Raw genomic sequence first — 72,089 nt, 5'->3', positions numbered from 1 at the left:
AGGGGAATTACAAATACATGCTAAAGACGCTTCACCATCCTGGTTAAATGGCAGTTGAGACTGGAGGAGTTCCTTCTAGATCCCATATAGATGGAAATGAAGTCCAGGAATGGTCTTGGTACATCAAAGAGAACAACTGGCTTATTACATCTATGAATTGTGTGCAAAGCTACCTATTCTACTCTTTAAAATTAGATCTAGTTACATTGTTTAGGTCTATGAAAAAAATTTCCCCCCTGTGCCACATAGTTAAGTTGACCTAACCTTCACTTGAGATGCACCTCTCGGAGAGGTGGATTACCTACACTGACAGACAAAAACCCTTCTGTTGATGTAGAAAGTTTCTACACTATGGCGGTATGGTCTATTCCAAAACATCCTTCTTCCCTCTTTCATACCTATTTGTCTCACTGAGCTCTTAGGTCTTGTCTTTTTACAATGTAAGCTCTTTAGGGTAGATACTGTCATTTACTATATATTTATATAATGGAGCTCTGTTATAGCAAAAGCCTCTCTAGGTGCTATTTTAATACATATGATAATAATTATTAATAATAATATGTACATGCATATCTTAGGGGGAAAAATCAACCCAAGTATAACAAAAAGCAAGAACCAAAAAAGTAACTGTCTCCTGCAGTGTTTTATATATATTGACTTATGCCAATCTGTTGGTCAGTTTGTTGTAATGAATTTGTTTAAGAAGACTTCTGGATAGAACTGGCCTCAATCAGAAATAAATTCTTCATCATTTCAATAATAATAATAAAAAAAATCTATGTCCTGTAGTTGGATGTGATTTTTATACTGTTTATTCCTTTTAGTAGTAAAATTTAATGTATAGTTTTAAACAAAATAATATGATCTATTGAAGTGAAATTCATGCCAGTGCAGACAGCCTGTGCAATGCCTTGTACATAAATTAGCAATGGATAGGCATTTATTTATTTTTTATATGACCAGAGAAGACTCCCAGGGGAACTCGCCGGTGAACCAATGGCACCAGCGGAGGAACCAAAGCTGGGGCAGGAAGTGCTCCAGAGAGCAGGTGTAGGGGCACCATTCCCCTAGTCTATATATTGTGAATGATTGTTTCATTGGGTCCTGGGTTGGAACCAGGCTAAGCAGAGAGGGGCCAGGTTTCCTCTACCCTGCAGCCATTGACTCTCACTGCTGGGCAATGTAACTGTCAACTCCTGCTGCTGGGTGATGCGGCTGTAGACTCTCGCTGCTGGGTGACACAGCCCAGAGTATCACCACTAAGTGGCACTGCTGGGCATGGACACCAATCCCTCCCCTGACCGAGGGACATCTAAAACTTTTAGTTAACTGGGTATTTGCATAAGCAGAAATGCTGTTTTGAGCTTCAGTTTCACGGACATAGAAATCCTGGGAATGAAGGTAGTGATGCTGATGTTTACTTAAGGGATTAGATCTCAGTAACTGCAGGTAACTGCTCAGAACCAATAGAGAAATACAAAGCCATTGATTAGCGCTAACTAGCACTAAAAGTCTAATTTAGAAAATATTAGCAGGTGATTAACCAACATGAGGTTTCATGGGGGAGCCACTGTGGATTCAAATAACTAGAATATTTGGATAAAAGGAATCTGGATAACTGAAATTATGCTGTATTTTGTATATTCATGGAGCAATACTCGGTACCAGTTGGTGGATTTTAATATTAAATAGTTTTTTTTCCAGAAGTCATGTTATAGTTTTAGGCACAACATTACTGTGTATTGCTAGATGCAAAAATGTTTGTAATTTGTATCCCACCTCCAATTTCTCACAGTCCTGAAGGTACATTCCTCAATGGCACAGATACCTTCCCTTTTGCGACAGACATCTGGGCAGAAGATGCAGGGACAGAATTTATACTTAAATGTTTAGGAAGTGCACCTGAATTTCTGAAAGTCTATAAATTGCAGCAACTTTGTTTAGCAGAACTCTTGAAAAAAAATCCAATTTTCACATCTTTGCTATTGGTTTGCCAAACCTAACAGTTTTGTGGAAATTCATGAATTTATTAAAGGGTGTAATTCTTAGTTCCTGTCAATACTGCCAAGTTCTGATGCAAAGAAAGATTACATTTTCTTCCCACGTTGTCAGTCTTGTTGGCAACTTGATTAGAATGACATTAAGGATGATCCTGCTAGAAACTGTCTTTTTTTCCCAATTAGCACAGGTTTAATAAAATAACAACAACAATAATAATAATAATTAATAATTAATAAAAAACACCTAGAAACCTTTAAAAAGAGTTTTTCGCCAGTTCAAAAAATGACCACTGACTGACACATTTTTAACAAAGAGAAGAAATTTACCTTCCAGCTAACAAATTGTTCATAACTTAGTTTATTGCTGAGGTTATAAACTTACTAGAAAAGGTTTCTGATGGAAATAAAAGGACTAGTTGAAATTTTCCCATCAACATTGTTTTGAGGGGAGAAACACACTATTTTTTTCACCTTTCCTCAGACATTCTCAATTTTTCATCTGAAAACATACTTCTGGGGGGAGTTACTCCTCTCCAGGAAGGCAGACAATGACTCTACTTCAGTTGTTAGTCCTTACGAGACATTTCAATGAATCCACTGCTGGAAGTTTACCTCCAACCATACAGGCTGAGACGCATACATTGGAATGACCATATTCAAGGGCCCAGGACAGACAAATGATCTTTTAAATAGATAAAAAGATGGCCTCCTCCAATGGGGAGAGAGTGAGTCAGCAGAGACGCAGGCGATAATTTGGACCCCAGAAAAATGGGAAAAGGAATACCAAGGCTCAGTTGAGCCAAGCTACTTGCATGAGGCAAATACGAAGTTTAGGTAACACAACTGGCATTTAGACTTTTGTCATTTTTAATCAATATCTCCCTGCTTGTGATGTTCCTAAGGATGGAGAAATCATACTCTGCTTTTGAACAAGCTGTTCTCCCTCAATGTGTTTTCCAGCTGGTCACAGCACCCGGGAGAAATCTATAGCAATGGGCCAAACCCAGTTGGATCTGCTAAAGGTAACCTGGTTGGTAAACAGGGGATGCTGTAATCTGATGTTACTGTCAACAATGGAATGCAGGTGAGAGACTGTCACTATGAAAGAGGTGCCAATGGAGGGGGGGAGGGAGGGGAGAGAGAGAGAGATATAGCTCACCACTGAACCATAACTGATTCCCTTTCCTGCTGCTTCCCAAGATCCATCAGCTTGGCAGAAACCCCCAAAATCTATAGCTCCCTTAGTCCTTCCACCCAAAGGGAAGTTTTAGGGAAAACTAAGGGTATATTTATGTCCCCTCTTAACCTATGAGTTTTTCCAGGAGCGTGATGGTCTGGCCCACTGCTATTTCATCAGCAGTAGCAGTGCCCCAGTACAATGAGACAGTCATTCTTGGCAAAAGTAAAAATAATAAATAAGTTCTTAGGGCACTTTTTTTAATGACATTCTTTTATGCCATCAAAGCAGGATGCGGAAAATCTATGCTGCTGTGATAATAGTTTTCTGAATGCAATGCAAAAAGTATTTAATTGTTTTAATTTCATATGTGAAGATATGAAACGTTCAAACTCACGCTGCCTCTATAAAAGAGATGTTGAATTTATATTAATTGGCCCTAATCTAAAATTCGTGAATACATAAAAGAAATATAAAACAAGTCATCCACGATACAAATGTTCCAAAACATACAATTAAAGAAATATTTGGATTTTTATATTCCTCTGGTCTCAGTGTAAATCTATAGTGTCACTAATATAAAAAATGCTTGTTACAGAAAGCGGAGGCTATTACACAGCAGTACCACAATATAACAATTCAGACTTAATGAAACATTTAAAATATGCTATTACTGATATTGTTTCATTATACAATTTCATGTACACTGTTTTCATGCTTAAGTGACCTCTAAATTGGACTATTGCAAATCACTACTAATGGGTTTGCAATGTAATACTCCAGACACTTTTTTTTTTTTTTTTTGCTGGGATGAAATGCAGCTGAAAAGGTACAGTGGTCACCATTACAATTTTACAAATTCCTTTGTAAGTCACTAATTTTAGTGTAGCATACACAGCATCTCCTAGATTAGGGACACAATATACTGCAAATTCTTCAATAATCTTAGCTAGTTGCAGAGGCAAGTATTTTAACAGTGTCTTATGGGACTTACAGAAGCTCTGATTCAAGAAGTCACTTAAGCCCATATTAAATCTACCCTGATTCAGGAAGCACTTGGATGCATCCTTACCTTCAAACATGTGCTTATATCATATTGATTTCAATGGCACTTAAAGTTCAGCACACGCTTAAATGCTTTCCTGAATCAGGGCCAGAAACCACAAACAATATGGTTTAATAATGCTAAATCCACAAAACTAAGATAAAGTGAAAATGAAGGCTAACACCCCAACCTTGCAAATACATAGTCACATGCATAACTTTACAAATGGGAGGAGTCTCACTGAAGTCAATATCTCATTTTTGTGAAGAAAATCAAGGTGCAAATCCTCCAACCACTAAACCTGTGCATAAATTTACTCACATAAATAGTCTCATGGACTGTAATGGAAAAACTAAAGAGTAAAGTTACACATACCTTTAGGTGTTTCAGGGTGTCGGTCTGTAACCATACCTTTTTGCTGTCATCTACTGAAAAAAATATATCTAACTGCAGAAAAAAAATCAAAGACCTTTACAATGAACTCAGTCTCCCATTGAACAGTGAGAGTTTTATCATTGACTTGGAAGCAGGCACGATCAAGCCCCAGATACTAATGTAATGAAGCATTATGATGACGTGGTTATTATTTTGTAGGGAAAGTGTTTCCAGCGCACGCTGATGTTTTACACCTGACTCAGAATGCTTTCCTCTTAGCTAGTCGAATCCCCAGCCTATCTCAACCAAAAGCTACACCAAGCCTAGAGGGAAAGTTATCTCTTCTTGGGGACTTTTTACCAAAAGTAAGAACTAAACAGGAAAGGGATTGATTCTCCTCTCACTCCAGTTTTGCTCTGGTGCAAAGCCCTGAATCTCAGTGTAAAAACTCCATCTTTACATGAGCATAAGTAAGTGGAGACTCAGGCCAGAGACTGTACCCTAAACTTTAGTCCAAGGCTTAGCTTCTCTAAATTTTCCATCTTGATACCCACCTGTCTCAAGTTCTAACTTCCTTTCTTGGGAGCTAAACCTTCAAAAAGCCACCCCTGCCTCAGTTAATCAGCAGAAATGAACCTCTGGCCAACCGCCAGCATCTTACTGCCCTGCTGCATTTCTGAATAGCAAAAAGGTAAACACAAGTTTACTGATTATTTGCAGAAATTCAACTCCACTTAGTATTGGTGGACAAAAGCTGAAATACATCACACTGTAGGGGAGAAAGCTGTTTCCACTGTAAATATTGGAACTAATATTTTCAAAAGTTTGGCACTGTCTGTAATATGTATTACCAGTGTGCTGTGTATATGGTCTTCAAAGCTTCACTAGAATTGCTATCAACACTACATTGTGAAGAAAAATTACATTGTTTTCCACAACGAAAAATATCAGTTGCTGGTTACGGCAGTTTAAACATTCAGTCACTGACAACTAGGAAGTACAGTATAATGCATTACTATGATTTATTACACTACAGCGCCAAAGAGGAGAGGCTAAGTCTAACTTCACTGAGTGCCTGAAATAAATGCAGTCAGGAGAGGTACAGAAATGTCTTGATAGGGCCTCTGAATTTCTGATAAACAGCCTAATACCAAATAGCATTTTACATCTATTAAAGGTGTACAGCAAGGTTCCTCATCCACTTTCCAGTCCTGTAGAAGGATCAGCTGCTACATTTTCATAAAGAGAAGCAAGGCTGAAAAAACAAGTTCTTGCTGCTTCAGTGCAGATCCCTTGCCACTGAACTGAAGATGAAAGGTTAGAGCCAGTCTCGCCTTCACAACGCCTAACAAAGGTTGTTTTTCAAGTACAATGGAGAGAAGACATATTTAACAATCATCCGGAGGCAGTAGCAGCAAATAAATCTCTCTACTGTTGTCTACCATTCTTCCGTCATCAGAACAGCAGCAAAACTAGCATATTCCTCATCAGCGGAATCACAGCATTTGACAGACAGACATATCTAGGTCAGGAGAAATTTGGGTGAAGTCACACAGGAAACAGTTACATTATTTCTGATAATGGAATTAGCCATTGTGATAATCAAGATAGTCAAGTGCCCACTTACACCTGACTCCACCAACCCAGGGAAGTGTGTACATGATAGAATAAATAAGCAGAGTGAAAACATACAATAAATAATTATCATTGTCACTGTAAGTTTATGAAGCACTTTACAAAGACATGGTAAAACACATTCCCTTTGTCAAAGATCTTACAATCTAACTAAGACAAGATGAAAACAAGACAAGAGACAACACATCAGCTTTGATAAGTAGGGAGTAGAGATCACTGATTATAAGTAAAGGGTAGGAATGCTGTTTGAAGAAGTAGGTTTCAGTGAGGGATTCAAAGGAAGAGACTGGGTACCTGCATACAAGATCAGCGGGATTGTTTCAGGCACAAAGATGAGAGTGGGAGAATATGATGAAGCATGGAATAAAGTGACAGCATTTTGAAGTGTGTAGGGACAAGAGACTGGAGGGGATGTGAGAGCAGAGATACGCATGGTGCAAGACTTTATAGGGCCTTGTAGCCTTTGCGACATATATTACTGGAAGCCACCAAACCTTCCACAAAAGCACTTAGCAAGAGATGAGGCAATGAATGTAGGGCAATTTTAAATGTGAGGGTTTAACAGGATGGATGAAGGGGGGATGAAGGAGTCAAATACAGACCAGAGCTGAAAGCAGAAATAATGAATGTGAGGAGGGGACAGGAGCCAAAGAGAAAGAGAGAAAAGGCTGGTGCAGTAAAGTCAGTGGTAATTATGAAAAGACTGAGTGCTGTGGTGAAGGAGAGGCTGGGGTGATGGATAGTACAAGAGAGTATAGGGGATCATGGAGAGGAAACACTGTTTGTAGTAATCCTGCAAAGAAACAAGCTCAAAAGTCTGGAAAAAATTATGTATGGTGAGAGCTTTGTATATTCCAGACATATCAAAAGAAATGGGAAGAAACTTTTATCTGTGGCTAGAGTTTAGTGTCTTTCCCCATCAATATGCTGATAACCCTACCTATTGCTGTAGCTGGTGATTCCAGCTTAATTTCCTCCCGAAAGGTTAATACTATAGCTGGCTGTATGTATCTGCTATTAACCCAAGATCTGTACATTCTAGTCCTTGATCCAGCTTCAAAGATTTTGCTCAAATAACTTACCAGGCATGTCCCTGGACAAACTGCACAAAACAGACAAATCCTAGGGTACATATTGAGATTTTGAGAATGTCAGGGGCTGCTTTTCACTGTGACCAAGCAATGCAAAGGGATTCTGGTGAAATTGGTTTCTCACACATCTGGAATGCCTGAGGTTACTGCTTTCACAGGAAGACATTTTCTATTTGCATGTGAGGAGATGTATCTATACTGATAATTTGTTACAGCTTCACATGACTAAAATCATGTATGTGTAGAATGGCAATTACAGTGTGTGAACATAGAGAAAAAATCACTACAGTTGTGTTATCATGGTGATTACTGAATATATTTTTTGCTTACATAACAATGAACAAATTCAGACTGCATTAGACACAGACCACCTACAGCTTTTTGAAATGACTGAGGAGAAATCCTCTTTTCTGTTGACATGATTGTAGCCGCACTTCAATTATTATTTCAACCTACTTTGTCCCCCCTCCCCCAACACCCCAGAAATTAGTAGGTAAATATGAGCTCTGCTTGTGACTAGTAAATTTATTCCATCAATACTTATTATTTATCTGATGTAAATATTTGGTTTCTGATATAGTTGGTATTATTTCCCAAGACTGTTTTGAGTTTGTTCCATATTTACAGTGCCACAGCAGATCAAGAACTCAGTATCTTTCTCAATGGACCTCACTTGAAACATGACTCCCACCGTGTCTACCTTGGAATAAACCTCAGTAGATCTCTCACATATCTTAACCACCTGAGGAAAACTGTGGCTAAAGTGAGGATGCATAATATCCTTAGAATCATAGATTATTAGGTTGGAAGGTACCTCAGGAGATCATCTAGTCCAACCCCCTGCTCAAAGCAGGACCAATCCCCAAATGGCCCCTTCAAGGATTGAACGTACAACCCTGGGTTTAGCAGGCCAATGCTCAAACCACTGAGCTATCCTGCCCCCCAAATCCTTCTAAGAAAATTGGTAGGAACTTCATGGGGAGCAAATGCTCAAACTCTCTGATCATCTAGTTTAGTTCTCAGTTACTCTGCAGCAGAATATAGTGTTGTGGTCTAGCTCCATTCACCTCATGTCAAGTTGGCTGACATACAACTACACTCAAATATGCATATTGTAACGTGGATGATTTGACCCGCCCCAGTACTGTGGCTCCCACGTTAGCCATATCACTCCATTGTGAGGATGCTACAGCCAGAATGGTTGAGAAAATCAGGCCAAACCTGAGCCTAACAGAATACACAGACATCTTTGATAACCCAAAAGTGCTCTTGTCATTGAGGCACTTATTGTGGGCCCACTTTCATTGCAATATCGATGTAGCATAAAAATGGTCGGCAGCTGATATCAGAAACCCGTCTTTTATAACTAACCACTCCATGTGTGCACGCACGTTTGATTTGCCACACTACTCATGGGCCCTCCTGAACAAATTTTGAATGGGCCAGGTGTGACCCGGTGTGCCTTGGGCAGCCAAGGTCAGAGCAGGCTGCAAAAAGGAGAGCAGATTCTCCCAAAATTGGTGGTTAACACTGAATTTAGACTCACCAACCAGTCACAAACTGTGCTCCTGATCTCCCATACTGGTTAACAAGAAGCTAAGAAAGAAATCACACAGCCCCTTTATTGCATTCCTGTTCTCTGGCTCCCAATCAGCACACAGGTCCAGTTCAGTGAGAAGTTATTTAAAACTCTGCTCACTGTACAAAATGTTCTTCTGAGCCCAAAGTGCCAGCCACATTGCCAGGTCAATATTAGTTTGGATCTTACCCAAAATATGCTGCCAGCCAATCCTTTAGTATCTGAAACTAAAGAAAAAAATAAAGAATTATTATAAAGAAAAAAAGAAAGAACAAGAAGAGAGTTGTTAAATGATAAAGTACTCAAATATATACAGAGAATTCAGAGTCCATATATCAGGTTCTCCCCAGTGTTGGTGAGTTTGCTGGATTGAAAGTCCCTCTGGAACACATCCACAGCTTGGATGGGTCATTCAATCCTTTGTTCAGAGCTTCAGTTTGTAGAAAGATTACTCCAGAAGTAAGAAGCAGGAATGAAGACAAAATGGGGAAGATGCAGCTGCCTTTTATATTCTTTTGCCATGTGGCTGGTATTTCCTTTGTCCCAAACACATGCTCCACAGCACATGGCATGGAAAAGCCTCTGTCCACCGGCATAGAATCATAGAATATCAGGGTTGGAAGGGACCTCAGGAGGTCATCTACTCCAACCCCCTGCTCAAAGCAGCACCAGTTCCCAATTAAATCATCCCAGCCAGGGCTTTTTCAAGCCTGACCTTAAAAGCCTCTAAGGAAGGAGATTCCACCACCTCCCTAGGTAACCCATTCCAGTGCTTCACCGCCCTCCTAGTGAAAAAGTTTTTCCTAATATCCAACCTCTAAATGCCTGGCTGACTCATAAGGTGTATCCCCTGCCTCCTTTCAATGGGTTCATTGTCCAGCTGATGACCGCAATGGGCCATCAAGCAGTCTTAGTGCTGCTGATGCCATTCTGTCTAGGGGTATCACCCAGAAACACAGCACAAGTTTTGAAATACAAATATACCCTACATACCTATAACTCATAATACAAAGGTGATACAAACAAGATTATCATATTTGGCAAATCATAACATTTTCACAGATACCTTACATGGCATATCTGGCCAGATTCTTTGCAATTTTATAATATTGGTATCAACAATATCATAAAGTGTTCCACATATTCCATACAGTGTTGCACCAGGATCTGTGTGCAACCAGAATTCACACCTGTAGCAAAAGAAAGGATTCCCCCATGCAGCTGTGGCCAAAGACAAAGGTCACACATCACTGATGACTGTCCATTGATGGTGGTTTGAGGGCTCTGCACTTCACCGATGAGGCTGCTGCAAATTGGCTTGGCAAGCTCTGCATCTGATAAGAAGATTTACTTGAGGTAAAATTCACATTCCTATTTGTTTGCATTAGATATAAACATTGAATATTTTGCTTACATACTGTCTGGTCATACATAATTTACAGCATTTTAAATATCTTTCACTACCTGAAGGGGAATGCAAACTCTTCACTCCCTGTGGATGTTATACTGTTCTAAAGATTTGCATTCTTTAGTGTACGTATTGGGTTGTTATGGGGAGTTGTGCGATTCCTGAATTCTCATCAGTAGAGAAAGCAAAGTTTATCTGCAAGTGTCAAGATAACATGTTCCTTTACTTTTGATCAATACAGTTCCTTTACTTTTGATCAATGCAAACATGGCAGACATATAGAAAGGATTCTGGGTTCTATTAACAGCTAAGCATTTTGGATTAACAGATTTCAGAAAGTAACCTTCTTATCTTTTGATCAGAATTGAAGACTTGTTGAAAGATAACAACTGTTACATGCTCTCCTATGTGGCAAAGTGGTTGTCTTGTTTTGTGGCAAAGCAACATGTTACAACACGACTAGTCAAAACTGAAACATTGATTCAGCAGCTGACAGCATTTCCCTTCATTTTTCATCACTGACCTTGTCTAAAAGAGAAACTTGGTGTATTCCTGATAACAATTATTTAGTAGGTAAGCAATATTCACAGTAACTGAGTGTACACTGTATAACATTTTAGCCTATACATGCTTTAAATTTAACATCTTCTGAAGTTACAAAATATAGCTCTTGAAACAGGGTCAGCTTTATTAGAGCTTACAGTGTATGATAAATAACTTTAATGATTTCTTACTGTACATATTCAGTGAGTGCACATTTTGAAATGAGTGGTATGTTTGGTCTCCAAAGTTTATTTATATGTAGGCTTTTCTATGATGGTCAACACCATAGTATCTGAGCACCTGTTAAACAGTAATTAATCTTTGCAACACCCATATGAGGTATAGAAGTTTTATTATTACATGGGGAACTTGAGTACAGGGAGATAGAGGGCTTTATTCTTCAGCTCAGTTGGTGCAAAGGGGCTGTAAATCCAGCTGCAAATCAGCAGTAGAAAATTCCTCTTGTGCAGGGGAATTTAGACGTGCTTGTCATTTTTCTGCAGGGAAGCAAAGAAATCTGCAGGGGACATAAATTCTGTGCATGCACAGTGTCACAGAATTCCCTCAGGAGTAAGTTTATGTCTGACATTTTGTTAAACTCAGCAGTTTCAACTGAGTTTTGTTAACTTTTTGGGTTCATTTGAACAAGAAAGTAAAATTGACACTTAGTAGGATATGAGCTCATACAGAACAAAATGGATAAACCCTTATAAAGCAAAACTACTCAGTTTTGCTCATTTAAAAAAAACAACTTTTTAATTATTGTATTTTGTAAGATGCAACACACTTTTGTTATGCCAGCCAGTGAGATTCTCACAGAGGTAAAAGTACTTAAGCCAGCAAAAAGGAAAAGGAATTTTTGTGTACTGATATTTTTTTTCAATATGGGTTATGGGTTCGGTTATTTCACATTGTTCATATAACACATGGTATTTGTTCTATGGTACATCCATATTTGGAAAGGAGAGGAGAAGAGTAGAGTAGACAGAGGATTTAGCTGAGTTGCTAAGCACTGTATCTTCCGTGCACATTTCTCTATAAATCACGGGGTGTTGGGAAGGGGAAGGAAAAATATATCTCTGGTTTGAAGTCTTCAACTTCTTTATGAGTTTGCTATCAGTCTTTTTACTGAACCAGGTGTACTTATGAAACATTCTTGACATGACTTGGAATAACACAGGAATAAAATTCAGTGTATTGGTAATTGGCTCTATTTATCTCGGTATACAGCCCTATCTTTGTCATATATTTGCACCTCAGAAACATCAACGAAACCATCCACGCAATATGCCCATGAGGTAGAGAAGTGTTACTGTCCCCATTATACCAATGGAGAACTAAGGCACAACAAGATGAAGTGACTTGTTCAAGTTCACATAAAAAGACTGGGATAAAATCAGGAACTGAACCCTGATGTACTGAATTCCAATCTGGCGCTTTAACAAGAGCATCCTCTCTTCCAGTTTGAGGCCCAATCTGTAATTGTTATTAGAATAACTCAAATGCATTGTATTTTGGACACAGGATATGAAAGAGACAAGATAGTAATATGTTTTATTGGACCAACTTCTTTTGGTGGAAGGGACGAGCATTGAAGCTAACATTCAGCAGTCACTAGCCATTCCATTTCTAAATAAAAATGAAGTCCAAAGGCACCCACTGCCTACTACCAATATGCCTCATCTGGAAGACTCTCTGTGCTGTGATGAGTCAAAGTTAAAAGCCATAAGGGAAGATTGAGGAAGGATAAGGGAAACAGTTGCATGATGACTCGATGAGAGTGACCTTACGCAGATGAACATCTTGTAGGTTTAATGAAATTTGGCTCTGTTTTAAAAATATATTCATAATCACCAACTTACTCCTTCTGGGCATCTGGGAAAAAGTGAGTTTAGAGGAGGAATTTGAATGACAACAGGGCAGTAGTTGGCTGGCAAAATTTGGGAGGATATTCCACTCATGGGGGCAGTGTGCAGAAAGGTAGAAAGAGGCTTGTTGGAGAATTAAATGGATGGAGCTTTGAGGCAGGTGAAGGGGAACACTTCCCACTAAGGCCAAGATTTTCGAAATGTCTAGTGGTTTGGAGTGCTTCAATTTTGGGATGTCCAACATGAGACACCTGATTTTCAATAAATGTAAAATCCCCACCTTTTGAAAATCAGGCCCCTTCCAAGTATCACTTTGGACAATCTTGGATTAGTGTGGCTAGAACACCATGGAGAATAATCTCTCTGAACCCCAGATATGGTGATCAGATTCACCTTGAGCAAGTGAGTGAGCGTCTATCTAGATCCCTGGTAGGTACTAGAACCATTCATCACACAAACTTACCTCTGTTATCATTGTGTAAATACAACTGGTTGGTGAATAGGATTTGTTTCCATGGAAAATTTTGAATATATATAATAGGGCTGTTGATTAATCACAGTTAACTCACACAATTAACTCAAAAAATTAATTGTGATTGATCACAGTTTTAATCACACTGTTAAACAATAGAATACCAACTGAAATGTATTAAATATTTTTGGATGTTTTTCTACATTTTCAAATATGCTGATTTCAATTACAACATAGACTAGAAAGTCTATAGTTCTCACTTTATAATATTATTTTATTACAAATATTTGCACTGTAAAAATGATAAAAGAAATAGTATTTTTAATTTCACCTCATACAATATCATAATGCAATCTCTTTATTGTGAAAGTGCAACTTACAAATGTAGATTTTTTTTTATTACATAATGCACTCCAAAACAAAACAATGTCAAACTTCACAGCCTACAAATCACTCAGTCCTACTTCTTTTTCAGCCAATCACTAATACAAACAAGTTTGTTTACATTTACAGAAGATAATGTTGCCATCTTCTTATTTACAATGTCACCAGAAAGTGAGAACAGGCATTTGCATGGCACTTTTGTATCCGGCATTGCAAGGTATTTACATGCCAGATTTGCTAAACATTCATATGCTCCTTCGTGGTTCGCTCACCATTCCAAAGGACATGCTTCCATGCCAATGACTCTTGTTAAAAAAATGTGTTAATAAAATTTGGGTCTGAACTCCTTTGTGGGAGAATCATATGTCCCATGCTCTGTTTTACCTGCATTCTGCCATATATTTCATGTTATAGCAGTCTTGGATAATGATCCAGCACATGTTGTTCATTTTAAAAACACTTTCACTACAGATTTGACAAAACACAAAGAAGGTACCAATGTGAGGTTTCTAAAAATAGCTATAACACTTGACCCAAGGTTTAAGAATCTGAAGTGCCTTCCAAAATCTGAGAGAGATGAGGTGTCTTAAAAGAACAACACTCCAATGTGGAAACTACAGAACCCGAACCACCAAAAAAGAAAATCAACCTTCTGCTGGTGGTATCTGACTCAGATGATAAAAGTGAACATGCATCGGTCGGCACTGGTTTGGATCATTTTTTAGCAGAACCGTCAGCATGGACACATGTCCTCTAGAATGATGGTTGAAGCATGAAGGGACATATGAATCTTTAATGCATCCGGCACATAAATATGTTGCGGCGCCAGCTACAACAGTGCCATGTTCTCACTTTCAGGTTACACTGTACACAAGAAATGGGCAGCATTATCTTCTGCAAATGTAAACAAACTTATTTGTCTGAGTGACTGACTGAAAAAGAAGTAGGACTGAGTGGACTTGTAGGCTCTAAAGTTTTACATTGTTTTATTTTTGAATGCATTTATAAGTTCAACTTTCATGATAAAGAGAGTGTATTACAGTATTTGTATGAGGTAAATTGAAAAATACTATTTCTTTTGTTTTTTATAGCACAAATATTTGTAATAAAAATAAACATAAAGTAAGCTGTATACTTTGTGGTCTGTGCTGTAATTGAAATCAATATATTTGAAAGCATAGAAAACATCCAAAATATTTAAATAAATGGTAGTCCATTATTAACAGTGTAATTAATCACAATTCATATTTTTAATTGTGTGATTAATCATGATTAATTTGTAATCGCTTGACATTTTGTCAAATTATCAAACATTTCTGTAAAAAACCAAAATATTTTTATTAAGATGGTAGCAATGTGCCTCATGTGATTTGTAGTCTGGGTTCCTTATGCTCCCATTCTCCTCCATGGACCAGATTTACAAGCCAAAATACAGCTCCCAGGATGCACCATTTTCTTTGGAGAGTGGGGTTGTTATAGGAGTCAGTGCCTGTGGTGTATCATGGGAGATGTAGTGTGGGCAGAGTCAATAGGGAGAATGAGAGCATAAGATATCTGAATGACAACTCCATGAGGCATGGTACCAACATTTTGAATCAATTTGTTTGGTTTTCAGTCAAAATATTTCAATTGTCATCCAAAATCATTTACAATTTTGGGGCTTTCAGTTTTTCAAGGAAAAAATAAAAATTTTCTGTGGACAGTAGACGTGAAAAATTGTCTACCTCATCATCCTCCTTAAAACTCTCGAGTGCCGTGACTCTTGTGGCAGATATGGGCCTGGGCAAACCTTACTGAATTAAGTTAAACTTTATTTAAATTTTAAAGTATTTTTGGAGTCCACTGTACTGAAAATGCAAAATGTATGTATTATTGTGCAATGCAATGTCGGGGGCGGGGGCGGGGGGGAAGAGGCAACGCTGAGAAGTGTTTTGAGCTTCAAATTACCTTATAACTGAAACAATTATGTTGTTTGTAGCCTCTGACTATATGTCTACGCAGCAAAGAAAACCCTATGGCTGTCCTGTGCCAGCCGTCTCAGGCTCACAGGGTCCGGCTGCGGGGCGGTTTCATTGCTGTGTAGAGTTCTAGGCTAGGCTGGAGCCCGAGCTCTGTGACCCTCCAACCCCTCAGGGTCCTAGAGCTGTCACAGGCCAGCTGTGGGGTTTTCTTTGCTGTGTAGATGTACCCTGAGGAGAAAGCAAAGCAGGCCTGCATAGACAGGATTGCTTGCTGGGAAATTCCAATATGGCAGGGAACTGTGCAGCCTAAAAAATCCCCAGTCAGGAGGGAGAGAGACGCATGTCTCCAACCAAGAGACATGATGGCTGAGAAGCCAGTAGCTTAGAGAGGGTACTGTTGCAGGACTACAGAGGTGGAATACAGGTGCAGTTGCCCTGAAATGTGACAAATACCTACAGCAGTGGTTCCTAAACTTGTTCTGCCGCTTGTGCATGGAAAGCCCCTGGAGGGCCGAGCTGGTTTGTTTACCTGCCACATCCGCAGGTTCGGCCGATCGTGGCTCCCACTGCCTGAGGTTCACCGCTCCAGGCCAATGGGAGCTGTTGGAAGCAGTGCGGGCCAAGGGACGTACTGGCCGCTGCTTCCAGCAGCTCCCATTGGCCTGGAGCAGTGAACCGCAGCCACTGGGAGCCACGAGTGGCCGAACCTGTGGAATGAGTTTGGGAACCACTGGCCTATAGAAAGCTTCACAACAAGCAGGCTGACGGTGTGCTGGGAACACAGCCTAGCATGCTGACCAATATTGGCTTACTGTTTCCTTGTGCTCCCTCATCTGCATGTGGTCTGCATCCACCAGTTGTCTCTGGTCTTATATTTAGATTGTACGCAATTTGAAACAGGGACTGTCTTTTTTATTCTGCATCTGTGCAGCACCTACCGCAATAGCATCATGGACCATAACTAGGGCTCCTAGGCACTACAGTAATGCAAAGAAATAATATTAATATGATGATGACCCTGTGTACTCCTTGCTTCCTAGTGTCTCACTCTCTGTGTTTTTTATATTGACACCCATCACTGAAGTATCTGAGTGACTACTGTCTTACCCCTCCTGCTCCCCCTTCCCAAGGAAAAAATGGAGGGACATGTGTGTAATCCTTTCTTGCCATTCCAAACTTTAGTAACCTACTTCCTGTTTCAAAGCAACATAATATTAAGAACCTCATGTCTAGGTTTAGGAAGATTTACCTTCTCTAATGGATTTTTTTCTCTATTTTTCAGTTTACTCTTTCTTTCTTTCTTTCTTTTTTTCTTTCTTTCTTTCTCAGAGTCGTCTATATTTATTTTGCATGCATAATTTCTTAAGGATTTTTTGTCATTACTTTCATATAAAGCCAAGCTGTATAATACATTCATAATAAATAAGCATTGGTATTGTAAGCTTGAGAGAGAATTAATTAGGAATCGGATAACAAAAGAGCATCTCAAAAATAAAATATGAAAAATTAATAGATTTATTGTAGAAGAATAGAGAGCAAAGAGAATAAAAAAGAAAGCTTATGGCAGGAAAGTATGTTTAATGTTTATTTATGTAAAAACAAAAGGTAAAGAAAGTTGGATTAGTGGATAGATGAAAAAAGACACCTGATTAAGATAAATAAAAAATAAGAAAATAATAATGTTTATTGAAATTTCAGAAATTCCACATTTGTCTCATTCTGTTTTCTATGTCATTTGTTCTCTCAGAAAAAATAAAATAAAATAGAATTAGCCATGATCATAGAATTCATGTTACGTTTCTTTGTACAAAAAAAGTTGTTGTCTTTAAAAATGCAAATATATTTTACATGAAAAATTAAGATTCCTGGTAGGAGCAAAGAACAGAAAATAATAGTATTTGTGCAGTAGCTATTCTCACTATTTTCTCAAAAGCACTACTTTAACTGCAAAATGTATCACTTGCACAGCATCTGATGAAAATGCTTTTGGTCTGGTGAATAATTACATGTCTGCAGCCATACACACAAATCTTTTTGGTCCAAAAATTAAGCCGTCCTGAGGTATTTAATTTTGATGTGTGTGTATATACGTAAGTAGTGCTGGGGAGGCATTGTGTACGTAGGAAGAGATCATAATTTTGAATATAGGTTTCACACCTATTCATGTCATTAAGCTATCTAAACAGTACAGAGTGAATGGCATACACCATTGACTGGGCAAGACAAGTTACCATTAGAATGCCAAGTGTCACATCTCAGCTTTAAAAGAATTCTGATAGTTGCATATTACAGCCCTTGTTTTGGGAACTGTGCACAAAAAATCCCTCTACATGATTTGTATGTGTGTAATTACCATGTCTGCACATGCATTCATAGCAGTTTATTTACTTACTCTAATTTTTAAAGATATGCCTATCTCGATTCCCTTCCTTCCAAAGTCTGGGAGAACAGATATACCTTGCAGAATGCCATGAAGATCAACAGATTTGAGGGTGAACTCTAGCTGCCTTCTTATGGCTAACCCAATGAGCTGTCAGCTGATCTCAACTGCAGTTATAGAAAACGAGGAGTTAGGTGGTTTCTCGAACAGCCAGGATATAAAACATCAAGGGTCCCAGTTCAGCAGGGCACTTAAACATATATGTAACTTTAAGCACCTGGTTAAGTGGAACCCTATTCAGTCAATGGGACTGTTTCATGTACCATGTGCTAAATCGTCACATAAGAAGACTCAATGTGTCTAAAACTAAACTGGTTCTTTATTAAGAAAGCTATTTACAGAGATGCTGCAACTGTAACTATCATTCATGCCATGTGTACACAGAGTGACTTCCTTGTGCCTTCTCCATACTCTTGCTTCCTGCAACTTGTGCTCCTCCCTCCAAGTTCTATGCAGAATGTTACAAGGACTATATTTAAACTTAAACACATGTGTAAGTGCTTTGGTGAATTGGAGCTTTATAGAGCAATAAACGCTTTGACCTGCATTTTGAAATGAATTGGAAACCTGTTTATGTCTTGGTGCACAGATGTGATGTGGTTTCCATGTGAAGTATGGCTGAGAAGTGTAGACTGCCACATTCTGCACTAACGTACATTTCTGAACAGTCTTCAGATGTAGAGGGCATTGCTGTTATGCATTCTCAGAATGACATAGGGTGGAGGTAAGTGAGGTCTACATCTGAGATGCAGTCACAGCTCTCTAGCCAGTCTCATATTGTAAAAGATGTCTAGGCCAGTTCTGTCAGCAGTTGTGATGGAGGGACACAACGAGACCTCAAGTTCTGAATCTATATGACAAACAGTGGGCACCTGAGTAGGAAGTGTCAAATTGTGCAGGGGGAAAAAAGAAACTTATTCAGAATAAATGTATTCAACGAAAAGAGTTGAATTTGGCTGGCTGTTTTGTGGGTCATATGAGTTGGTATTGACAAGATGGTGAACAGCAATAAACAGGAAGCATGTCCATAAAATTCAACTTATTTTAGAAGCCTGGACCAACTAGTCATCATATCGCCTACACAAACTACTGTCTCCCAGAAAGAACCCAGAACAATGAGCATTTTAAACATAATCAAATGAATAAATAACTAGACTAAATAGACCCAAGGTGCTAACATTTCATTGGTAATCCAGGTTTGCTTAAAAATACATATATTTTGACTCTTCTGTCAACAGCTATTTTTTAAAATCTCCTGAACTATCATGTTGTTGTTCATTTGTTTATGGATTAAATTTTTCACATCACTGTAAATAACTTCTGAAATGTTGTTCTCTCAACTGTGCTAAGATTTAATATAGCATGGTAATGAGTGGGATGTATAACTTCTGCTTATCTGGTATATTATGGACAGTGCCAGTGGCTCATGGTTATTAAGGATGTTGGCAATGAAACTGAGTCCTTGCTTTCCCAGCACTAGATAAACGGTGTCTGAGCTAACATTTATAAGTATCTTGGAAGACTCATTTGAATACAACCCCTAAGGCTACATACTTTCCTGGATTCCAGAACAGCACATAAAGCTTTCACTTTTTGAGATGCATTTGGAACTGATGATGGAATATTACAAAGTCTGGCCATCATTTTGTAGAAGGCACCAAGTAACTATGTCTGAACAGCATGTTCGGGCCATTTTCTGTTATATGCTGGCCTCTTTTCAGAGTGAGCCATATATTCTTTCAATGACTTCAAGCAAAAGATAGAGTTCATCTTGCCATCCTGTTTTTATTTGTACCATAAGATTCTTCAGTGTTATAGATTTTATTAGCCATCCTCACTTAAGAGAAATCGAAGGTGATTTTTCCTTCTTCCCTCAATACTAATAGTGGATGCATCACTTTAGAATCAGCGCATTGTGTCCTCTTCATGCAGTGCTAACCTGTGAACAGTGTCTTTACTTAATCAAAACATTTCTTTAATCTAGATGTGTCAACTTTGCATGTCTGTCTGAAAAGTGTATTTTTTCTAACAGTCTAATCTATTTGAATCAATTCTGCTGTTAAAATATATATGTGATATGTTTGTCAGCAGTTTAGCCAATAGCCTTTATTTCATATTTCATGTTCTGAATTCCCAGTGGGCAGAACCAATCTGAATATATTTGGGTTTCTCTGAGGAGTCAATAGGAAGGGTCAGGTAGGCAGTAGCACTAGGCAGGGTCAGGTATTTGCCTGTCTACTGAGTCCATAGTTAATACTGCAGGCGTTGAACTGTGTCTATAATTGTCACCTGTGCATCATATAAATCTAAACAAACTGGCCAATGGCATTTCACAGCCTGCTGTCTTAGGTCGCTAATACATGTGATGTGGAATAGCCATGAGATAGAGAAATGCTTGTCATGTTTCCATACAGGGCCATATTTTCAAAAGACTAGATTTTGCATTTGTCTGATCTGTGCAGACACAACTTTCTGTGTTTGTGCACAAGTTGAGATTTGTATGAGCAAACCCTAACTTGTATGTGTGCTAAGGGATTGCAGATGGACAAATCTGCTGCTTTGAAAATCTGGATCATAGCTTCTATTGTGGGGAAATTTTACATTCCAGCTTCCAAAGAAAGGAAACGTACAATAGTATTGATGGTATGTAAACGCCTGAAAAGCTCAAACCTTTGATCTGAGATCCCCAGAATTTGTAAGGCTAGGATCTGAATCTGGTTTTCATCTCTGTTCTCTAAGCACTTGATCCTGCTTCCTTTCCAGTTAGTGGAAAAACTCCTATTTATTTGAACAATGCAGGTAACTGTCATAGCCTTAGCCAAAATACTAGATGTGAGTATTAGCTGCTTTGGTTAAGCTTGAATTCAGATCCTAGCTTTTGTAGCTACATCTCATCTCTTTGTATGATTACACTGCATGCATGTTGAGTCTGACCAATTGTTGGCCCAAGGACTGTGAGAGAACTTGAAAAACAATGACAAATCTAACTGGGTTGTATATGCACATATAGGGCTCAATTCACTGCTGAGGTAAGGTGGTGCAACAATTCTGAAATCAATGGAGTTATACCAGCTTGTGCCAACAGCTATTGTGACTCAGAATTCAACTGTAAATTATTTTAAATGCAAAATGTCATAATTGTAGTTGTAGCTGATGACATGTATCATTTCTATCTCACCTGTCCTATTCAGGGGCAACTTGCTGCTGCCTTTCTGAAACCCAATCCATTGGTTTAAAATTTTACTGCAGAAGTTCCTTTTGCACCAACATTTTCCTTGAAAAGTACTTATTTTGGGGGAGGACTGTCTATTCAGTGCTAGAAATTACAAGGTTGAGAAACTTTGTCATAAAATCATCTTGCTCCTCTACCTCTTCCCCTTTATGTTTTTTTCTGACCAGAAGAGATGTATATGTTTCCTTCCCAGCACTCCTGATGCTCTCAGATAAGGCAGACACTTGGGGTGCCCATTCTGCTGGTAGTAATTTCTCTCTCATTTGCATGGAAGGTTGAGAGCAAGACCTGTTTCATTATTTATTTCTTGTTCAATAAAAAAGAAATGTTATTGAAAGGAGATACATTGAAACCAGATCCTGATAAGCTTACTACTGTTAGTCACAGGATATACCAGTAGTGTGTACAGAGACCATACAATTCAAAGAATCAAAGAACAGCTCTAGATTGTTTCAATAAGTCTGAGCATTTTGGCCTCTCTGTTGACTGTGTAAGCCAAGAAGATAATCATGTTAATATCTGTCATCCAAGAAATTGAGGGAGACTGTGAATTTATCAAGGAGGTATCGGATGACAATGCATCGTATTCACTCCTGACCAGGGCTGAACTATAAATAGCAGCCTATGGGTATGTCTATACTTTGAGCTGGGAGTGTGAATATCAGCTCAAGGAGGTATACTCAGACCAGGTCCCATGGAGCTAGTGTGCTGAAAACAGAGTGCAGCCATGGCAGCATGGGCAGTGGGATGAGCTAGCCACCCCAAATACATATACATCTGAGACCCTAGGCATGTATCTGGGATAACTAGCCCATCCCACAGCTTACTGCAGTGGCTACATTCTATTTTTAATGTGCTAGCTGAATGAGAGCTAGAGGGAGTATGGCTCTTTGAGCTAGGAATCATACCCTCAGCTGGAATTATAGATATACCCTATGTCTACATTGCAGCCAGAGGTGTGACTTCAGCATGTATAAACATATCCGAGCTAGCCTTGATGTACCTATCTCAAATAACAATAGCTGTGAAATCACAGCCGTACAGGCTATACAAGTTCACCCAGGATCCTGGTTATATACTAGCCTGTAATGCTTCCCATGCTGTCATGGTTTTGTTGCTAGTGGTACCTGAACTAGCTAGATCAAAGCTAGCCTGGATATGTCTACCTGAGATGCAGTCATATCACAGTCTGATTATAGTGAAAGATAGCAGATGTTCATTGATAGCCCATCAAGCAATCCAAAGTAAACCACCTAAGGGTGGGCTTTTCAAAAGCACTTGATGTGGTCTACTTTAGATCCCTCTGAAGTGAATATTAAGTCTCTCATTGACTTCCAAGGGAACAGCTTTAGTTCAATACTATTTGAAAATCCCACCTCTAATGACTCAAGCCCATATAAGCTTTACATGAAAATAATCGATACACCCACAAAAAATAGTATAATTAAACAGTTCTAGAAGGCAGCTTCCACCTAATACTCAGTAGCAATGTCAAGGGGCCTATAGACAATTGGTCCAAACCTCTTGGAATTCCAGGTGGAAGGAGTAGAGAGAACATATGGATTTTGAATTTCAACAAAGCAAGTTTTGGATGTTTGAAATGCTAGGTTCATTCAAGTGGGATTATAGGAATTGTGGGGCAGGGAGGAAAACTTTTATTGTTACAATATTGTGACAGATTTAGTCACAGAAACCCCCTTGGGACTGTTACTTGATGTGCTGAGACTACCTCTGAGCCTGTTTTCTCTGCCAGTTTGGGCCTTCAGAACCCTACCTTGTTGAGCCAGATATGCTAATCTGCTGCAACACAGAGCCAGGGTCTGACCCATGCCCCCAAAGCTGCAGACTTAACTGAAAAGGGCTTAGCAAATGCTCCTGTCTCTCACACCCAGACATCCAGCTCCCAGTGGGATCCAAACCACAAATAAATCCATTTTTACTCTGTATAAAGGTTATACAGGGTAAACTGATAAATTGTCTGCTCTCTATAAGAGATGCACAGCTGTTTGTTCCCCTAGGTATTAATTACTCACTCTGGGTTAATTAATAAGCAAAAAGTGATTTTATTAAATATAAAAAGTAGGATTTGAGTGGTTCCATGTAATAACAGACAGAACAAAGTAAGTTACCAAGCAAAATAAAACAAAACACGCAAGTCTAAGGCTAATACAGTAGGCAACTGAATAAAGGTAAATCTCACCACCCTCAGAGATGTTTCAATAAGCTTCTTTCAAAGACTAGACTCCTTCCTAGTCTGGGCCCAATTCTTTTCAGACCAACGTTGTGGCTTATGGCGTGGGTCCAGCAATCACTCAAACTCCCATAATTACAATCCTTTGTTCCAGTTTCTTTCAGACATCTCTTTGGGGTGGACAGGCCATCTCTGGCCTTTTATATTCTCGCTCTTGTGGGCAGAAACCCCTTTGTTCTTCTTTGAAAAATCACAGCAACAAAGTGGAGTTTGTAGCCCCTCGGGCAAGTCACATGTCCATGAATGATTCAGCTCTTTTTTCAGGACAATGCCATTGTTTACATATTTGTTTGAATGTTCCCAGGAAAGCTCAGATATAGATTGGCATCTCCCAAAGTCCATTGTCAGTTAAGTGTTTCTTGACTGGGCACTTACTGAGAATAGTCCTTTCTCAAGAAGCTGACCAAATGCATCACTGAGGCTACTTAGTATCAAACACATTGAGATACAAGTACAATTAGCCAATATTCATAACTTCAAATACAAAATTGATACACACATACAGACAGCATAATCATAGCCATCAAATTACAATCTTTCTATAGACACCTTACTTGACCTCCCTTGTACAAGATTTGGTGCACCTATAGGACCTTGGTTGCAACAATGGTCTATAAGGTTACAGTTCATGTCAATAATGTCACAAATATATAAATCCAAAAAATAGAGCACATTTTCATGGTTAAAATTTTAATAAAATTCTTTCTTAGTGTTCCACAAAAGAAAAAAAATTACAGGTTTTGGTAGAGCTATGAAATCTCTCAAGAGAGACAACAGAAATTCTCATGGCAATTGCCACTTTGTTTGAAAAGGCAATAATATAATTAGAGCATCAATAACTAGGGCATGCAATGAATGAGTCAAGAATTATAAAAGTGCTGCATTAAGAAAATAGGAGAAGTTTTTGTAGATCAAGAATATTCATTTTGGAGTAAGTGAGGTACTGATAGATGCTAGCAGCACTGAAAAAGATTCTAAAAATGCTAAAGCAACAACAAGGAAACGTGGAAACTTATTATTTAATGGACAATAGCATGTATAAATAGCTCTGCTCACATTTTTTGGGGGAAACAACTAAAAGACTTTACAGAGGGTGGAGATCATAGATCTAGTTGTCTTGGAGGCTGGGGACTGTGAATGACAGTAAACAAGAACTCAGTCATTACTGATTTAGAAAGACTGCATTGTGACTTCATTGCATTGCAGCAGAATATACACAACTCTGAAAAGAATAAAGAGATAGATGGAGAAAAGGTGACTCGGTTCAGTGTAATGTCACTTAATGGGAGTATGAACTTAAACTAAAGGGAGTCTGGTCCTAAAAGCATTTTAGACATATTTCTTAAAAAGCAATAAACAAAATACTGTCAGAGTTAATGTATGCTGGCCTTCTTCCATCCTGCTATGTCATGTGTCCCTACGGCAGATGGATAAGAATGCATTATTTACACAGAACTGTCTTTTGAATTCTCACAGTCACATTTTTCACCTACTTGTATGTTGTACCCCTGAGATTTATTAACAAGGCATCTGGCTGCAGAGCAGGTTATCCACAGAGGGGATTTTTACCATTGTATTCTTACATCAGCCTCTTTTCAGCCTTTGGTATGGAGATGAGCCTATTTTGCAAACACGTGTGCCTAAATTATTGGCGTGCTAATGAATTCCAAAGAAGCAATCTCCAGACTTCTTGAGTTACATGGGTGGAGGCTGGTTCTATGGTGTGCGAGGTGAGGGGATGTGCAGCTAAGAATGATGGGACACCTGAAACTATATTTAGTTCTCTAAGCAAATGGGGAACTGTGACAACATATGATTATCTTATGTGAGGGAGGATATACTTGACTAGTTTCCCTCCAGTTAGAGCATTATCCAATTATTTTAAAAGCCATGATGATTTCACATTGGTATTTTTTTCTTCCAGCCCATCTTTATTCTTAATTATATTTATGGGTTTAGAGCCTTGATAGCTTTATAATTGCATATTCTCCTCTGCCAGATAAAGACTGAATCTGTTAGTTCCTCTAGGACTTTGTTGTTATTGTTTTTGTTTATAGCTTTGTTCCAGTTAGAAGGATGATTTAATGTATTAAACGTTAACGTATTCCCTTTTCACCTCTCAGAAACAGGCATTTTAATCCTCAGTACTAGGCATCATATGACTATAACACTGACTTAGTGATTTGGTCTTGTATCAGCAGCCTGCATGGAGCTGTGATGATGTTAGAATTCAGGACACTAAAGACTGCATTAGTCAAAATATATGCATAAGCCTCAGGGTTCAGCTGACATAGTCACTCACATAGTTGATCCCTGCAAAGAATGTTAAAACCTTCCAGGAAAAAAAAAGAGAGAGAAGTGTTTTCCTTATTCTAATGATGTTCATTGTTCAGTTTTAGGAAGTAACACTCTGTGAGTTCCTTTGCTATTGTCACATGATGACTAGATTATAGTTGAAGTCTTCTTTAATTAGCCATGGTGCCTAATTTTGTTCTCATCCATGCCAGTTTTACACTCTTAACTCCATTGGCTAAAGCTCCAAAAGGCTAAAGCACTTGAGAATACTCTGTAGAAGATTATCATTGGAAGGGAGATGGACTGAAGATCTAATAGGAGTTTCCCATCTCTACATTTTACAAGTCTGGTCCTCCTTTTACCTAAATGTAAAGTAACTCCATTGTAGCCATTTACATTTAGGTAAAAGGAGGACCAGACTTGTAAAATGTAGAGATGGGAAACTCCTATTAGATCTTCAGTCCATCTCCCTTCCAATGATAATCTTCTACAGAGTATTCTCAAGTGCTTTTAGCCTCTTCTCATTGACCACTCCTTCCACGACCTCAGTCCTCTTCAATGCCCTTTTCTAGACCAAATCCAATTTGTCAATACCTTTCTTAAATTGAAACACTGTCAGATAGCTTTCCAATGGTGGAATAATTCCAATGATTCTAAAGAGGAATTGTTACCTCCTTGGTCTGTGCGCTTATGAGCTCATATGTGCAGCCCAATCTGGTGTAAACACTTAAAATGTATAACTTTATAACATTTTGTAAAACACTGTATCCTTTCTGGTCACAAAACTTAACAGTCTAGCTAGCCTATCTAATTTCTATGCCCTATCTATCTATTTTTTCTCTCTTATCTATCTGTAGGCTATCTCTATTCATATCCCCAATTAAGTAATTTATTAGGACAATAATGAACTTGATTGTACAATGGGAGTTTTGCTGCAGAACTTCAGAATTGGACCGAATGTTTTTTTTTCCCTTCAGAAGTGAGGCAATTTCACAGCAGATACACAGTCCATGCTTTCCTCCCGCCCTCCACTTTAATTCTGTTTCTGTCAGAAATCAGAATCCTGTGACTGATGTTCCAAATGAACTGAGGTGATATTGAGGTTCTGAACTTTACCTGAGCATGTCATTCACCTGAAGGAGCTCTAGACCTCAGATGGCTCAACACTATTCTTCAGAAATGAGACAGGAACAAGTATTGATTTTTTTTTCTTTTAAACTGAGTACCTAATGAACAAATGAAGATATGGCCAGCCCTGGATTTATTAGGTGATCTAACAGGCTTCTTACAGTTCAAATGTACTGACAACAATTTGCTGCAATCCTCCTTTCTATCTATCTATCTATCTATCTATCTATCTATCTATCTATCTATCTATCTATCTATCTATCTATCTATCTATGTTTTGGACATAAATTAGATCAGTTATGCTGCACTGCATTTCTATAGCAATTTCAGAGTTCTCACATGTAAAATATATGCTTTGGACCTGACAGGAGTCTGGTACAATATTGCAGCATGTTCTTGTTGGCTACTTAACAAAGTAAACAAAATTAAAAACCATGGGGAAAGAGAATACATCATTCCCCGAAGGCGCACATGTTTCTTCAAGTTGAAAATTACACATTTATGAGAAAAGTCAAGTGCTTCACAATAGAGAATGAGGTATCTCAAATCAGCTGAAGTTAAATGAAATACACATATTGAACAGATAACTGAATCAAGCACACAGGTTTAAAGTAAATGTATGCTCTCTTTTCAAGAAGTTGGTAGTGAATATATGCTTGGAAGATGCTATGAGGAACAGGAATCAGGAATCATTTATAAGAAAATATTTATATTAAAATGTAGGACCTGATCCTGCAAGTTGCTGATGTATCCTGTGAGGATAAAGCCAATGGGCATTGAAGATAAAAAGGACCAGACTTGCCAAGGTATTTTAAGGCACCAAAAGATGCAGATAGCACCTAGTGGGATTAGCAAAGGTGCATAAATGAGCTAGGTGCCTCTCACTGATTTTCAGTTAAAATTAGGAACCTAACATGCTTAGCTACTTTTGTAAATTTCACTAGGCATCTATCTATATCCTTTGATGTCTAAATACCTTGGTAAATCGGAAGGCTTGTCTACACCAAACATGAGTGCGTGACAAGCCAAGGAGTATGTAAAAGCACACTACAGAACTTTTGGTGAGCTGCAGCCGTGTCCACTTAGAACATTCCTGCTCAGCAAGCTAGGGGACTGTAGATTCACTAACTTCCCATTTAATGTGCCACATTAAACTGGATTGGGTCCTAAAAGAGTTCCCCTCCCCCACTGCAGTCTCCCTTCTCTGAAAACATAAATGATCTCTTCAGTCATTTGCCTTCAACAAAATCGTTGTGTTTCTTCTTTTTCTAAACTACAAAGACCATCAATTTACCTTAAAACTGTGACAAAGTGTTCAGCACCTGTATGTTTTCAGAGTTAATGTAATTGAACTCAAATTGCCTCTTTCAAATTTGTAGTGCTAATGATAATTGATATTATTGACTCACCTCATTATGTTTGCTTGTTGTTTAAAAGAAAGACACACTTTACATTTGATGTTTGAATGCATTATTGCTGAAGCAAAGACAAGGAAGTGCTTGGTTTGAGAGGCAGAGACGTGGGGAAGACATCTTCAACATATTATATAGAAATCTTCAGCACACTGATGAAGGCTTTACTTTCTATCCATAAACTCTTGTGTTGGGTTGCTGGAGTCATAATAACTACTATGTTCTTCTTCAGAGGTGGCTTCATTTTGGTGCTGGGTAAAGAGACTTCTCTGATTGGGTGAAATTCACCCAAGTTAGGAGGACCATCACATAGCCCACTTCACCACTTAAACCCTGATTAGGGTCTAAGTGCTGAGCACCCATGTATAGGACCCTTTGTGTGTTGCTGTAAGAGTCTCAATGCCAGCCACACTGGGAGCAAGCTAGGGATGGTCTGGTGTCACTCTGAGGGAGGGGCTGTGGACTTGTGTTTATGTGGCTCCAGTGGCTTTGCATAACCCAGTGTTTCTCAAACTGGGGTCACCGCTTGTGTAGGGAAAGCCCCTGGCAGGCCGGGCCGGTTTGTTTACCTGCCCCATTCGCAGGTCCATCCGCTCGCGGCTCCCACTGGCTGTGGTTCGCTGCTGCAGGCCAATGGGAGCTGCTGGAAGTGGCAGCCAGTAAGTTCCTCGGCTCGCGCCACTTCCAGCAGCTCCCATTGGCCTGGAGCAGCGAATCGCGACCAGTGGGAGCTGCGATTTGCCGGACCTGCTGACGGGACAGGTAAACATACCGGCCCGGCCCGCCAGGGGCTTTCCCTACACAAGCGGCGACCCCAGTTTGAGAAACACTGGCATAACCATTGTAGAAGGGCTGCAGATGTTATTCCCGTATCCTGACTGCTTCACACTTGGCCCTAATGGAGCCAGAATACTCCATCTCTACGTAGAAGGAATGAATTTAACAGTAATGAATATGAATACAGTGACACGCTATTTGTTTTCCTGTGGAAGAAACAAAAAACAAAACAAAAAAAAAACCCAAACAGCTTCACCACAAGAGGGTACAATTATAATTTGCAATTCCCCATAACATTTGAACATGTAAAAGACATGAGGCAAAAGGCACAAAGCAGGAACAATCTATATACATAAGGTGGGATCCTTTTGCAATTTCAGTGGGGTATGTTTCCTATTTAAAATGTAGTTGAAATGTTGTAAATATATTGTTGCATATGTTGTTAATTTTAATTGGTAAGAGCCAAAATATTATCTCCCCTTTACTTTGGGCTGGGACAATATGCTGTAATTTATTATATACTGTGCTGCAGCAGTGGAGAGAGAAAATGCTATATTCCTATAGTACATAAACTGCGGCACTGCAGGAAAAGCTGCCTTTAAAAACAACAATAAAATGGATATTAACAGGGTAATTCATTATAACTCATATAATAATTCCAGGAGTCTTTTTATATCTGTCTTCCTACAGCATAAACGATTCTATGTAGTAAATCAATATATAACAATTAGCTCTAAATTACAGAATCCAGTTTAATACCAAGTGATAAGTCCTTATGCTAAGCTGGAAATTCAACTGCTGTCAATTTGTTATGAAACAACCTCTGTGAGAATCTGAAATAACATAATCTACTGTCCAGGTCATGTATCATCATAATCTAAATAGTATTGCTGAGATTAGATAAGGTAGTGTTGATAAATTAAATGCATTTGCAACAAAATGCTTCAGATAAAAGAGATGAATACTTTGGTTATTAACTTTTAACACGGGCTTATATTTAAAATACTAGACAAAAATGTTGGAGTAAAAATAATTCATTAACTGATAATCCTTTATTATCTTTCCTTCCCACTTGGGGGAAAGAAGGTTTTTCAAATATTAATCAATCAGTCAATAATGTGGAAAATTTCAGAATGATAAATCCAAATTTTGAGAATACACTCATACTGACATGAGTTGCTCTGTTGAAGTCAATGGAATCAGTTGTGAAAGTGAGAACTACTGCTGTGAGAAAAGGTTTCAGGCCTGGAACCTACAATCAGCATAGGATAATTTTCAGTAGAACTGCCTAGCAAGCCTAAAGCTTGCAAGCCTAAAGTTAATTAAAGTAAAAGAAGAAATCACAATGGAAATTCAAGTACAGTATTGTGTTTTATTTGTATTTGTTGTGTTTTTGTTTGCTACCCAGATATTTTGTCTGACTGAGGACAGTAAGAGCCATTGCTTCAGTAAAAATTGCAGAGAGGAGCAGGAGAGATGGACTGGATGGGGGAACATAGGGTGAGCAATGGCGCTCACCTGTTCCACTAAGCCTTTGGCTCACATTGTATTTGCTCTAGTTGTGTGTGATCGTGGCTCAGGAAGGTTATGCTGGAAATCAGTGTTGCTGTAAGTGCAGGATGTTTTCTATGGCTTTTGTTGGGCAGCTAGAGAAGGGTAGGTTGAAAATGGTAGTAAGTCTCTTAGAAAGCTCTGCTGGTTGTGGACACCATGGATCATCAATGAGAGAAGACAATCCAGCTGGCAGCTTTGGGATCAATGGGTTTGGCATGGATCCGTGGACTCTGTAGGTTAGAGGTCCAGCCCTCTACTCTCTTCATGACCAACTCAACTTCTTTCTGTCCCTGGAGGGAGCAAAACACACAAGTGAACTTTACAAAATGTCTAGGCCCTCCATCCTTAGTAAAGTTTCTGTGGTAGGGTACAAAAGGCTGTGAGTACTTAAAGTGTGTGTTTTCTTTGTTCTGGGCACACCAATATGTTCTCTCCTGAACCAGTTGTGCTTTCAGAATCAACTACAGATAGTCCAAATATACAAATACTGGCAGCCAATAGGCAGCTTTTCATCCCAAGCAGGAAAACAGAAGTAATTCTGAAAGCTTTTCCAAGAGATGCCTGGAGGGGTTTATTTGCCAAAGTTTGAATCTCTAATAAACAGCTCGCTGCTGTTCTTATTTTGAAGTCCTTATATTTAACATTTGTTGATGTATTGCTATATTCAGAAGGTGTACAAACAAGGCAACGAAAAGAGGCTTTTGCATGAATGCCATCAAGGCAGACTGTTTACAAGGACTTTCATCTTATATAGGAGGCATCCTTTAATTTTACATTTTATGAAATAACTTGGAATCGTTAAATGAAAGACCCTTTATCTGTGTTTTTGGTATGTGAATTGCACATTTACCAATGATTTCTGCCCTGGGAGGAGGGGAAAATAAGTCCTGGAGCTTTAAAATGCTACGTGTCTTCCAGGAAAGGAGTATGTGTTTTAGAGAAACTCAAAGTTTTCAATGAAATTCAAGGCAGGTTCTAACTTTCTCATTCTCCCTTCTCTGCAGAAGTGGAATTTGAATATGCCAGGAGTGTAAGCACAAATCCTTCCCCTCTATTTGCAGGTGTGGAGGGCCCCTGACACAGCAGAATTACATTTAATTAAAAATTATTGATTAGAACAGAGTCACCATAGATTTATACCTATGAGACAGAACAGAATTCAGAACCTTGTTTATACTGGTATGATTTTGCAGGTATGCATTTTATACTTTATGGTATGTGTACTCTAGGGGGTGGTATGGTGGTTTTATTGGCATGATTTTGGGATGTCTGTATGGATAAGACATGAGGGCATGCCACAGGAATGCCTTTGTGTGCTGTACCACGGGATCATGTATTCTGTGTACAGCATACCACATCAATTAGAGAAGAAAAAAAACCCTATGATCAAAATGTTTTAGACCAGTGATTCCCAAACTGCAGTCCACAGAGCACTTGCTGTTGGTCCCTAAGGAGTTGATTGGACACAGACTGCTGGCTTCCCTTTATTATTTCCAGCTGCTAAATTGCATTAAAAGCTAAAATACATTAAACACTTTCCTCATATTTCTTTTCTATGTAAGCAGGATGTGAAACAGCAAATGAGAATCTTGGACTTTCCTTGCTATGAACATATCATTGTGGGGGGCTGGGCAACCCAACTCAAAGTAGAACTATTCAAACAACGTTTATTTGACTCAGTAATGGTACCAAAAATCAGTTCCAACCTTGGGCATTAACTTGGGAAAATAACACATAGGCAGGTGCTTTTCCAGCACGATGCTTCCTAACCTATATTTGAGTCAAACGCCTAGAACTCAATAAAACTAGTTTATAGAAACTAAGCTTACTTACCTCAAAATGAAAATGAGTTTTGTTATTTATGTGTCCTTGCAATTCACTCTGTTGCTGAATAGACCACATTTTCTTCTACAAACCTGTAGCATATAAAATGAATTATTGCTAAAGACTTATTTAAAAGTCATATCTAGTTGCTTCCCTCTTTCTACCCATGTGGGAAAAAAAAGAAAGCTAGTTTTAACACTATACTCCTAAAACTTATGTTTTGCTTTTTCCACCTTATTATATTAGCAGTTTTGCTGAAAGCTGGCTTCCTAGTAACAGTAGCAAAATTGGTTTTATATGCATTTTACTATGTGTTTTCAGGAGCCATTTTCATTCTTTACATTAGGAAGTCTCAAAGCTCTAGGGAAATTTAAGTAAAAAATCAATGGATCAAATTCAGACCTGGTGTTAATAGGTACAACTACCACTCCATTCAATGAGAATTGTGTCTGCTTATTCCAGGGCTAAATCTGGCTTGAATATCTTATGTCACCTGACTCCCTGGGGCAGATACACCCTTCTTGCACATCTGAGGCATTGCAAAAGGAACAGAATCCACTGTGATAGGGCATATGTCCCATCCTGGCTCTGAGAGAATTAATAGGGCCTGAGCAGCCAATTAGGCTACCTGGCTGCACTTGGAGGTGAGGGCAGAGAGTCAGGCTTACTAAGACAGGAAGACTAGCTGGGAAAGGAGCTAGTGCTGACTATAAAGAAGAGAAGTACAGATAAGCAGGTGGCTCCTTAGAGAAACTCTGCAGTTACTTTTAGAGATTAAAGACTAGGGAGAGTTAGTTTAGTGATTCTTTCTTGAGTAGGAAAATTTGGGAGTGAGTAAGAAGAGATACAGAGAAGATACTGGTATAGAGAAAGCTCTGGTGATGAGGAGCCCTGGTAAAAAAAGCAGGAACTGGACTTCTGGACAAAGAGTGCCCTGGTAGGTGTTCAACTGAGGAACCAATTTGAATGAAATATCCTGCCTGAGGAGGGAAGAATTGGATTGATATTTGTACTTTTACTTTAGGATTTTTCTTGGGGATTTCTATTGAAGAGTCCTGGCCCTGTGAGAAGGTGAACTTTCAGAGGCTGTGGGAAAGGCCTGCTGATATGCTAAAGTAGGAAAAAGTAAAGGAATTCAGCAGCAAGGAGTTTGAAGGAGAAGACATGGGCTGCTGGTTATAGGGTCCCTGTGCTGGAACTCAGTTTGGTGGAGGGGGAATTGTTCTCCTATCTGTCACTGGGGAAGGTGGCATGAGGCCCCTGAGAAGGGGACAAGTATGTCTGATAATTCTCAAGAAAAGGACATAAGGACCATGGGACCCAGGGTCAGGACTGAAGACCTTTTGTAAGAACACTGGACTCTTTTTCTATTGGACTTTGTTACCCTTGAAGGGGTGGAACTAAAGAGTGATGTGGCAAGAAGGCTGAATTGTGAGAAGAGAGGCCACTGCAGGACTGGAGCAAACATTGGCAGGGCATGCTAGAGGAAAGAGCCTGTTATGTTACACCCACCCACCAAAGAGTACTCCAGAGGTGAGTCTACCCTTCTGTACCACCCACATTCTCCCAGCTGGGAATTTTGCTTGGTGACAGGTTTAGTGCTAATGACACTAGTAGCCCCCTAAGAGGGAGTACTTAATAGTCATACAGATCCCTGCTGCTATTCCCAGTGAAGTCAATGACTAAAGTCCCATCCACTTCATGAGGAGCAGGATTGGCCCACAAGAGAGTGTCATTCATTCTAATAATGACAAACTAGTGACTCTCTACATAGCTGGTCATTAACTACCAGAAATTGCCTAACTCAGAAGTCATTCTTGCTGTTGTAAATGTAATGAGCAAATAACTTAACTTGTATGCAATGAAAAATAAACCGCTGAACTGTAGGATTTCCTGGATGTGGAGTTCTGGTTACTGTGCCAAGGTAAAATTGTGCCAGGACTTCACCTCTAATCTCTTCCTTAGCACAAGAAGACAAGCAAAATAACTAATATAGAATGGAAGGACTTCATTCTTAGAGTTCTGGTAGGCCTATAATGCACCCTAACAGACATTGTTCCTTTATAAACAATTATTTTTAGTGACTAGGCTGCTTGGTTATCAAAGAATTTTGCAAATATATTCTGTCTTTGTAGTGCTTGCTGTGTTTTGGTACATGTAAATGAAAAAGATTTTGACATTATCTTGATTTTAAAAAGTTGATTGCAGCTGAGGAAAATAGGCTATAATTTCCCTTCACTAATCACCTTGCACACCCTTCCCACAACAGAGAATTAGTGTGGTGGCTGCTCATTATTAATTACAGAACTGGAGAACATTTTCCAGTGGAAATTAATTAATTAGGTTCCTTTGGGTGGGAGAAAAATAATGTGGCAGAGGAGTTAGGGTCATGATTCCCTACATCAGGTTTTCTATAGTTTATGATATTAGATCTGACAAGTTCTGCATTGAAGTTAGTCTTGTTCATACAGTAATGATATTGTTCTCCTATTTTGGTCAACTTACTAGCTTTTGTACTCTTTACTTGTTGACACTTTGGCTTTCCCTTATAATTACAAAGTATTTCTGAAACCTGGTTTCCTTTTTTGCATGAATTCTGAGCTAGGAACCCTAATTATGTTCGTTTTAGTTTGTCTGGGTACCTTAACCATTTGAGAGAGAGATCAAATGTGTACTCCCAGGCCAGTAAATTGTTGTGACATCCACTGGCAACTGAGGTATAAATGTGGTTTAACAGAATAGCTGTTACTAAGACAGGAAGACTAGCTGGGAAAGGGGGGAGGGAGAGCTCAGTGGTTTGAGCATTGGCCTGCTAAACCCAGGGTTGTGAGTTCAATCCTTGAGAGGGCCGCTTAGGGATCTGGGGCAAAAATTGGTCCTGCTAGTGAAGACAGGGGGCTGGACTCAATGACCTTTCAAGGTCCCTTCCAGTTCTAGGAGATTGGTATATCTCCAATTATTACCTTATGCCTGAGAATTTAGGGGAAATACACTCTACCCATATAAACTCCTTTATATATAGGATCCACACTAGGGTTTTCTAAACCAATATAGTTAAATCACTCCAAAAATTGTGTGGATAAGCCCGAACGTTCACATTTTATTGCCCAAACTAGAAGAGCAAAGTGAGCTTCCCCCGCCCCCAACCCAACACACACACATTGTCTCTCTCCCTGTAAACAAATCCCACTCATTTATAAGTATATCTTCATGGTTTTGACTGGTTAGTTTTGCTTACTTATGGGGGAAAGAACTGTTCTTAGACCAATTCATTGCTGATTCACTTCTATTAATTCAATAATGTCTCTTATAGCACGGCAATTTTTTTTCCACAAAATGTTCTTTGTTTGGGGAGAGGGGAGGCAAAAATGCAGATTTGGTGACACTGCTATGTACTGGTATAACTGTCCACACTAAAGGTTGTACCAATATAACTAGTGGTATAAAAATCTCACTCCTAATCAAAATAATTAAATCAGTTCAAAAACTATGTGTAGACCAGGCCTTTGTTTCAGCAATTCTGGGTTTACTTTGTCAGGTAACAAATCTAACAAACAAATGATATTTATTTTAAGATATTTCTCCTAGGGAATGTGAACGTGCATGTGAAGTTGCTGAACAATATGAATTCAAAATACCAAGTTGCAAGTATCTAAAAAGCAGGGTGGGCACGCGTGTTGTGAGGGAATTTATAATGGAAAGTCTGATGGAGCTCTAACTCTAGCAGCATGACTACTGCAGTGATTATTCTTTATTGCCATGGCATTTGCTGCTGAAATAGTGGTGGGCAGATCCTAACACTCAAAATTAATGTGCAGTAACCTCCTCTAGGTGAGGTATTGCCCAAGGTATGGTGTTTTGAAACCTAATATATCAAAATGATTATACTTCTCCATTTAAGTTGGTTAGGTCACTCTCCACACATGTGCTGCTTCAAAGTTACTTTCCATAATTTCAGAATAAATATACATGGAATGGGAGAACCTGGAAAATACCAGTCAGAATATTTTCCAAGTCCTCATTAATACAAGTCACAATCTGTCTCTGCTCGAGCAGTTTTATAGCTGGGAGAATATTATGGCACAGATTTGCCTTGTAAGATTGGGGGTTTTGTTGTTTATCTCCTCCCCTTATGAGCAACACACTTGTGGCCCAAATAGCAACTACTTCATGCCTGGACCACCCATTGCTTTCAGTGGGAGTTCTACTTTAGAAACAGAAAGAATCAGACCCCTAGAGCTGAATTACAATTGTGGTAGTCATAGTCTGATGTAACCCAGAGAGACTAACCCCTGATACGAATGTGCAAATGAAACAGGGAGCCCTGGCCTAAGTGTGGTTCAACAGATGCAAGCAATTATCATGTGGTAGTCTCTAAAAAGTTCATCTTGCCGAATTTAGTTTCCTTTGAAAATAGAGAAATCACAAAGAGTGATTTCTAGGTTTTTTTCATGTATTCATGCAATCATTCAGCTCTCTGCAGGCCACGAATGATGTATGGTCCACAGTCTGAAAACCACTGCTTTAGTGTTTGCAAAGCACCTTGGGATCATCCAGAGGCAGGTGCTGTAGAAATGCAAAGTTATCAGTAGTATCTTAATTGATCATTAGACTGTAAGTATAATACTTTTTAAAATTGGTATGAGTTTCAAATGGGGTCTGATCATTCCAGGCCCTCTAAGAAAAATGCCCATATGCTGGACTGAATATGTCTGTCAAAAAAGTAATAATCACAAACCAAGGGAGGTAAAGAGGTGAGTTTCAGCTCTGTACTGGGAACAGGGGCAGCAGAGCCTTCCCAAAAGTGGAGGGAGCAGGGTCCCATCCTTGCCCTTCCTGCAGGGCCCCTGCCAAGCTGAAAGCTGGAGTGGGCTGGGAGCTGTGGACAGACCCTCCAGCTGCCCCAGGCGGGGAGCTGAGAGCAGGCCCTGGCCTGTGTCCTCGCCCTGAGGGTCCCGCACCCAGGGCGGGAAGGTCTGATTCCCACACAGCTGCTCAAGTGCCTCTTACCCTGACCCGGCTCCAGCTGGGGGCCACAGCCCGGCCATGATAAGAGCCACACGTGCAGCTGTAGGGATCCACAGACCCTGCAACTGCCTGGGGGTGGGGGGGCATGAGTTGGGGACACAGACTGGGATCTGCTCTCAGCCCCCAACCCTGGGCAGGTGGAGGGTCCACAGCACAGCGCCCCACAGCTGCTCGGACTCCCCAGACAGGCTATAGCTGCCAGCCTGTCCATGGTGGGCAGGGCCTCTGGGGGTGGGGGGAGATGAGGCAGGGCCCGTGGTGGAAAGTAGGAGGGCCATGCCCCCCCGACCCTCCTCATTCACCCCCTAACTGGGAAAACAATTGGGTAGATGCCAGCAGGACAATGAAAAGAGACATGAGTTGGTGGAGGGGTAGACGTAACAACCTAGTAGTGAGACTATTCTTCCCCCCCCCCCCAAAAAAAAAAGGAAAAACAAATTAGCTATTTTGGACCAATGAAGAAAGAAAAATAAAAACTACCCTTGACTTCTGCATGTGAGCCCCAATCAGTGTGATGAGGATGATACTATTGACATTGCTATTTACATTCATTTTCAAAGTGATGTTTGTTACAACCTAATGCTAATGTAAGCTTTCTTCCCTTTTTATCAAGAGAATGATGTACTCAGTTTTAACTACTTGGCCATATGATTTAATAGCTTGTACATGACCACCTGCCAATGATGCACCATAGGAGAAGGCTATCTTCTCTGGGCCTGGAAGGAATCATTGGCATGATTTGGCACACTTCTCAATTTTTTTTTTCATTCCAATTCTTCAATTATTTCTACCCGGGCAGACCCTTGCTCCCAGGCAAAGCCCCATTGAAGGCATCTATGCAGCTCATGGACTGCTTGCATGGAACAGGTTGCAGCAGGTTTGGGGTCTTAGCTGGGAAATGTTTTACACTGTCATAGTGAAACCTGTCTACTTATATGTTAAGATCTTGGAAAGTTAAATGGACATAGTCAACTTAAAAATCATACATCTGTTTAATGGCTAGGCTGTTTGCAAACAGATACTTGCATAAATTCAATTACAATTGTCTAACATCAGTTATGTCAACAATTTTATTTTAGTTACAACTTGTAGGTGCAAAGCTCAAGGCTATTTTTGAAAAGTTAATCCTTAAAATGCAATATGTCTGCCATTGATTAAGTCAGTTAAATTGTGCCCTTTGTGGCTTTTCTTATGAAAATATAGTGCCAAAGGTACTCATTCCATTGCTTTTAATAGTTGTATAAAGTACTATAATATGGATTTTGTATGTGCTGTAGATATAGCGGCAAATACAAACATATATTCATTTATGTTCTTCAGTGCTAGGTATACAGCCCTGAGTTAAGAAAGACCACCCTCACTATCAAACTTGCACGAGCACCAGAAATACAACATAGATGCACCCACACATGTAGAGCAACATTAAACTAGGGTAATGTTTAATTCAAATTGTAATGTCTTTAATGTGCAAAGCCTTTTTATACTTTGGATTTGCTATATATTTGTTCTTTAGAAAAGTCCGTTTTCAAACCAGATGGCTTCCCTTAATTAATTCTTATCACAGAGATATCTTTGTCATAAAGTACTTTTTATAACAGACGAGCAGAATTTTATAAGTACTTTTGTTTACCAGATTACTAAAAGAATAACGATTTCACAGGGGAAGTGCTGTCGTAATTTTATCTTTAATTCTTCCAACATCCTTGACATTTAAAGGCAATTCTAATATTATTGCTATTGAATTGCAAAAAAAAAAGGTGTTGGATTTTTATTGATTTTTAAATGCATACGTGTGCTCAGAAAGATGGCATTTCAAAACCTCCTCTAAATGTAAGTTTTCATTTTCAAAATGAACAACACATAATAGGCTTCATTGATGTCAGGGCCTGAATATGGAAGGGGAAATGTTAGTTTGTGTCTCAAAGCTCTGAGGAACTTAAGAATGTACTTTACCTTTCATTCTCTCTGTGGATTGTAACAGCAATGTCACGTATTAAGTTCAGAGAATTTGACTATACAAGCACCAAGTCTTTAGCAGTGACAACAACCTTCAATGTTGAAGGTTATCACTTTCATTTGCAATGCCAAGCATAAAATGACCGCCCTCTTTAAGGTAACTCAAACTTGTTGTGCATGGTTGTAATCATACTTGCTTTTTTATGAGCTCTGTGCATTTTTAAATGTGTTTTCAAATAAGAGTACAATTCCATAGTGACTATAAAAGGCAGACTGATAACATTTCCCACTCTTATGTTGTGAAGATTTCCTTACATACACTATTAGCTCTCACTGTATCTTAGTCTTGATCTGCCAAAGGCCAAACTTCTTTTTGACCTTAAGATCTGTGATCAGTTGTATCTAATTATGTAGTGGTGGTTTTATGATATACACGTGTCCATTAGATTCCAGATTCAGGCCATGAAAGAAATCTGCATTTATATTTGAACCTAGATCTCTGTCACCTTCCACTACATTGTTTTCTTTTTGTGCTTATTTTGTCAGTGTTTAACAGCTTTTGCAAGCACGTGTGTGTGACTCTATTTCCAGGAGAGGGTTACAGTTTACACGACTATATGCAATCTTTGTAAACTGACATCAGCTTAGTAAGGCAAAAACACTTTTCCCCAAGTGCACAAAATTCAGTTAAGTTTGTCCAAATATATCAATATTCATACCTCTTACATCAACCCCAACAGTTATCACAGTTTGAGTACTCTGATATGCCGAATGTAAAACTAGGTGCAGCTGGTCTTGCATGGGATTTATAGAACATAAGAATGGCCATCCTGGGTCATACTAATAGTCCATCTAGCCCAGTAGCCTGTCTTCCAGCTGTGGCTAGATGCTACAGAGAGAATCAGTGGCACAGGAACATTTTTAGTAGTGGGGGGTGCTATGTCTCCGGGGGGAACCTGAACAGGAGTAAGGGGGCTGAGGCTGTGTGGGTCCTGGACTCAGGGAGTGGAGCTGATAGCTGTGGACCAGAGTCCAGGGCACGAAGCCAATGGCTGGGGAGTAGGGAGGTTGACTAAGTTTTGTGAAGAGAGATTTCCTTTTTTTTTTTTTTTTTACACCGCTACCATTGAATAACTCTTGGTTCTTTGTGTCAGATTAAAAAAAAAACAAAAACCAAACAAACTTTACTATTAGCTTTCTCCTTACCATACGTGATTTTATAGTCCTCTATCATGTCTCCCTTAGTCATCTTTCTTTTCTAAACTGTACACTGTACATTGAGTGGATGTTTTTCAGACAACCATCCACATTGATCTCAAGATTTTTTTTATGAGTGGTTGTAATGGGTGCAATCCTCTGGGGTAGTGCTGAGCTCTCTGTCTTACCAACCTGGCCTCCCTCTCACACTGTGATGCTGTGACAAGCTGCAAACCTCTGCAGGTACTGAATTTTAACATGAATATCCACAGGCACTGACACACCCAGGAGTATTACATGAATGCTTTCACCAGCCACTCATGAACCTACAGTAGAGAGGCTCCAGCCAATTCCCCACATCCCCCTCAGCCTAGGACCCCAGAGCTATACCATCTTGCCCTGGTCAGAAGCCTGACCAGTGTAAGTTTATTACCTGGTCCGTCTCTCCCTCAATGTGGGGAGGACAATCACCAGTTTTTGTTCCTGAGCAGATTCCCTAAGCACTTTGAGTAAAACACACTGTTTTAGGTGAAGTATAAAACAGATTTATTAACTACAGAAAGATATGTTTTAAGTGATTATAAGTAGTAAGTGTCCAGATCAAAGTTGGTTACTTAAGAAATAAAAAGTAAAATCATAATCTGAGTTCTGGATTTAAATCCTGTCTAATTTATAGAAGTATCTCACCCTGATGGTATAGGAAAGTTCCTTAATACTACACAGGCTGGGATTCTCCTGTGCAGCCTGGGGCCACCTCCCCAGTTCAGTCTTTGTCCTCCAGACATGTTTCCAGATGTTGAGTTGTGGGGGGAGTGAGGCCAAATTATGATGTTACTTCTCCTGTATAGGTTCATCCAGCTTGCTGGAAATATCTTTTTGCTATGATGTGAGTCAAGCAGTCTCCGCTGTTTACCTGCTCTCTCTGAGAGGTCTCCATCGTATACAGTTCATGGGGTAATCCTTGTGAACGTTTATTCCCCTTAATGGGCCATCATCAGTGTCTGGCTACCCCAGCATTGTACCTGAAAGGCTGGCTATGCGTTTCCAATCTTGCAATGTATTTCAGTAGTACATCCAGCAAAACTTCATAACTTCACTTACAATGATTGCACATACAATCCAACAGGATATTAATGTTCAAACAATCAAGCCATTTAAAATGATACCTCACAAGGCATACTTTGTATAAAACATATCATAATTATATCACCATTGTGAATATGGAAGTGCTAGGGTGCTGCTTTGGGGTAAAGAGTGTCACAGTGGTAACAGCTCATTTAGACCCCACCATTTTATATGTATAGTTGGGATTATTTTTTTTCCAAATGTGCATTACTTTGCACTTGTCAACACTGAATGTCATATGCATTTTTATTGGCCAGTCACTCCATTTTGTGAGATTTCTTTGTAACTCTTCTCAGTCAGCTTTGGACTTAACTATCTTGAGTAACTATCATCTGCAAACTTTGTCACTTCACTGTTTACCACCTTTTCCAGGTCATTTATGAATATGCTGAACAGTACCGGTCCCAGTACAGATCCTTGGGGGACCTCACTATTTACTGCTTTTCATTGTGTGAAAACTGATGATTCATTCCTAACCTTAATTTCCTTTCTTTTAACGACTTACTGACTCAAGATAGGACCTTCCCTCTTATCCCATGACTGCTTTACTCTATTTAAGATGCTTTGGTGTGGGATCTTGTCAAAGTCCTTTTAAAAGTCCAAGTACACTACTTTATCAGCTGGATCACCATTGTGCACATACTTGTTGACACCATCAGAGAATTATAACAATGGTGATGCATAATTTCACTTTCCAAAAGCCATGTTGACTCTTCCCCGACATATTGTGTTAATTTATGTGTCTAGTAAAGAACAGAATTATCATAGCTTCAACCCATTTTTTCTGGTATTGAATTTAGGCTTAATGGCCTGTAATTGTCAGGATCACCTCTTGAACTTTTCTTTTTTAAATCAGCATTATGTTAGCTATCCTCCAGTCATTTGGTACAGAGGCTGATTTAAGTGATAGATCACAGAATTACTGACTGTGGTATGTAATATCATATCTGAGTTCCTTCAGAACTCTTGGGTGAATACCATCTGGTCCTGATGACTTATTACTGTTAATTTATCAACTTGTTCTAAAACTTCTTCTTCTCCAATCTGGGACAGTTACTCAGATTTGTCACCTAAAAAGAATGGATTAGGTATGGAAATATCCCTCATATTCTCTGTAGTAAAGATTAATGCAAAGAATTCATTTAGGTTCTCTGCAATGGCTTTATCTTGAGTAAGCTTTTAGCCCCTTGGCCATCCAGTGGCACCATTGATTGTTTGGCAAACTTCCTGCTGCTTATGTAAGTGCAAAAACTAATACTATTTATTTTTTTTGTCTTTTGCTAGTTGCTCTCCAGACTTTTTTTTTGTCTGGCCAGTTATGTTTTTACACTTTACTTGCCAAAGCTTGTTCCTTTCTATTTTCCTCAGTAGGATTTGACTTCCAATTTTAAAGATGACTTCCAATTTCTGACCTTCTAGACAGCCGTGGTTCCTAAGGAGTTATGGTCTGCTGTACTGATGTGAGGGTCCTGTAGTAATCTTCTGTGTTGCTATCATTACTACACATACACAAGGCTGGTATAATATTCTGATCTATTGGACCGTGGTTGGCAGACACTGAGATGCTGCATGTTTCTGTACATGATAGTGAGCATTTCTGTATTCTGTATTTCCAAAACTACGTGAAAAGTCAGCATGATCTGAAATGACTAATAAGGCCTTTTTGGGACACCATGGAGACTTTCAGTCTCCATGATTGACAAACCAAAATATACTTACGTTTGTGTTGTTTAAACAATCCCATCAAGGGCTTTAAACAAGGGAGGATGGAAGCTCTTCTACTTGCATCCATGGCTGCAGATTAAAAGGGCTACTGACCTAAACGCGTCACACCCATTATCGTAACTGATGAGTCTGTATGTAGTGACTACCCTGTCTAGTGTGCACTAGATTTATATATTGCCATCTTACCCCATATTATGTAACTAACATGTCTGGTCCCTGACTGTAACCATATATGCCCCGCTGCTGTCTGTCCTTTTGCAAAAATCACCAGATATAAAATGATCAAAATGCCTGAGAGGAATATGGCCAATAGTAGTCTGAACTTCCCTTTTACACCAGCCTAAAGGGGATCATCTTTGTGCTAGAGTGTCGTTAGATACTTATAAATCAGAACATTATCAAAAAAAAGAAGTACTTAAATGAAGCATTTGTTTTTTGCTGCAAAGGTGTTGCTGAAGGTAAACACAGAGGTAGAAATGTTTACTAGAGCTCATGCTTGCAGCATGTATATCATCTTCTAAGCTGATAAAGGGGAGGGGATAGCTCAGTGGTTTGAGCATTGGCCTGTTAAACCCAGGGTTATGAGTTCAATCCTTGAGGGGGGCCACTTAGGGATCTGGGACAAAATCAGTACTTTGTCCTGCTAGTGAAGGGGGCTGGACTCAATGACCATCCCTTCCAGTTCTATGGTATAGGATACACATTATAATCCTGATCTGTTTGTTTTTTATCTTCCCATTTATTTTGATATCTGGATACTTAAGCATTAGTTATCTTGCATTTATCAGTTTATAATGTTGTCTTTGGTGAAGAACCTTGAGTTTCAACCTTCCTGGATCGGTGGAGCTCAGGCAAAGATAAGGCAGAACTTGTAGCCTTATAAAATTCCTTCTGAATTCCAGAGGTGTCTATCTGCCAAATTCCATGGGAGTTGGATTGGTCCATAGGGCTTCAAGAAAGTACTGAAACCTTGCTTCTAAGATAACTTTCTTTCTAATCTATGGCTTGCTAGTGAAAATGACCTTGGGAAAATGCCATCCTCCTGTTTTTCTCAGTTGGTGGAAGAACGTTGTGACTGTCAATATTTTAAAAAAAGAGCTTTGTAATGAAAATGAGAACCACTAAAATCAAGTAATAAGAAACTGTTCCCTCAAAGAACCTAACCCTATATGAAAGCTGGCCCAGCCTTGATACAATCTACATAGCTCTCAAATATTAAACTGGTTATATCATATAAAAGTTAGTCTTCCATATCTATGTCATTTAATCTCTTCCCCTCAGAGTGCTGGATTGCTCTATATAGTATATCTGGTAGTATCTACAAAAAAATTTCTTCGATGACTATTCCACACTGTAGTCAGTCTCATCCTTGAGTACACGGATGTCCCTCTGTAATTAAATATGGATCCAAATAGTCAAAAAGCAAGAGCATTTATTCTCTAGTAATGTAAACTATAAATAGGTTTTGAAAAAAAATAGCACTGGAAACCGTCTTAGTGATCTCATCACTCTACTATTTCATCAAATAAAGCTAGTAGAAATTAAGGAAAGGATCAAAAGCAATAGGCACTTAAGTAATGAGAAAAAAGAAACCTACAGTTCAGCATTGTCCTGTAAAATGTTTTAAATTCATTTCTCGTTCCCATGCACAAGAGGAAGATCACTGCTCATGTTTAATCCAATAACCATTCTACAAAACTCCTTGTGTTTATTTCAAGCCTTGGGGCCTTAAACTTTGGTTCTACTCATAAGGCTCTTACTCTCTGATATGGTGTTCATCTCTTCTGTCTGCATCTTGACCTTTTGGAGCTGCTCCCCACCTTTCTCTCACTCCCATTCTCTCCCCTCTTTAATCTTTCCATACATATTAACTCTCCAGGATTTTTGCTCTAACCTTAATTTTCCTGCATCCTGAAGCTTCATAGCTAAAAGGTTGCTGCTAATCCTTTTTCTATTTCTTCTTCCATAGAGTGTATTTTGTTCATCCATTTTCATCTTCTGAAATACTCTGTATACATAGACATTTACTCAGACTTGTGTATGCTCCATAAGAAACTACTTTCCTAAGCCGTCTTTAATGCATTTGAGGGTCACAATAGGGGTCAAATGTAGAAAAGTGTCTCTATGTTGGGAAACGTTTTTCTGCTCAAACTGAATTCATGAGGCATCATTAAAGCTGTACAGTGCTGAGAAGTCTATTAATAATGATTGGGTGTGGATGAAATGACTCCTGTTCACAGGGATGGCAAGGCAGAGGAGGTCTTTGTACCTGCCTTCTCTGGACACAAAATCAGGGGGACAAGCTACCGATCAATGTTTGACAACAGATCTTCAGTGATTTGCATTACGTAAGACTGGATTCTTTATATCTGTTGGCACAAACTTGGAGGGAGGGTTGGGGCAAAGGCCTTTAAACCATGCTTCTGCTTCACAATCCTTGTGCCAGCCAGCATCATCCTGGTCCCCAGAGCAGGTAATCTTTGGTAAGCGGCTCAATCTCTTGCTGTTCATCTAAAGGAAAAGAAAAGAACAGGTGAGCCTTTGTAAAAGGCTCATTGTGTTTTTTTTGTGAACCCACAGGTCCTTGCACTTCCCACCAGAATCAAAGTGAGTCCAAGAACTTGCAGGTTGGTTAATTCCCCCCATCCCCCAGATACATGGGAGGTTGCAGAGGTCCTGTGAAGAGGTTTTTGGGATATGTAAACAATCCTTGGGGAAGAACCCTAGGAGCATCGAAGCTGCAGGAGGAGAGTTGAGCTGGAGCATGTTGGGAAAACTGCTTTGTAAATAAGTTAGAGGTTAGTTTTGGCCTTATTCGGGTTGGAGGGCTGTGTTATGGAGTAGATTGGAATAGTCAGTTTCTCTAAACCAGAGGCTTTATAATTTCTCTTGTAATCAAACACAGTTTTGCAGGAACTGTTTAAAAAAAAAAAAAAAAAAAAAGGCTTCTAACTGATAACCCAGGGAAGTGTAGCTGACCCTAAAGTACTCTAAAGAATTCCAGAAAAGAGAGACCATATTGTCCAAGAGGACTGGAGGTATTTAACAGGAAATTTCTGTAATACTCTACACATGCACTTGTTTACTTGGGTTTCTTTCGCTATGTAGAGCTGTAAATCCCTCATGAAGGCCTTAAATATTAAATATTGAATAAACAAGTTTTTGCATAAACTTCTGTCCACAGGCAGAGAGGCAACCTGCTCTGCAGAGACAGGGGCGGCTCTAGGCACCAGCTAAACAAGCAGGTGCCTAGGGCGGCGAAATTTAGGGGGCGGCGAAATGACGGGCGTGTATGTGCCCGCTTACCGGAAGAGCGGCGGGAGCTCTTCCCCGGCTGCAGAGGACAGGCCGCTCCTCGGCTTGTCCCCGCGGGTGCACACCAAGAAGCGGCCCCTCCTCTGCAGCCGGGGAAGGGCCGCGCTACCAGCTCCGCCTGGGGAGGGGAGGGGGTTGCTTACCGCGAAAAGGCGGGAGCCGGTAGCGCAGCCCTGCCCGGGCTGCAGAGGAGGGGCCGCTTCTCCTCCGCTTGTCGCCGCCGGTGCACTCCGAGAAGCAGCCCCTCCTCTGCAGCCCGGGGAGGGCTGCGCTACCGGCTCTTGCCTTTCCAAGGTAAGCAACCCCCCTCCCCCCCAGGCGGAGCCAGTAGCACGGCCCTGCCCCGGCTGCAGAGGAGGGGCTGCTTCTCGGAGTGCACCGGCGGGGACAAGCGGAGGAGAAGCGGCCCCTCCTCTGCAGCCCGGGCAGGGCTGCGCTACCGGCTCCCGCCTTTCCCGGTAAGCAACCCCCCCCTCCCCAGGTGGAGCCAGTAGCGCGGCCCTGCCCCAGCTGCAGAGGAGGGGCCGCTCCTCAGCTTGTTCGCGCTGCTCTCCTGCGGGTAGCGGCCACCCCGCACCCTCCAGACAAACCGGTAGCCAGCTGCGGGCTGCCTCCCTGGGGGGGGCTGGGGCGGCGCTGCGCTGCTCGGGGGGCGGGGGCTCGGGCTGCGGTCGGCGCCGCTCGGGGGGGGGGGCGGCGCTCTTCTTTTCCGCCTGGGGCGGCAGAAAAGCTAGAGCCGGCCCTGGCAGAGAGGCAACCTGCTCTACAGGAATGAGCATATACCTCTGTCAAGAAATCCTGGATGCAATCCTGACACCATTGAAGTCAAAAGCAAAATTTCTCTTAACTTCAGTGGAGTCAGGCTTTCACGCCCTGAGTCTTAATCTTGATGCCTTGGCCAAAGGCAAATCCCACTTAATCTGATTTTTAGTTTTCCCTAGCTGTTAAAATGTGGATTTCAATATTTCTGGGGCTAGTGGAAGACAGTCTTAAAGTTTACAGAGTGCTATGCACAAAAGATGCTAATTATTTTGGTTTTCTCTTCATTAGAAAGCACTTTACCAACTGGGAGTTGCCTGCAAAGGGGAGAGGGATTGGGGCAGTATTTATCACACATCCAGAAATGATTTCCCTACTGAAATGTATTCACCTCTAGGCTGGAGCACGAGCAGCAGGGAGTCAGCATGCGTACTGTGCACTGCACAATAGACAAAGAAGGACCTTCTGCTCAAGGATTTTAAATGTCCATGTGAGGCAGATGTGGGGCTTTTCATCACCTGGTGCATCCACCTGCAACTGACGCCTGTTTTCTTGCCATAGAGACTAACAAATTGCATCAAAACTACTGGGATTTGAACTCTTCTAAGCTTTCTCCTCTGCTTTTCACTTCAGCATGTGCTTGTAAAACATCAAGTTAATGTGCAACAAATGTTAGAGGGAATTATGGGGGCGGGGAGTTCCAATATATTAACAAACTTCTTAATTTCCAAAAGGTTTCATCAGGGAAAGAATAAACCGAATCACTAACTCATTTTAAAACTGTCCAGGTCAGCAAACTCCTGCCAGACTAGGGGTGTGCCATCGCCTTCACATGCAACAAAAGTTACACAAAGCAAATGAAAATAATCTGGGAAATGATTTAGATGACACAACCTTAATAAGAATGTGTGCAAGGAACCAACCTCACAAGCTTGTCCTTGCCTAGTTCAGAAGGACATAATCCTACACTTTGTACTTGAGGAGCACAAAGACTGCTTCATTCAAATCTCTAAAAGGGTGGCATGATGGCTGAGATCTAGATTCTATCCCAACTTTTTCACAATACTCAGCATTTTTGGGCAATATGGAGGGCTGTCCATGCTTCTAGGACTAGTAAAAATGGCAAATATCTTCTGCAGAAAAAAGTGTGTAAGAAACAAAACTTTGTTCCTGATCTTTCATTTTTATCAACTTATTTTTAGGTTTTCCCCCTTGTCTCCATAGGAAATGGAAAAATTAAAAAGGGAGAAAGCCCAGGAAAATTCAAACATTTACAGTATTTCAGTTAAAACCTGAAGGGTGGAATTTATTTTCTGTAGCCTTTTTTTTTTTTTTGGAACCACAATATGTTGTTTCTATTCAAAAGGGTTTTGGTGAAAACCTTCTTACCGGGTCTAAGTGCTACCGCCTTATGTGTGTATCAGCAGCTGTACTTATGTTATGGATTTAATCTCGCAATTTTTTCCCTCAGAAACTGAAAGCAGTTGAATGTTTCTGCTTAGTGACAATATCAGAGGTTCCCCCCCACCCCACACACACTTTTTTTTTTTTTAAATGAGCTACTCTGGTTTTGAATAAATGCTGCCATTTCTCTCCTCAGGCAGAATAAAAATATCTTGCACTCTTTCTTTGGTATTTCAATAGCTTCATATAATTAGGGGGAAAAAACTGACTAATGATGATTTCTGACAGTAATAAGCAGTGCACAGCCAAAGCTAGGTTACCTCTCCTCACATAACCTGGTACAATGTGATATATTAGGCTAAGATTGTAAAATTTTCCCCCAGAGGATTTCATTTTTAGAAGCTGTTGCTGATAACAGGTGGCAAAATACTTGCACTATCCCAAAGTCATTAGTTACCCCATGAACCTGCTGATACAAATTAAGCCTGGGTAGCTCATGGCTGCTATATGTTGCAAGGATATGGAGTAAACTTTGCAGAAAAATTGTTTTCACCTGGAATATAACAAATCTGTTGCCAGTACATTTTTTTTCATACGTGCATCTCAGTGTCTGAGTTTTCAAAACTGTTTGAATAGTTGCACATCCCAATGGGTGCAATTTAATCCCTAAACTGCCAATCATGTATTTGTATGTGAAAATGAATGAGTGTGCCTTCTACTGGCCATTTTATACACCCAAACACCTGCCTTTTGCATCCAATCAATCCTGATAATTAGGTGCACCATTGAATGCATAAACTCTCTTAAAAAAATCAGGCTTTAATCTCTTTGTCACTCTGCTGTATGTGAGAGTTTTCATAATGAATCTTAATTGCTGTTGTAGTCAGTTTATAGAAATGAAAAAACACCATATGAAATTCTATTCGAGGTAACAGGTACAATAGTAACTGGCGTCTCTTACAGAGTCTACTCACATCTTAGGAGTAGGCATTCTGCACTTCATTTTACATGTAAGGACCCAGTCCAAGGTATTGGGTCAGATCCCGACTTGCCCGCTCAGGATGCTTTACAGAAAGCTGATGGAAAGTCAATGGATCTGATCCCCTGAGCATTTATCTCTGTGTGGAGCAATGCTCTGGTATAGACCTGCAGTGACTCTGACCCATGCACACTCAACCCCCACATGGCAGGTAGGCTACACTCCCTCTCCTTTATACTAAGTGTTCCAATGCCCTGGTAATCATTGGCTTATGGAACAGTCCTTAGGGGGTGTTAGTTGCTGCTGCAAGATGAAGCAGCTGTTAAAATAAGTTAGTCTCAGTCTAGGGTGGGTAAAAATTAAACTTGGTGCCCCTTTTATCCCATTGAGAAGATTTAAGCTGCACCCAGTGTGGCTCATATCTAGCATGGGATGTGGGCCTGAGTTCTCTGGATTGTATAAACGGACACTGTACATTATAAAAAGGAACATAATCATTTAGGCTGATTAAATGGGGGAGGCAGGGAGAGCAGTTGAGAGAAGCCACCACAGTTAAGAATGGCAACATGAGCACTCCAAGGGGTTGGCAGGTATATTAAAAACTTGAACAACTTTTAGGATAAATTATATAGTACTATCATAATTGGTTTTAAAAACCATCATGTTGTATATTGAGGAAAGGCACTTTAACACCTGAGGATATTGCTATATGGCAGGAGAGAGAATGTAAATGCAGGTTCTATCTAGCAGTCATGAGTGGGATCACTTTAAAATCTTACTGTGCCATCCAGACCCCCAGGGCCTAACACAACAGTCCTACAAAGAGGATATTTCCATAGCTAGTCTACTGACAATTATTTTAATTTGTTTAAATTGGTATAGCCCTGTGGACAGCTTACTTAAAAGCTCCACACTATTATGTGTTCATTTCCCTAAAGGTGCTTTTTACTTTAGGCACACTTTATGAGTTGAATTAATTATCGCTCAAAAATGTACTTTTTGAATCAACCTAGTTCTAGTCAGATGAAAAAGCAGTGTGGAGAAGTGGTGATTGTCACATACAATAATTTAGAGTCCATAATGGTTTACAAATGTCAGCTCAATTAGTCACTTAAGGAAACCATGCCCATTGTCCTGAAATTAACTGAACTGAGTCTCTAAAGGCTATTAATGGTAATGGCATATAGTCTACTTTAACATCATTAGAAGTCCACAAGAACTTGAAATCTCTTCACATGGTCTTGTGGAATATTCAGCACAGTAACTTCTGAAAAAAGATGTTGGTTCTACCTAAATATTGAGATAATTGAACATCAGAAAATATCAGCTTAATCCAAAACCCATTCTAAGTCACCTGGAAAGACTCCCATTGACTTCAATTGGCTTTGGACCAGACCCTCAGAGGATAACATTAAGGATCCACATTCACGATAAAAGCATTTTCATAGTGAAACTGAGGAAAAACAAGGGCTGAACTTGTTGCCTTCCCTTCTGTGGTCACAGAGCTTTGCCAAGAGTAGAACCAATACCTAATGTTCTCTTGTACTGGAGTACCCCACAGAGGTGCACAGCTGATGTGCACTTGTGGCCAGGCTGCACAGATGCATGATTTACAAGTAGGCTGGGAAAAACAGGCAGAGCTGTGGATCCACCAAATGTTCCTTCGCATAGGGGCAACCAATGTAGGTGGTACAAAGGATGCTTCAGCCTTAATAATAGAGATTGGACCACATCTACTGCCACTTTGCGTCCTGGCTGGTTACGTGAGCTTTGTGCCAGGGAAATAAGTTGGAGCAGAATGAATGCTCAGGAAACATCCAGATAATCTATTATCCACAAATACCAGTTATCTAGCAGTTACTCATTAGCCAGCGATCCATTTTTATCCAAATCTATTCTTTCATGCCAAGTTTCTGTAAAAGAAAAAAAGATGAGACTTGCAACCCTAAACAAGCAATGCCACCCAACATCTCATATATTGGAGTAGATATCAACAGATGCAACCTAATAAAGTAGTCATTGTGGGTAATATAGCCACACTAATGCTGTGGTTCCATTATTTGTGGGGAGAGACCCAGCACACTTTCCAGTCTGAGTATTTCTCATTTCCCAGTATGTACCATTGCAAAACCATAGCTTTGGATATGAACACAGGTTTCTAGTACTTTTGGAGGTAGGATCAGCATGGAACTAGTGACAAGCAGTATTACCAACTCCAGAAGACTTGCAATAAGTCACTGACATTTGATGTCTGTCTTGAAGCCCCAACAGCTGGAATCAAGAAACTGGGGGAGTGGGAAATCTCAATAGTCAGTTTTTTAAAAAAATGTAGCCCTCATAGTTGCAGAGAAATACATGAAGCGAGTGGCACACACATGCTTCAAATCAAATAAAGAAACCAAAAGTGTTCACTTAAAAAGAAAAACAAAAAACCAAAAAAACCTCACAACCTAATTATTTTCAGGTCAGTGTCATGATCTTTGGTATGATGCATGATTTTTGAATGTTTGGGTCTGGCAAGGTGTTACATTAACACTAGGGGCTTATTTTAGACTCACATTTCGGATCAAAACATCTTAATATGTAGATTTCCCCCGCCCGGGGTTCAATCTTACTGTCTGGGTGTGGGAAGGCTTGTGCTCTGACATTCAGAGCAATGTTGGCGGGAATAGAACTCCTGGGAGGCCACCCAAGCCAAGCAGGTTGAAGGGCAGGAGCCACACTAAAGGCAGTCCACCTCTTCATTGGTCACCTCACAACCTCTAACAGCCTGTCCCCAACCACATGCTTTCTGTTACAGTAACAACCCAGAGACAAGGTGAGTCAATCACATTTTCAAAATGGTGTCAGACTATCAAAAACCATGATCTGCTGGACCTAAAGCAAGATCATACTGGTCAATCAGCAAATCCAGCTGATGTGGTGATGATGGAGAATTAAAGTCCTAAAGAAGTTCTTAATCTTATCTGTGGAGATGTCTCATATCAGATTAAGACAAGAATTGGGTGTTGGCATGTTAGATCACTCTGGAGCACAGGTAGACTGACACAAGTTATGAGAGAAATGAAAACCTTTGGCCTACATATACTTTACTGAGAGAGATAAGGTGGACTGGATGAGGCAAATTATCACTGGAAGGTATGATTTTATATTCTGAAAGAAGATGACAAACACTGGAAGATGTAGGATTTTCATTAAGCAAGGAAACTGCTAAAACGCTGAAGGAGTGGGAACCTCTCAACTCAGAATATTGACTGCTCACTTTGTGATGAATCATGCAAAAGTGATAAAAGAAAATTAAATTGTAATGGGTTCTCCAATGCAGGCATCCATCTGGCAGTCTGGACTGAGCTTCTAGGGAGTCTTGCCATATGGACTAAAACAATAATAGCTACCAGAGCTCTTTGACACCATACCCAGTATACTTGGAGTCAGGTGTGGGGAGAGAATGGACTAGAAACTCCTGCTGAAGCCAATAGGGAGGCTTTTGCATGAGTCAATATGCAATTTGCTGGGCCAGCTATGAGTATCGGCTCAGTGGGAGGGGATAGCCTGGCCCAAGACTAGTTTTAGTTTGTTTTGAGCTTTGAGTCTGGGACCTGAGAGGGAAGCAGAACAGCTCGGGAGTCCACTTTAACTCCCCTTCATCACAAAGAGAGTCTTTGAACTGCTGTGGGAACTAGAATGTGTGTCCACAGTTCCAGCCAGAGACCAGTGTCCAGAGTGGCAGAGATCCAACCCAGTGCAAGTTACTGAGAGGCAGCTAAGACCTCTTCAGGATTCCAGTCCAGGGACCCAGGGGTTAAGACACTGCAAGAGAATGACTTTTTAAGCCAGCCAATGTTCACAGCATGCAGCACTGATCTCTGAACTAATCCTCAGAATACCATCTGCTTGGAAAGGAGCTGGAGTTGGGAAGGATTGTGAGAGTTGGGAGATGAGATTTGTTTGGTTAATGTGTTATTTTGTTACTAATTAAACCAAACCCTCTCTTTCCCCAGATCCTATTCTTGTTCCTAATAATGTCCTTGATTATATATATATATTTAGCAGCCAAAGACAAATCCAGAATTCCCCTCTTTCCTTCACTTCTGTATTTATAATGCACTCTTTAAAAGAGTGCAGAAAGAAACAACAACAGAAGGGTCTTGCATAGTATTCAAGGATTTGGGAATTTATCACCATGTGCACTTTTTTAATGCAAATATACTTTTAGTCTGTAGTTTGCAAATTATTTGTGGTATTGTTTCTGCTGCTGATTGTGTATAATTGAAAAAAAATATCTGCCAAACATCTGTGGAGCGCCATTGCAGTGATTGTCTTCAGGTACTCCTGGGATATCTCTAATGAACGCAGATGTAAAATATTCCCCCCTCCCCCAACAGTAAACACTCCTAAAATTTCATTATGAACAGGAGAAAATATTAGGATTTGGAGAACATGATTATGTTGTAGTTTTTGTTTTTTTTAAGAGGTAGAGTTGGTCAATTACTGGAAAAAAAAATTAACTCCTCCTAAGACTTGGGTTCAATTCAAAAGTGTGTAAGCCCAGTAGCATATTTGGAACTAACCTGTTTGACTTGATCACATACATATTTCTGAAAAGTAGTGACATGGATTTGACTGCAGATAAACATAAGCTGAATAAATGCATTGAGTTGCAGTTACATATTCAGGAAAAATACTTATAATCAACTTCCTACATACTTGGGTGACCAATACTGAAATTCAAATACTGACTCCTGAACACACCATTTTTTTTTTCTTTTTACATTCACAAAAAGAATTGATGCCCAAAGAGTCTGAATCAAAAATTCAAAAGGGGCACTTTGTGGGTTTTTTTTTTTAAACACTAAAATTGGCTGCACCCTGGACTTCACCATGGTTTTGTAAGTTTAACGTTTTTGAAATAATGCATCTATTGTATAACTGCCTAGTAAAGTGTCAGGCTAAAGGCTATATTAGAAAAAGAATCCAGACAATCAATTGATCATGGAACAAGGGACATCACTCCAAAGCAGTAGTGGGCGACCTACGGCCCACGGGCTGCATGCGGCTTGTCAGGGTAATCCACTGGCAGGCCGCGAGAGAGTTTGTTTACATTGACCATCCACAGGCACAGCTGCCTGCCGCCCCCAGTGGCCGCAGTTCACCGTTCCCAGCCAATGGGAGCCGCGAGAAGCAGTGCGGGCCACAGGGATGGGCTGGCCACCGCTTGGCTGGGAATGGCTAACTGCAGCCACTGGGAGCTGCGGGTGGCCGTGCCTGCAGATGGTCAATGTAAACAAACTATCTTGCGGCCTGCCAGTGGATTACCCTGAAAGGTGCAGGTTGCCCACCACTGCTCCAGAGTGTTTGTTTAAAAAATGTTGTTACAGGGGGCATAGTATAGAGAGAGGATTCTAGGATATAGCAACTCAATCAGGGGAAAGATACATGTGCTTGCCAAGGTTATCATAAAGTACAGCTTCCTCAGTTTGTGGCAACATTTCCACTCTTTCCAAACCATCACAATCATTGCAGATCTATTCTGGTCAAGGCTTTCATAACAGAGATAATGGCCTCTAGCATGGAAGGTGCTGTGCTCTTGCTGAGTGCCTGCAGTCCCATTGAAATTAATGGCAGCTGAAGGTGCTTAAAACCTTTCCAGATCAAGGACAAAACATAGAACTGAAAGAAAATTAAACCATGACCTTTTCAGATTCCAATCTTCTGCTCCACCTGTGTTTGGCACAGGACCCAAGGAGAGGAGGGAGAAAATCACTGGAAGTGTCACGGAGTGAGAACTTGGCCTCAGAATGCTGATTTTATTTGTTTGTTTTTTGTTTTCATGATTCATCTGGATTGGTAATTATGCACTAGTCAAATGTTTGTTTGCACAAGGTATGTTTGTTTCCACTAAACTATAATGGAAATACAAGCTCTACTTATATTCAACATCTTATCTATTTAATGGAACTGAAGTCCAATTTTCAAAGCTACAATGTCAGCTGTGTTGGCCTTCCTGGAAGGTTCTGTCTGTACTATTGTCATTGAGACAAGATAATGGGATTGTTTGGAGAGAGTAAGAGCCCAACATGAATTGAATGCTGACAATGAGCTCTCCTTTCCCTTAGTTTCACCTTCCTTTCAGACCTTGCTTAAAGATTTATTCCCCTGTGTATCATGATCAGTTGAACTGGTGTCAGAGGTCCCTTGTTCCTTGGAGGGAGTGTTATGAATTGGACACCAGGGGAACTGGGAGAGATACAGAGCGAGGCTGGAAGCAATGCAGCCACATGGGCTGAGCACTGCTTGAGATTTAATAAAGTTCTGTTTGTTCAGCTTAACTAGCATTCAGCTTCACATGTTGCTAATGAAACAAGGTGGCAGCATCTGAGCTCATGGGGACATTTTGAGAGGTGATGGGCCTTGATGGACAACTGTGACTGAAAGTAGACCCACCCCATTGTAACCAGCATGCATATCACAAAGGACACTGCATTGCCCTAACTACACCGACATAAGCCCTACGCCTCTGATGGAGTTATTATGTTGGTGTAGTAGGGCACTTACATCTGCAGGAGCAAGGCTGTAGTGTGTACACTGACATACTTAGGTCAGCGTAAGCTGCCTCAGGCCTATCTAACTCTGTAGTGTAGAGCAAGCCTTATAAGCTTATAAATGTTACTGATGCAAAATGGTATCACTTTCATCCATATGACACTTACTTTCCACGGGTATAAATGATTGCATATTTTTCCACACTGTGGAGAATCAGAAAGATTACCAGTTGATGAGTGCTCCAAGTTGTTAACACCAAAAGAATGCTAAGTACCTAGTCCACCTTGTTGTAACACTGAGGTCCATTTTTAAAAGTTAGCATTTCAATTTCACTTGATGTGCAAATATTTTCAGACTTCAAAAGGCATGCTGAATTTTGTACCAGAGGTGAGGATCTTGATTGTGACAACTGGACCTAAGACTTCAAAGGTAATGCATCAAAACTAGTGGCCAATTCCATCTGGCTGTAGTACTCAGATTCCCTTTTTTGTGGGGCAAGAGTCAAATGTCTTTTGTGCTTGTTGAAGATCATTAATTTTGTAGGAAGTGCTCTGTACTCTTCAACTCGCTGTGTCATTATTCATAAACTTCCCTTTTTAATGCCAGAACATAGCTTTTGATCTGACTATTAAATGTAGTATTGGTTTTTTTTTTGAATTTTGTTTTTTTTTACAAGCCTCTTTGGCTCTGCTTGAGATGAGTCAAATCTAGAAGAGGTATGGTTACAATTGGTATAAACAAATCTATTGTAAACCCATCCAGTTTTCCCAGACTGCCACATTACCTTGCATTTCTGCTGTGAAATCTGCATATGAAGTGACTGAGACTTTTCCAAGTGAAATCTAGAATAAACCACTTTATATTTTTGGCAAAATCTCAACACTTTGTCACAGACACATTTAGGCCGATAGATTATGTAGCAATGTATAACTGGATTAAATGGGAGAACCTCAGCTCTGCGCTGCAACTGTACACAGTAGCTTTTTAGACAAGAAGCCCCTACAACATCATTTGGAACTTGCTTCTCTGTGGTTAACTGAGCCTTTTGTCAATATACAGCTCCAGTCAACCAGTACAGTCAGTTAGTTGGCTTGTTTCACTTTGGTGTTTTCTGCATCAGAGTAACTTTTGTTGTGTTCAATTTATCCATTCAGTGGCTTTTTTTTGGTAGTTATGACTTCAATGAAAAATTAAATCTTATTTTATTGTTGTATAGCATATGCAAATCCCCATGCTTCGACAATTCCTCTCTGAACCGTGGCTTCATTCACAATCACTATGTTCTATTTCTCAATTAGCTGAACTGTTTACACTATTTTATAAGAACTAACAACATGGCTTGATACATAACATGTGTTATTACTCAGCTGTTCCCCTCCACCTCCCCTTGCTTTCGAAAGACATTTCTTCCATCAGTGCCGGTTTGAAACCTCCAAATACCATTGTACTGTACCAAAATAAACACGGTTGGTTTGCTTGAGGGGGATCCTGAATAACATCCATGAATAAACCAGTCACTTTCACATTAGGTGAAAAGATGTGAGACTTTTCTTCCCTCTAATTTTCTCTTTGGATAATTATAGACACTTTGAGTGATAATGTGAACTGCTACATGGCTTCACTTTCTCCTCATAAATGAGAGAGGAAAATATGAAACACTTTGACGAAGATAGAAAGGATCTGAAGTAGAACACTTAAACTGACTTTTAAATGAATCTATACCATCAATGAGAGAGTAGTTGTAGCAAAGCTCACTGTGCTGTAACTGTAAGGAGATATGAATGTATTGAAGCCAGTCCAGCATACTACATAGTGCTCAGTCTAATTTAATTAGGAACCTTGCATAAGATGTGAGCAGGAGACAATATATACATAGTTTGCAAGTAGGATCTACAACAGACTTTCAATAAAGTAAAGCTAGAGCTGTACAAATAACTGACATTCTTGTTTGCTGTCACGATTTTTTTTTCCCAGTTGGAGTGGGAGGGAGGAAAGTTGGCTTGGATGGGGAGAATAAGATGGAGCTACTTCTGATGTCATGATTTCTGCAAACTGTGTATATTCATGAGTACCTCCTTGTGTAGTGCTGGTGGTTCACTGCTGCTCTTTGCCAAGATTCGTCCACTCTCCTGCAGGCACAGACCCTAAAGTGGGTACTAAATGGGTTAAAGAGTTAACTTCATATGGTTTTGTCCCCCCCCCACCGCCCATGGGTTTTCAAGATGATCATGATTATTCTGCTCCATAGATAGTATCTTTAGTCAGCACTTCACTGGGTGGCACCACGTAAAGAAATTTAGAAAAGGCGAGGACTTGAAGGTGGAATGTCCCAAAGCAGACCATCAAATGCACATAGAATCAGAGGACAGCCCGATAATATCAACCTACTAAGTAATAGAGTTGTGTCAATAAATATAAGTATGTTACAAATAGTAGCCAATCTTCATTACAAAAACAAAAACAGAAACAGGCTGGTCAATTTGTGCCTAGTCTATTGATTTTTTTTTAACTGAACATTGGTGAGGAAATTATTTAAAACTGAACATTTTACTCAGTGAAATTAACCTTTTCTGGTTGAGGGCTATGCCCAAACATCAGTTTCTTCTATTTTAATTATTTTATTTTGTGAATATTTTTAAATCCAAGGATTGAGTGCCAAGAGTTCTCATTGAGTATGTGATATTCAGTATACAGTAGTTACTTAGATGTGATTGGTCAGATAATTCGCTTGCTACTGTTTCTGCTTCCTGATTTGATGAATTTGCTCCTTCTGTGAATACTCATGAACTTAAAATTCAATTTCCATGAAGAATCTGTCATTCATGCATTTGGGAGTCTTCTTCCTGTGAAACTAAACACTGGTAAAACTTGATTGTATGCATGTTTGATGGAAGCAAAAGTAGGAAGGGTGCAAAGGCAAAAAAACCAAATTCACTGAAATATCCAGATGTACAGGTACAGAAAATCTCTTGCAATATTTTCCCTGCTCCATGCTGACTGTCATCTTAAGAAAAGTCTGTTTTAAGCACAGTATGTCTGAATACCCTTAGTTTGTCATTTTTCTCACTTTATAAGCAAAGTGATGGTAAACTATGGGAGGAGGGAAAAGCTCTTGTAGCACATCAAGAAAAATGATGATACTGTGGCATCTTGCCCAAATGATATGCCAATTTTGGCTTTTTCCCAACAAAAGTTGAGCATTACCCAGGAACATATTGAAGTATCAGCTTTTTAATTTACCATATTGTTTTCCAGATGTATCCTTCGGGTACAAAGTAGCTACTAAGCAAGCACTTGAGAACCTGTAGGATAATACACTGCTCATATTTTTGATGGTTGCAAGAAGTTGCTCTAAGACCATTCTTAGATATTCAGAAACGATTGTTAATATTAGATGAGAGGAAGACTGTTATCTCCATGAGTGATGAATTGGTATGTTGTGATATTGTATACTAGACATGCTTCCTGTGGTGGGGGTGGGGAATGGGGTAGTCCTTTGCCACACACTGAGCCCAAATGAATATAACCTCCAAAAACTACAGTGCAAACCTGTGTAACATTCTGTATGGTTCTAACTTTCATTTTATTTATTCATGTACATCTTTCATTTACACCCTAACTTACCTTTATAGCATTGAAAGGTCATGTTTGATATTGTTTTGAATGCATTCCCTCTTTTAAAATAAGGTTATACATGTACTTGGAAGAAGTGCATCATACTATAATTTGGGGAATTGAACCTTGTATCTCTAGGTATAAATCTTACTACTTGAGTGAAAAGACCATCAGCTGAACGCAGCATGGCTCAAACAGAAGGATGGGGGCACAGATCCGCTTGACTAGTTTATTACACACGCAGTTAGACAGAACACCACTAGTTGCATGTTATGTATGCATTACATAGCTGGTCGAACATATGCAGGCTATGTGCTGTTCACTTGGCCTGTGAGATGATTCCATTCATCCCCGTTGGAGGGCACGGTTTTGCAGAACAAAATGGTGTCCTCTGCAGTGTGACTTCACGTGCACTGTACATGACAGGTCATACCACATGGAGGTCACCCTTTTGGACCTCCTAAGGCACGCAAGTGAGTTGTTGCATGCCTTATTAAAACTGTTGCAGCATGCCACTGCATTCAGCTGACATATGTTTATCCTATATCTGTGTGTCTCAAGTCCTTGCAGTCTTTACTGGTTGTTGCATTCAGACTGGAATAAGACGGAGTCCATCAAGTATATATGGAATTAGGGAGAATCTAAACTGTAACTCATACCTTTCTTAATGAAATGAAAAGAAGATATAGAATGCCCTGATCTGACAGTTCTGCTTCTTTCCACTCCTTGGATATTTTCTTCACACTGTTTGGATGACACATACAGGAGGTCACAAAGGCCTTCAGTCTCAAGAAGCATTTCTACATTTGCCTGAGGGTTTTCCTCTCCTCAGATGCATCACTGCCTGTTCTATGCCCTTCTATATACTGCATCTCTTGCTTGTCGAACCAACTCCCTTGTCAACTCATTCTGCTTTTTAATTTTAACTGAAATTAAATGTTTATTATAAAGGGGCAAGGGGGAAGAGAGAAAATTAAATCCTTGAAGTAAACAAACATTTTGTCAGTAGATTTGGAAATGTATCCAGTTTACACAAAATCGACCAAGAGTCCAGTTTTGCTTTCAGTGGGAGTTTGTGTTTTGCAAATGAATGCAGGCAGATTCTTGAGTAGTAGAACTTGCCCCTACCATTCTTAGCTAAATTTTTGCCTTTAAGGAGTGGGAAGGAGGACAAACAAAACAAAAAATTGCATATCTTTTGAGAGTCCTATCAGTTACCAGTCCTCCCCCCTGTCCCCCGATAAGTCTCAGTGGACATAATTAATTGTGAAATTGTTTCTAATTTTTAACAAGAATATTTATCTCCCCATAAAGAAGAGGGAATTTTTTCTAATTAATTCCCTCTGTAAAAAAAATTTCTAATATCATAACTACATTTCTCCTGCATGACTGGGAGCCAGTTGTTGAACCTACTGTGAATTTGTAACTTTTAGACACAATTCTGAATCAAGTTCTGAACTGGTGTAGGGAAGCATAAATCCATTGAGTTTAGCAAAGCTATCTTCCTACAGCAGCAATAAAATTGGCCCATGTTAAGATTCAGGATATTACGCATACCAACAAGTCAGCTTTTGAAAACAAGAAAAGAAGTAACAGTGCATTCAGAAGCTATAGAAGCAAGTAGTATGGTAGATTGTCAATTTAAGATGATCTAATGAGACTGTATCCACAGAAGTATGTTAAGTGACAAAGAATCTTTGAGAAGTGTGCAGCTCTGTAGTCATCTGTGGGTCTTTTGATGTTGACATGATGCAACTAATATGGAGAGTCATTTTCTAATTACCTGGATAAAGGGAGGTGTGAGGGCGGTTAGAGGGAAGACAATGAAAAGAAGATTTCTCTTTTAATTAAATTGTCATTGGCATAATATATTATTTTAAGAATCTAGTTCTCTCCGCATTTTAGAAATAACATCAGTCTGTTCTTACTGTTGAGTTGAAAAGTAACACCCCCACCCCACGCCCCCCAAAAAAATCTGCTCAGGGAAAATTATTTTAATTAAAAAATAAACATAATTTAAGAGCAGAACCAGAATACTTGTCTACCTGTAAGCTAGTACCTTCAACTACCAAATCTTGCAAACATTCAGCAACATTTGGTTGCTTTGGTTGTTTCCCCAGATGATAACTTTGGTGTGTGACAAGCCTCCATTTCACTTGGTCTCAACACTTCAACTAACATTCTTTTCTTTTGGAGTTCCAGAATGTTCAGCTACCTTGTGACTTAACACTTCTGGGATCTGCCTGATACCAGAGACAGAAGCCCTGAAATAGTGCTAGAAAGGATGGTCCTATATCTCTAGATGAGGGTGGAAGTGGAAACTTCAGAGATCGACTATTGTGTGACTTCTCAGCCTAATTGTATAGGTTGGAAAAGCTCAGATACTTTGAGCAATATCCCAAAATGTCTGGATACTAGAACCAAACCTGTACTCAGACTGCAGGAAGTTTTCCCATCAGTATCATGCATACATAGTCACATAACAGGGTATCCTTCTTATCCTCTGTGTCACTATAATAGGACATTATAGGCTACATTTGCATGAAGGGGCATACATGCTTAACTGCCACTTTTGGTGCTTAAATGCAATATTCAGTTGCCACCAGCATTCATAAAATCACTGCTCAGCTGCTGTCTAGTGGTGCTGCCTCCCCAAGTACTTGCTTAAATATTTTAGTATTGAAATATTTTATAGAAAGTGAAACAGCTTCAGTGGGAGAGAGTGAGACCTGCAGTACGCCTAAATTTTATGTCAACCTAGCTATGTCACTCAGGGGAGTGAATTTTTCACACCCTTGAGAGACATAGTTAAGCTGACCTAAGGCACAGTGTAAGGGCTTGTCAATGGGGTAAATTTACCACTTGTCAATGGGGTAAATTTACTGCAGCAATGGGGGGAAAAAAACCCTCTTCCGTGACTGTAGCAAGACCCTATGATAGTGGCATAGCTGCAGCTGAAGTACTTGTAATGTAGACGTATCCAGAGAGATCCACCCCAGAATATCCAGTGGTAAGGGCAATCTCCTGGGCTATGGGAGACCTGGGTTTAGATCCCTGTTCCACGTGAAGCAGAGAAGGGATTTGAAGCGGGGTCCCCCACATTCCAGATGAATGCTCAGAGAGGGCTGATCTGCCTCAGGTGTCTAACTCATGGGGAGGGTTCACAGCTGTGAGTCTCAAGTGCAAATAGTGCCTCCTGTGACTTACACATCTTTTGAGGGATAGGGGTTAGGCCTCACCACTCTTCTCAACATTTCCTATCATCTAGTTTAGACAGGTCTCTACTCAGTTTGCTGGCTTTGTGAATCCATTTTATAGACACCTAACTCTCACTCCAGGTATTGCACACTGAGTTTCGGTGCCTAACTTTGGATTGTGAATTCCACGAGGCAGCAAGGCACCCAAAAGTTAGTCACTACAATGTCTAAGTCCACCTTGTGTATCTAGCCTTATGATGATCACATGGCTGCCATTGTAAATAGAAGCAAATGATATGTAATTATCTGTGCCATCTCATCTGATCATAACAATAAGGGCCTGATCCAAAGTCCATTGAAGTGAATGGGAGTCTTTCCATTGACTGTAATGGGCTATCAATCAGACCCTAATAGACTAAGAGAAAGGGGTAGAGGTGGGGGAACAAATGGAAAACATTTGAAAACTGATTACGGTATGAGGAGTAGAAAAGTCATTTGCTCAGGCTTGAGATAAACAAAATCCTCACCCAGCATCCTGCATGAATTCACAGCTGAAAAATATTTACTGAATACATTTAAACAAATGAGTTTAAGAGCATATAATCCATTTACAAAACATTTACAACTCTCTGGTAAATTGAGCTCATTGTTTGTATGGTTGTCTTTGCAATCGAACTGTAATCATGTGTAAACTGTGTGCAATCATGTGCAGTTCATCTGCAATTACTTACAAACTGGTATTGTGCAATCCAATTGTATTACCAGTGATAATGAACTTCAATGTGTAATAGTTTTGTAGACATCTTTTAAAATGCTTATGAGTGCATTTTCCCTTCATATACTGTGACTTTGGGAAGTTAAAGACCTTTTAACTTATGCTATAACTTTGGGATAACTATACCATGTATGTGGTAAGTGCCATGTGACCAATTGTACAGCCACATGACAACCTGTATTTAACATGCATTTCTGATCACCTCACTTGCAGTTTGCTCCATAACCTGTCTCAACAAACTACTTTTAAGATTCCAAATAACCACTGTTTCTTTTTTTTTTAAATCTGACTTTTCAATTTTTTTCACAATTTTATCTAAAAATAGAATTTAATAGATAATTACCAACTTGCTAATTTTCCCCGTAGAATGTTGTGTCATGGATATAATTCTATTGGAGGACTAAAAACATTGATGGGTCATCTTTCTGTATTAAACATGAAATATGTAGAATTTTTTTTTTCTATATTCAGTCTTGGACTAATCACAAGTTTAAGGCCCAACATCATGTATTGGATAGAGCACTGGACTAGGAATTGGGAAAACTGGGTTAAGTGTCTCAGCTGCTTACCTGCTGAATGGCCTACCACAGGTCATTTCATGTCTCAATGCTTCTGTTTCTCTGCCCACCATTCCTGTGTATGTCAGACTGTACATAGGGACTAGCACAATGGGGACTAGATATCATTTGCCACCTCTAGATGCTATAGTAATACAATTGATTGGAACCCCCCCCTTTCTTGGGCCACAGGAGAACTTGAAATCTTAGACTAGAATATCAGGATTGGAAGGGACCTCAGGAGATCATCTAAACCAACCCCTTGCTCAAAGCAGAATCAGTCCCCAGACAGATTTTTGCCCCAGGTCTCTAAAGGGCCCCCTCAAGGATTGAACTTATAATCATGGGTTTAGCAGGTCAATGCTCAGCTCACTGAGCTATCATTTTTATGACTGTGGCTAGTCCTAGCAGATGATGAAACATTGGACCTTTTAAAATGATGCAACTAAATAGAGTTTTTAGATCACTTTCAGAGGCTTCTAAACTGTATGTTACAATTTGCCTCTGCATCAAGGTCTGCACTGGTTAAATTCCTAGCACTAATGCACACTGGCTTTACGTGGGGCAAGAAATGAAAAATATTAATCACTTTTTTTCAAATATTCCAAAAAGTGTCTCTGTAAAGTATGTAACATTAAAAAAAAATCCAGAGGATTGCAGTATGATACAAAAGATTTACTTGCACCTATTAAACATGACTCTCATAAAGAAGTCGCAGCTTCACCATTTAGATATAATATATTCATTCCAATAACTCTGTTATGCCAAATCACATCTTGTGTGTTGTCTCTAATCCTAAAGTGCACAGTATTGCTCCACCAACGTTTTTTTTTCTGAGTCTCTTTGGCTTGTGACACACAAAACAGCTGAAAAATCAACCTAGGCCCCACTTCATTTCACGGCCCTTCTCAGGTGCAAAGGATTGTGGTGGGTAGTGGGTCATGGGATGACTATTTGTGGGATGCAGCTCAAAAAGAGAACGGGGTGGTAGGTAGCCTTGCCAGTGTTGTGGTTTGGAGAGTATGGTGGTGCTGGAGTGAATGCAATGGTTGGAATGAAATTGACAGGTGAGTTTATGGTGGTGATGGGGTTGATAGGGAGCAGGGGCAGCTGAGGTGTGGTGGAATTTGGCTTCCTCCTTCCCCTACCATACAGCATTCTGCCCAGGAGAGGTAGGGGAAGGTATGGGGCAGTACATTTCCAAGGGGCTCCAGAACTCCTAGAAGCACCACTTCTCTTCCTTTGAGCTGAGCCGCAGAAGCAGTGAAAGGGTGGTAGAAGAGCTGTTCTCTCATTGAGTGGAGGGCAAGAGGAAGGAGCAGTGTACAAGTTTGCAACTGCAATGTCAGAGGAATTACATACCACAATGAGAGGAGGCTATGGTTCTACTAGTCAAATTCTTCAACCCTTGACTTCACTGGAATTACTAGTGTAAGTGCTACTTTTTGTGAAGGGAGTAAACAGCAGAATAAACTTCCCCTCCTAAATCTCAGATAGCAAATTATGTCAGCAACTGTGTACACTTGTGACTAAATTGTTGTGTGTTTCTGTAGGTGTGTTAATTCTTTAGAGTTTCACCCAATTTTTGTGTTTTTTATGAGCTCTCTTCCAAGAAACATGTCACAGAACAATGGTCTGCTACTAGGAAAAAATGTCAGTGAGCCTAGTCATGTATCATCTCTAAACACTGAGGCACAAGAATTTCAAGAGACAAGGTATTTATCATGTGATAGTGTTGTATTATGACTCTATACTTCTGTTCTGCCAGGTGATTGATGCATGGTGTGTATAATCATTCTTTTAGTGCACGAGGGTGTCAGTTGCTCACTGTACCTTTGTTAAACTGCTGCATTCTGATTGAGTTCAACAAAAGACTTGACAATTTGAAACTAGGGCAGTAAAATATCAATGCATAGGTTTAATATTTATTAATCAAAAAGGAGTTTTGATTATTCTTTGCACTATAGCACAACTTTGTCATTAGCTTGTAATAAATACTTCCAAATTTTTTTCATCCATTTTGTCTGTGTAATCTGAAAAATGTTACTTTAGATTGCAAATGTGCATTTAGCTGTACATTTGTGGGAGGGGTGGGATCCTGACATCCACACAGAGCCCCATAAAAGTGGCTAATTGTATTGGGGTTTTAGAGACATTTAATGGCCATAATTATACGTACTGTGGCTAATCCTGCTTTATTTACTCATGTGAGTTCTCCCATTGAAGTCAATGGGATTAATTGCAGTTAATGCACAGTGCTTTGTAATTATCTTAATTGTAAAGAAAAAAAATTGTCTTGTGTTTTAACTAAGGAAAATGGAAATTATACCCATTGCTTTTTAAAAAAAAGTGTTCTATACATGAACTATTCACAAACAGATCCTGATTTTTATAAATGTGTTTGTTTGTTATCTTTGCTGAATGTTTGCGGAAACCAATCCCGGTCAAAGGGTGGTTTATGAACTGTCCATTTCCACATTCAGCTTGGCATTCCTGTGGTGGTTTTACTAGATGCCAGGGACTTGTAGTATTTTGTCTTCTGTATGATTTGATGTCTGACCTTTCATTTTAAACAGTAGAATAAATAATGCACTTCAGGTCAGAAATTTCCATCAAATAATCATTCATGCTATACTTCATGAACCTGTTGTGATTCACGAATGTTTTTATGAATAAACCAGGGACTGTCTAAATACTTATGAATAATAGAGTCTCACAAGTTCCAGCAAACTGAGTTGACCATATATAGTTGCACAAATATTTATGCATTGTCCTAGTCAATCAGCTCTAGCAGATATACTGATAGTACTTTTGTGTATATCATCGTAGAAATAGTCTTGTTTGTATGTGGTCCAACTCAAGTGGAGATCTTTATTTCAAGCCTTAAGTACCTTGACGCTTCCAAAACCTTTTTCCTCCTCTTCCCACAATGTGATTGGTGGAAAGAGGGGGACTCTAGAAAGAATCAGTTGTCGTGTGTAGGTGGAAATATATTTCAGTGCTGCACTCTTTAGTGAATATGAAGTGGAGAAGTCAACCGTGGCCAGCTCTAATAAATGTTAGTTTTCTTTAATTGACTCCAGTTAAAAACAAAACGCATACAGTGGGCAATTTTCACCATTCGTCTATTTGCATTCCTAAGTCAAAGGGAGGCAGTGTGGTCTAGTATACCGTACGCAGGACTCTGATTTAGGAGAGGTGGGTTCTGTTCCTAGCTTGGCCTGCTGGGTGACATTGGCCAAATCACTTCCCCTTCCTGTGCCTTATCCCCATCTATAAAATAGGGATAAGGATGTAAAACACTTTATCTAGTGATGGGGAAAAAAATCTACATAAGAGCTAAGTATTATTATCTGGGGATCCAGACTGGTGACTGTCAACTAACTTAGCTCTCATTATGGTTTGCTTAGGGCCAGATTGCAGGTCTAATTACTGTCCCATGTTGTGAACCCACTGTTCCACTGAACACACATGGCATTATGAATCCAGGCAATACCTTCTGGAGCAATCTGGTAGATGGGTGGAGAGATTTAATTGTGTCACCCTTTAAGGAGGGGTAGAATTCACACCCCTGCATAAACCTGCCAGCTTTTCCATGGGGAGTGGACAATGGAACAATAGATTAATTGCCTCCTTCCTTTCCCTTCTCATAAGTTTTGGGGTGGCTTGCTATGAAGAGGAGTTTAGCAGGGAGCAGCCTGAGGAACTGCAATTATGGCCATCCATGAGGAGGGAGTAAAAGGAAGGGTGGATGATTCCTTCCACCTTCCCCACGTTCCATTTTAATTCAAGGACCAGCTAAAATTTTGGCCCGAGCTTGAAGCTTTTGTATTGGCTAACAGAAAAATCCAAAACAAAACTCAGTAAATATGGTTCCATTTAGAATTTAGGAATGTACAATGTTTGAGTAGGCTTGAAATCTATCAAAATACATTTTTCATCCTTGAGATGTTGCTTTTTAATAAAGGATTTGATTGGGGTGGAAGTGCTAGTAGGAAAAAAGATCCGAGTCCTTGTTTCACCTAAGTACATTTTGATTATTTTCTTCTCTTCTATCTGAAGAGCTCATTCAAGTCATACGTGGAACGGATTGTTTAGGAAACAAGGCTAATTTGTTTTTAATTCAATAACCTGTTCAGATAAATAAGCTCCAACTCTGACTTTTATAATAACTTTATTGTGCATTGCTGTCCTGTTGGAAGGAGATGGGTTTTAAAAATGTCATGTGCTTTTATTCTTTTGTGTGTTTCCCAAAGTTTGAAAGACACCTTGAATCATTTTGGCCACAATTTTCATTTACACTAAGGCTGCTTTACACCATTCTATCAGTATAAAGGAGTCCTCAGATGAGTGTAAATTATACTTGCATTCCTTTGACAGCCCCTTTACACTGTGAGAGAAGTGAAGTAGTCTTAGTCTAAATAACAATTTGGCCTTAGGTCACTTTTAAAAAACTAACTAAATCTTCCAACACACAGGACTTGGTGGTGATGGGGAACTTCAATTACCCCGACATATGTTGGGAAAATAATACAGCAAGGCATAGATTATTCAAACAAGTTCTTGGAATGTATTGGAGATAACTTTTGATTGCAGAAAGTGCAGAAAGCAACTAGAGGAGAGGCTATTCTAGGTTTGCTTCTAATAAAGTGGGAGGAACTAATTGAGAATTTGAGGGTTTGGATAAAAGTGATCATGAAATGATTAAGTTCATGATTCTAAAGAATGGTAAGAGGGAAAATAGCAGAATAAAGACAATGGGCTTCAAGAAGGCAGATATTAGCAAATTCATAGAATTGGTAGACAAGATCCTGTGGGCAGCAAGTCGAAGGGAAAAAAGGAGAGTTGGCAGGTCCCTTCCAGTCTTACATGTCTATGATTCTGTGAAAATCTCTGTCTTGGTAGGTACCTGACTTATGTCCACTCTTCTCACTTGAATGCTCATGCAAAGACATATTTTTCTTCTAATGTCCTGAAAGAGGAATAGTCCTGTCCTGTTTGTGTTTCCCTGTTTCTTTGGCCAACAGGCATCCAATCCAACTAGACTGGAACCACTTGCAAGAATATATTACGTATTTGTAATCTGTTTCACCGCATGTTCTCTCAGCATTTTTCAAGCCTATGAAACTAAGATGACATATATATATAGGCCTGGCTTGACATGAGTAAAGCCTCATTTTTTGGGGGGGGGACAGGATTAGGTAAATAAATCAGCAGCCTGGAAATTTCTGTATTAGCTAAAATAATGGGAACACCCGAGGAACCAATTACAATTGACAAAATTACAATGAATAAAATAACTTGAAAATGTTAGTTCCAAAGCTGTGAATAGGCAACTGTCAAGAAGACACACACCATAGAATCATAGATGAAGGTTGGAAGAGACCTCAAGAGATCATCTAGTTAAACCCCTTGCTCAAAGCAGGAACCCCAAGTAAATCATCCCAGCCAGGGCTTTGTCAAGCCAGGTCTTAAAAACCTCTAAGGATGGAGATTCCACCACCTCCCTAGGTAACATATTCCAGTGCTTCACCACCCTCCTAGTGAAATAGTTTTTCCTAATATCCAACCTAAACCTCCCCCACTGCAACTTAAGACCATTACTTCTTGTTTTCTCATCTGCCACCACTGAGAACAGCCGAGCTCCATCCTCTTTGAAACCCCCCTTCAGGTAGTTGAAGGCTATCAAATCCCTGCTCACTCTTCTCTTCTGCAGACTAAACAAGCCCAGTTCCCTCAGCCTCTCCTCATAAGTCATGTGTCCCAGCCCCCTAATAATTTTTGTTGCCCTCCACTGGACTTTTTCCAATTTGTCCACATCCTTTCTGTAGTGGGGGGCTCAAAACTTGACACAATACTCCAAATATGGCCTCGCCAGTGCCAAATAGAGGGTAATAATCACTTCCCTCAATTTGGTGGCAATGATTCTACTAATACAGCCCAATATGCTGTTAGCCTTCTTGGCAACAAGGGCACATTGTTGACTCATATTCAGCTTCTCGTCCACTATAATCCCCAGGTTCTTGTTCTGCAGAACTGCTGCTTAGCCAGTTGGTCCCCAGCCTGTAGCAGTGCATGGGATTCTTCCATCCTCAGTGCAGGACTCTGCACCTGTCCTTGTTGAATCTCATCAGATTTCTTTTGGCCGAATCCTCCAATTTGTCTCAGTCACTCTGGACCCTACCCCTACCCTCCAGTGTATCTACCTCTCCCCCCAGCTTAGTGTCATCCGCGAACTTGCTGAGGGTACAATCCATCCCATCATCCAGATCATTAATGCAGATGTTGAAGAAAACAGACCCCTGGGACACTCTGCTTGATATCGGCTGCCAGCTAGACATCAAGCCGTTGATCACTACCTGTTGAGCCAGACAATCTAGCCAGCTTTCTATCCACCTTATAGTCCATTCATCCAATCCATACTTTTTTAACTTGCTGGCAAGAATACTATGGGAGATGATATCAAAAGATTTGCTAAAGTCAAGATATATCACATCCACTGCTTTCTCCATATCCACAGAAGGCAATCAGATTGGTCAGGCATGACTTGCCCTTGGTGCAGGGCCACCTGGGCGGTGGGGGGGGGGCAAGTGGAGCAATTTGCCCTAGGCCCCGGGCCCTGCACGAGAGTTTTTCGGGCCCCCTGGAGCGGAGTCCTTCCTTCACTCCAGGGGCCCCAGAAAACTCTCGTGGGGCCTGGGCCCCCGGGGCTTCTTCCACTCCTGGTCTTCGCTGGCGGGTGGGGGGTCCTTACCGCCGAAGCGGCACCCGCCACCAAAGTGCCGCCGGGTCTTCGGCGGTAGTTCGGCGGCGGGGGGCCCTTCCGTTCCGGGACCCGCCGCTGAAGTGCCCTGAGGACCCGCGACAGGGGCCCACTGAAGACCCGGCTGCACTTTGACTGCGGGTCCCGCTTTGGCGGTAATTCGGCAGCGGGGGGCCCCCGCTGCGGGTCTTCGGGGCACGTGGATGGCGGGTCCCGGAGTGGAAGGACCCCCCGCCGCCGAATTACTGCCGAAGCGGGAGCTCCCTGCCGCCGAAGACCCCAGGTCCCCGGAATCCTCTGGGTGGCCCTGCCTTGGTGAATCCATGTTGACCATACCTGATCATCTTCCTCTCCTCCAAGTGCTTAAAAATGGATTCCTTGAGGACTTGCTCCATGATTTATCCAGGGATTTATGTGACTCTGACCAGTCTGTAATTCCCCGGATTCTCCTGCTTCTCCCCTCCCCCCCCTTTTTTTTAAAGATATCAATTTGCTCACGTAGACATCTGGCGCAGCCCGAGCGGCAAAGCAGGGTGGGGGGAACAAAACAACGGCACAGCTGGAATGGCAAAGCAGGGAAGAAAAAAAAAAACCAACCTGCAGCACAGCCGGAGTGGTAAAGCAGGGTGGGGGAAAAACAAAAATAACTGCGCGGCTGGAGCGGCAAAGCGGGAGTGGGGGAAGGGCGCTGCCGGAAAAG

The 72,089-nt window shown here is 40.1% G+C and overlaps 2 long non-coding RNA genes across 2 annotated transcripts; both read right to left on the bottom strand.

Annotated features, from left to right (window-relative positions):
• Positions 1-29,753: 29,753 nt before the first annotated feature.
• LOC123349661 lies at positions 29,754-33,005 on the bottom strand. The gene is made up of 3 exons (XR_006573612.1): positions 32,854-33,005; positions 32,461-32,543; positions 29,754-30,917 (listed from the first exon to the last, which is right to left on the bottom strand). It is a non-coding gene; the product is annotated as an uncharacterized LOC123349661 (long non-coding RNA).
• Positions 33,006-45,210: 12,205 nt separating this feature from the next.
• Positions 45,211-62,276, bottom strand: LOC123349662. The gene is made up of 4 exons (XR_006573613.1): positions 62,157-62,276; positions 60,757-60,841; positions 51,783-51,852; positions 45,211-45,993 (listed from the first exon to the last, which is right to left on the bottom strand). It is a non-coding gene; the product is annotated as an uncharacterized LOC123349662 (long non-coding RNA).
• Positions 62,277-72,089: the final 9,813 nt, after the last annotated feature.

The sequence above is a fragment of the Mauremys mutica genome, chromosome 14 (assembly GCF_020497125.1).
Source record: "Mauremys mutica isolate MM-2020 ecotype Southern chromosome 14, ASM2049712v1, whole genome shotgun sequence".
Taxonomy (NCBI): domain Eukaryota; kingdom Metazoa; phylum Chordata; order Testudines; family Geoemydidae; genus Mauremys; species Mauremys mutica.
This window is presented reverse-complemented; position numbering and strand designations above follow the sequence as displayed.